We start from the raw sequence: 72,089 nt of genomic DNA, 5'->3' as shown, positions 1-72,089 counted from the left end.
CTCAGGAAACAAACAGTGAGCACCTGAAATGCCAGAGCAGAAAGTCAGGGACCTGACCCTCAGCTCCCAGTATGAAAAGCTTTAAACTATAATCCCTGTAATTCCAGAGCAGAGTTCAATTATCAGAATGAGCAAAACACCCCAAAAGAGCACAAATGATAGAAAATATTCTGATAAGGACAATAAAAATATCATCTATAAAGAGGAAAATATTGACAAAATGCCTACATGTGAAGTCTCAAAGACTTTTATGAATTGGTCTCAAATCCAAAAAATCCCTCTTAGAAGAGCTAAAAAAGAATTTTTTGAATAAAGATGAGAGGAGGAAGAAAAATTGAGAAAAGAAATGAGTTACCCAGGAAAGTTATGAAAAATTTACTAAAGAATACAGCATTTTCAAAAGTAAACTTGGTCAAATAAAAAAAAAATAATAAATCAACTCCTTTAAATAGGAAAAAATGGCCAACTGGACAAGGAAAACAACTTATCTAAAGGTAAAATTAACTGGAAAAGGAAACACAAAATCTAACTGAAGAAAATGAACCCTGAAATTTAGAATTGGAAAAATGGAAACTAATGACTCAATGAGACATCAAGATTCCATCAAAAGAAACTAAAATTATGAAAAATATAGAAGAAAACCTTTTAGGAAAATAATTGTCATGGGAAATGGCTACAGGAGAGATAATTTGTGAATTGCTGTTTTACCTGAAAGCCACAATCAGAGACATAACCTGTACAATAGCTTTCAGGAAATAATCATAGAAAACTTCCCTAATATCCTAGAACAAGATGATAAAATACTTCCAGAAAGAATCCATTGTTCATATACAGAAATAGATACACCCCCAAAACACCAAGGAATATTTTAGTCAAATTTCATAATTCTCAGCTAAAGGATAAAATACTATAAGCAGTCAAAAAGAAGAAATTCAAATACTGGGAACTATAGTTAGGATTACACAGAACTTATTAACTTCAACATTAAAGGATCAGAGGACCTGAAAAGGATTTTCTGGAGGGCAAGGAAGATTGGATTATCATCAAGAATCAGCTAAAAGATGGATTTCTAATGAAATAGAAGATTTTCAAATTTACCTGAGATACAAGACTCACTAAATGCATTAAAAATAAACAAAAAAAAGTTAGTCAATAGAACTTAAATGTCTATATCCCAACATGAGAAGACAATACTTGTATCTCTTGGTATTTGCATTTCTCTTAAGATAATTGAAAGATGAATAATTAGATAGATGGCTTGGGTATAAATTGATCATAATGTAATGAGGAGTTTTGCTCTTGAGAATTGTACTTCCTGTGAACTGATCTAACCATAGTGGAGAGCAATATGGAACTATGCCCAAAGAGCTGTAAAACTGTTCATACCCTCTGACCCAGCAATTCCAATTCCATGTCTATATCTAGAAGAAATCCTAAAAAAATGGGAAAAGTTCCACATGTTCCAAAATATACATAGCAGCTCTTTTTGTAGTGGCAAAGAATTGGAAATTAAGGAAATAACCATCATTTGGGGAATGGTTAAACAAGTTAGTTTCTACAAGAAACTACAAATGGTCGAACTCTCGATAAGCATGGAATGACTTACAGGATCTGATGCTGAGAGAAGGGAGCAGAACCAAGAGGACAATGTACACATTAATAACAACATTGTGAGATTATCAACCCTGAAGGATGCAGCTCATCTCAGCAGTTCAGAGAGCTAAAGACAGCCCTATTAGACTTGTTATGGAAAATGCTGTCCCTATGTAGATGAAGAAAAACAAAACAAAACAAAAATCCTATGGAATGTGATGAACACTACATTCACTTGTAAAAAATATCTCATATATTTCTTTACTTTAATCCTAATTCCTCATACTGAAAATGACTAATCTGTAATGTGCTTAACACAAATGTGCATGTACAATATTAACCTAACTGTTCTCTGCTGAGGGGAGGGGGGGTGGGAAGGTAGAGTGGAAGGAAATTTTGTAACTTAAAAATATACATAGGCATATGGATTAATGTTGAAAAACTTTCATAGCATGTATTTGACAAATTAAATATCAAATTAAAAAGAATTCTACTTACATTAGTATAGTTGAAAGGAATATACTTTAACTGAGCTGTGGGCATAGGACAGATGTAAAATAAGTAAAACATGAAAAAAAGGATTATGTTAAGAGAAGGCAAAGGAATCAGAAGATCAATAACATCACATGAGGCACAAAGGATGTATTAGAGTAGAAGAAAAGAAGCAAAAGTGTGAACACTGAGTAAATACTGCTCTCAATAGATTTGGATCAAAAAGGGAATAACATACCTACCCAAATGGATTGTGTAATTTATCCTACCCTGCAGGGAATTAACAGGTGAAAGGGAAAAGATTGAGGGAGGCAGTAGTCAGAAGCCAAACACTGGTGAGAAGGGAAAAAGAAAAAGGAGAGGAAAAAAGAACAGATAGGGGAAAGATAGTATGGAGGGAAATACAGAATTAGTCATTATAAGTGTAAATGTGAATGGAATGAACTCTTCCATAAAATTAAAAGATAGAGTGGATTAAAAAACAGAATTGGTTTTATTAATTAATTAATGTTTTATTAATTTATTTTTTAATTTTCATACATTTATACATGTATATTTCCAAGTTACAAAATTTCCCACCAATCTTCCTTCCCACCCCTCCTCCCCTCAGTAGGGAACAATCAGGTTAGCATTTTACATACATATTTTGTTAAACATATTTAAAAATTAGTTATTTTTGGCATGGAGGATTAGGATTAAGGGAAAGAGATACATAAGAGGTCATTTTTATAACGCATTCCGCAGATTTGGTAGGAGCGATTGTTTTTTCTGTGTTTTGTTTTGCTTTGTTTTCCTTCCTGTGGTTGGGGATAATATAGACAGACCATTACCAGTCTAATACAATTGTCCTAGCTCTCTGAACTGAGAAGAGCTGCTTCCATCAAGCGTGTTCATCTCATAATGTTGTTGATGTGCACATTGTTCTCTTGGCTCTACTCCTTTCCCTCAGAATCAGATCCTGTAAGTCATTCCAGGATACTCTAGAATCCGACCATTTTGGGTTTCTTATAGAAAAATAATATTCCATAGTAATCATGCACCATAACTTGTTTGGCCGTTCCCCAATTGATGGAGCATTCCCTTAGTATCCAATTCTTTGCCTCACAAAAAGAGCTGCTATGAATATTTTGGAACATGTAGGACTTTTCCCATTTTTTTTTTTGCAATTTCTTCTGGATATAGTCTTAGAATTGAAATTGCTGGGTCAAAGGGTATGAACAGTTTTATTACTCTTTGGGTATAGTTCCATATTGCTCTCCAGAAAGTTTGAGCCCATTCACAACTCCACCATCAATGCATCAATGTCCCAATTCTCCCATACCTTCTTCAACATTGCTCACCTTTCCTTTTTCTCATCTGGGCTAATCTAATAGGTATAAGATGATACCTCATTGTTGTTTTAATTTGCATTTATCTAATCAATAGTGATTTGGAACATTTTTCATATGATTTTATTTTATTTTATTTCATTTATAATTTTATTTTTTAATTCTCATTTTGTACAAATGTTTTTTTTTTTACATTAATAAAATATTCTTGTTTAAGAGTAAACAAAATACCCCTCCACCCATGAATATCGACTTGCTTGGGCGATAAAGTAAAGGGGAGAGAAAAAAATTGAAATAAAAAAAGAATAATAGTAATAATTGTAGGTATGGCCAGGTGGTACAATGGATGAAGCACCTGCCCTGGAGCCATGAGCATCTGAGCCCACATCCAGCCCCGTAGACCCAACAATCACCCAGCCGTGTGACATGCAAGCCATTCGATCCCCACTGCCCTGCAAAAACCTAAAAGAAGAAAAAAAAAAGAGCTAAAATAAAATAAAATACTAATAATAGTAGGGGTGGCTGGGTGGCAGACAGAGCATTGGCCCTTGAGTCAGGAGAACCTGCATCCAAATCCGGCCTCAGACACCCAAAGATCACCCTGCTATGTGGCCCCAGGCAGCCCACCCAGCCCCATTTGCCCTGCACCCTCCCCCTAATAATAATAATAAAAATGTACTTCAGTCTTTGTTCCAACACCAACAACTCTGTCACGGGTAGATCACATTCCTTATGATAAGTCCATCCCAAAAGTTACTTCCATATTTTTCCAACGTTGCCATTGCTGATTGCAACTCCCTCCTTTCTTATTTCTCCACTACCATGTGCTATATTTTCTCTCTCCTTTCACTCTGATTCTGCTGTAGGGTCACTGAGTGATGCAGCAGACATATCCCTGGTCCTGGGGCCAAGAAGCCCTGAGGCCCCATACCACCCCTTAGGCTCAGAATCCACCTGGCCCTATGGTCCTGGACAGGCCTTCCAATCCCAGCCCCTTGCAAGAAGTAAAAAAGAAAATGTGTTATACCTGACCATTCTTCCCCCATGGTCCATCCTCTCCTCCTTTATTCACATCCCTACCCCTTCCCCCTGTTCCACCCCTTCTTACTCCAGATGCCTATACCCCATTGGGTATATTTGCTGTTTCCTCTCCTAGCCACCTCCAATGAGAGCAAAGGTTCCCCCATTACCCCTTGCCTCCCCACCTCCCCATCATTGCAATAGCTCACTGCAATAAAAAAAAATCTTATTATATGAAATATCTTGGCCTATTTCCCCCTCTCCTTTTTCTTTCTCCCATTACATTTCCCTTTTTTTTCTATTGACTCCATTTTTACACCATATTTTGTCTTCAAATTCAGCTTTCTCCTGTGCTTCAACTATAAAAGCTCCCTCTACCTGCTCTATTAAGTGAGAAGGTTCATGTTCGTATTATCAGTGTCATTTTTCTATGCAGGAATACATGCAGTTCATCATCATCAAGTCCCCCATATTTCCCCCCTCTCCTCCAATCTCCGTGCTTCACCTGAGTCCTGTATCTGAAGATCAAACCTTCTGTTCAGCTCTGGCCATTCCAAAAGGAACATTTGAAATTTCCCTGGTTCATTGAAAGTCCATCTTTTTCCCTGGAAGAGGACATTCAGCCTTACTGGGTAGTTCATTCTTGGTTGTATTCTAAGCTCTTTTTGCCTTCTGGTATATTATATTCCAAGCCCGATGCGCTTCCAATGTAGTTGCTGCTAAGTCCTGTGTGATCCTGACTGCAGCTCCATGATATTTAACCTGTGTCCTTCTGGATGCTTGTAATATTCTCTCTTTGACTTGGGAGTTCTGGAACTTGGCTATAATATTCCTAGGGGTTGGTTTTTTGGGATCTCTTTCTCAGGGGGATCAGTGGATTCTCCCCATTTCTATTTTGCCCTCTGCTTCTAGAATATCAGGGCAATTTTCCTGTAGTAATTCTTTGAAAATGATGTCAAGGTTCTTTTCCTGATCATGACTTTCAGGTATTCCAATAATTTTTAAACTATCTTTCCTAAGTCTGCTTTCCATATCAGTTGTTTTTTCAATGAGGTATTTCACATTTTCTTCTAATTTTTCATTTTTTTGGTTTTGAAGTATTGATTCCTGATTTCTGGTAAATTCATCAATCTCCCTGAATTCTATTCTTTGTCTGAAGGATTTGTTCTCCTCAGAGAGTTTTCTTATCTCTTTTTCCATCTGGCCCATTCTGATTTTTAAAGCATTCTTCTCCTCCATAACTTTTTGAACTGTTTCATCCATTTGACCTAAGCTGGTTTTTAGCATGCTATTTTCTTCAGCATTTTTTTGGATTTCCTTGACTAAGCTGCTGACTTCATTTTCATGTTTTTCCTGCATCTCTCTCCTTTCTTTTCCCAGTTTTTCTTCCAACTCCCTCATTTGATTTTCAAAGTCTTTTTTGAGCTCCGTCATAGCCTGAGCCCAATTTTTGTTTTTCTTGGAGTCTTTAGATGCAGGAGCTTGTGTTTCCTTATCTTCAGACTGAGTATTTTGATCCTTCTTGGGCTCATGTGCAAAATATTTCTCAATGGTCTTCCTCTTATTTCTCTGCTTGCTCATTTTCCCAGCCTGGGCCTGTTCCTGGGGTGCTTCCTGAGCTTTTGGGACACTCCCACAAGGGTCTCAGTGTGTGAGGCTCTGTCCTCCCTCCTGGTCTGTGAATGACCATAAGCGTCCCCCTCTGCAACCGGGCTGAGGTGAGAGAGCCCCTGATGTTCTATGGGGGGCCTAGACTGCTATCAGGATCTGAATGTGGTCAGAGCCCCAGAGTCCTGTTCCAGGGACAAAGGACAGAGTTCTGCAGTCTCTCTCTTCACTCCCCTCCCTCAGCTCAATGGGCTCATGTTCTGGGGGCTCCTGCTCATGGGCTCTGCCTGCTTCTGTTTCTGGATCTGGGCTGTGGAAAGACCACACTTGCTGTGTGCCCTGAGTGCTGTGTTCCAGGTGCTTGCTCTGGCAGAGGTCCCCCGCTATTCCCTCATTTTGTGCCCGCTGCTCCCCAGGGTGCAGCTCAGGAGACTACCCCTACTGCTGTGAGCCCCAGCTCCCAGCACCCTGGGGCTGCCTCTGGTAGGCTGAAGTTCTTTCGCTCTGGTGGGACACCCCTCTGGCAGGCTGCCCCTCAGACCCCAGGGATCAGAGCCCTTCCACTCTTCTCCAGGTCACCTTGAGTAGGAGAACTGCCTCAATGGGTCCCCCTGTGGGTTCTGTCTCTCGAAAGTTCAGTTAGAGTCCCTAGTCTCACGTTTCATTAGAGAGCACCTAAGACTTGATCCCTTCTTGTCGCCATCTTGGCTCTACCTCATATGATTTTATATAGATTTAATTTCTTCATTTGAAAAATGTTTGTTCATATTACAGACCTGTTTATTATATGTGCAAATATTTTAAATAAAATTTTGCAGAGATATTGCAAGGAATTATCACTAGGATAATACAGCAAGATCTGTTAGGATTTATACTAAGTTTCAGGAATAGTTTAATATTAGAAAACAATAGTTCCTGTCAAGATGGCAGAGAGAAGACAGGGGCTGTGTTAAGTGCTCCTCTTTCCCATCAAAATCAACATGAGAGAAACCTCTTAACAGAAATTCAATCAACAAAACCCAGAAAGAGAAGCTAGGAGAAGAACACCTACCAAGAAGGTTTGTTTCACAGGACTGTGGGTGAACTGTGGGTGAACAAGGAGACCAGAGCAGAGGATCAGCATAGGGACAGCAGCTGGGGGAAGCCAGAGGGCTAGCCTCAGCCACAGAGACTTCAGTGAGTGGCAAGTTCGAGATACAACTTTAGCTTCAGAGTCTTTGGCTGGGGGAAGAGGAGCTAGGGTAGAGTGAACTCCAGCACAGAATCTCAGAGCATGCTTGGAGAAAAACCAGCTGAGTTCCATACTTTCAGCAGGGCCCTTTGCCCAGAACAAACAACAAACAACACCCACCCACTCAGGGCAACCAAGTTCACTCAACAGAAACAGATTAACTCCTTCCCCCCAGGGCCAAGCCCACAGTTCAAGGTCAACACATACCCTGCTGCTGAGGATCATAAACACTCCAGAAAAATCGACCAGCACCCCCTTCTGACTGGCCCATGGAATTACTAAGCCAAGTGAACAAAGCCTTTGGGATCTTCAAAAGCAGCTCAACCTGCTGCCAATGCATGATACTAAAAGGCAGAGAAAAGGAGTGGTCCATGGAGAAATACTTAGAAGAAAACAGATTCTAACCCAGATAGATCTAGCAATGCTGAGGAGAATATGAATTGGTCTCCAACCCAGAAAGACTTCTTTGAAGAAATCAGTAAGGAGTTTAAAAAATCAATTGGAAAAATTGGGAAAAGAAACTCAAGAGAAAATTAACACTTTGCAAGAAAAAATTACCATCTCACAACAAGAAAACAAATCCTTTGAAAACATAATTGGACAAATACAAAATGAGAATAACTCTCTCAGATCTTCAATTGCACAAATACAAAAAGAAAATGTTTCTCTTAAAACTATACTTGGGCAAATGGAAAACTCCTTCAAAAATAGAATTTTCCAACTGGAAAAGGAGTTGCAAAAGATAAATGAAGAAAAATATTTTCTATAAAAAAGGAATGGATCTGCAAAAACTAATGACTTCATGAGACAAGATTATGTTAAACAAAACCAAAAGATCAAAAAAATAGAAGAAAATGTAAAATACCTCATCAGCATAATGACTGACTTTGAGAACTGATCAAGGCATGAGAACCTGAGAATTATAGGCCTTCCTGAAAACACTGATGAGAAAAAAAAGGCTGCATTTAATATCACTGTATTTAGTGATGGAAAATTACTCTGATATCATGGAACCAGAGGGCAAAATAATTATTGAAAGAATACATCGATCCCTTCTGGAAAGAGATCCTAAAATGAAAACACCTAGGAATATTGTGGCCAAATTCCTGAATAAAAAGGAAAAGAAAATATCCTTCAAGCAGCCAGAAAGAAAAAAAAATTAAATACCAATGAGCCACAGTAAGGATTATGTAGGACCTGGCCACAGAAACATTAAGAGATTGAAGGACCTGGAATGAGATATTCTAAAGGGCAAGGGAGCTTGGAATGCAGCCAAGAATCCACTACCTGGCAAAGCTGAACCTTTTCTTTCAGGAGAAAAGATGGACATTTAATGAAATGGAAGACTTCCAACAATTCCTGATGAAAAAATCAGAGCTAAATAGAAAATTTGGACATCAAACAGGAGACTCAAGAGACACATGAAAAGGTTAAAAAAAGGTAAAGGAAAAAAACTGCTATCCAATAAGATGAAACTGGTTATATACCCACTTGGGAGAAAGAGTCTCATAACTCTTGAGAATTTCTCTGATAGAGTTATCAGAGAAAATATACATAGCCAGAAATGATGGGCACTCATAACTTTTCTGTGACTCAGATAGAATAATTTTTAAAAAATACCTCCTTAGAAAGGTGGACAATAAAGAGATGGGAGGATGGAGGAGACTGAATGGGGTAAATCTGATTAAATCAAGAGGTACAAAAGACCTATTGCAATAGAGGGGAAGAAGGGAGAAGGTGAGAACCACCTGAATCTTCACCTCAGACTTGGCTTAAAGTTAATTTAGACACATTTAAGTTAAGAAACTTTTCTTACCTATCAAACATTAAAAGAGGAAAAGGGGAGGGGCAAGGGGGAGAAAAGGGGAAACTAATGGAAGGAAGAGAAGAAGGGGAAAATGGAAAGGGGAAAGAAAGGGGAGGGAGGTTGATATAAGAGGGCAAACACACTGGAGGTGGTGGTATTCAGAAACAAAACACTGGGGAATATGGAAAAAGGGGAAAAAATGAAATAATACAAACAGAAGGAAGATAGCATGGAGGGCAATAAAGAGTAATTATAACTTTGAATGTGAATGGAATGAACTCTCCCTTAAAACGTAAGCAAATAGCAGAGTGAATTAATAACTAGAATCCTACAACATGCTGCTTACAGGGGCAGCTAGGTGGTGTAGTGGATAAAGCACTGGCCTTGGAGTCAGGAGTACCTGGGTTCAAATCTGGTCTCAGACACTTAATAATTACCTAGCTGTGTGGCCTTGGGCAAGCCACTTAGCCCCATTTGCCTTGCAAAAAAAAAAAAACATGCTGCTTACAATAAACTCATTTGAAGCAGAGAGATACATATAAAGTAAAGGTAAAAGGTTGGATCAAAATATTTTTTGCTTCAGCTGATGTGAAAAAAGCAGGGGTAGCAATCCTTATTTCAGACAAGGAGCTGAAAAAATAGATCTTATTAAAAGAGATGAGGAAGGAAATTATATCCTCCTAAAAGGTACCATAGAAAATAAAGTAATTACAATACTAAATATATATGCACTGAATAGTCCAGCATCCAAATTCTTAGAGGAGAAGTTGAGGGAGCTACAGGAAGACATAGCAAAACTTGACTAGTGGGAGACCTTAACCTCCCACGCTCAGATTTAGATAAATCTATTCATAAAATAAATGAGAAGGAAGTTAAGGAGGTAAATAGATTGTTAGAAAACCTGGCTATGATAGACCTATGGAGGAATGACTGAGGATAGAAAATAATATACTTTCTTTTCTGTGGTACATGGCACTGACACAAAAATTGACCATATACCAGGGCATATAAATCTAATGATCAGTTGCAGAAAGGCAGAAATAGTGAATACATCTTTTTCAGATCATATTGCAATAAAAATCATGTGCAGTATGGGGCCAGGGAGATATAGCTCCAGAATTAATTGGAACTTCAATAGCTTCATATTAAAGAATGAGTGGATCAATCAACAAATTATAGAAAGAATTAATTATTTCATCCTAGATAATGACAATAATGAAACAACATACCAAAACCTATGGGATACCCTCAAGGCAGCTGTCAGGGGATATATTATATCTTTAAATAGTTACATGAATAAATTAGAGAAAGAAGAAATCAATGAATTAAATATGCAACTAAAAAATTAGAGAAAGAACAAATTAAACCTCCCCGATAAATACCAAATTAGAATTTCTAAAAATTAAATGAGAAATTAATGAAATTGAAAGCAAGAAACTATTGAAATAATTAATAAAACCAAGAGCTAGTTTTATTAAAAAACAATAAAATTGATAAACCTCTGGTCAATTTGATTTAAAAAAAGAAAGAAGAAAACCAAATTGCTATTATAATAAATGAAAAAGGTGAACTCACCACCGATGAGGAAGAAATTAAAGTAATAATTTGGAATTACTTTGCCCAACTACATACCAATAAATTTGACAATCTAAGTGAAATGGATGAATATTTACAAAAATATAAGTTGCCCAGATTAAATGAAGAGGAAATTAAAAACCTAAATAACTTTATCTCAGAAAATGAAATTCAACAAGCCATTATTGAAATCCCTAAGAAAAAATCTCCAGGGCCAGATGGATTCACAAGTGAATTCTATCAAACATTTAAGGAACAATTGTTTCCAATTCTATATAAACTCTTTGGAAAAATAGGGAAAGATGGAACTCTGCCTAACTCTTTCTATCATACCAATATAGTGCTGATACCTAAACCAGTAAGAGTTAAAACAGAGAAAGAAAATTATAGACCTATCTCCCTAATGAATATAGATGCAAAAGTCTTAAAATCTTAGCAAAATGATTACAACAAGTTATCACTAGGATAATACATTATGATCAAGTAGGATTCATCCCAGGAATTCAGGATTGGTTCAATATTAGGAAAGCTGTTAGTACAATCAATTATGTCAACAACAAAGCTATCAGAAATTATATGATCATATCTATAGATGCTGAAAAAATTTTTGACAAAATACAGCACACATTCTTACTAAAAATACTATAGTGTAGGAATATATGGTTTGTTGCTTAGATTAATAATCAGTATCTATCTGAAACCATCAACATGCATTATATGCAACAGGAATAGTCTTGAGGCATTTCCAATAAGATCAGGGCTGAAACAAGGGTGCCCGTTATCACCACTACTATTCAATATCATATTAGAAATGTTAGCTTCAGCAATAAGAGAAGAAAAAGAAATTGAAGGAATTAGAATTGGGAAGGAAGAGACAAAACTCTCACTCTTTGCAGATGACATGATGGTATACTTAGAGAATCCCAAAAAGTCATCTAAAAAAACTACTAGAAATGATTATCAACTTTAGCAAAGTAGCAGGATATAAAATAAACCCTCATAAATCTTCAACATTTCTATATATGACTAGCAAGATACAGCAGACAGAGCCAGGAAGAGAAATCCCATTCAAAGTAACCTCAGACAAAATAAAATACCTGGGAGTCTACCTTCCAAGACAGACTCAAAAACATTTTGAAAACAATTACAAAACACTTCTCACATAAATAAAATCAGATTTAAATACCTGTGCAAACATCAACTGTTCATGGATAGGTTGCGATCATATAATAAAAATGACAATTCTACCAAAACTAAACTACTTGTTTAGTGCCCTACCAATCAAAATTCCAACATATTACTTTAAAGAGTTAGAAAAAGTTGTAAGTACAATTATATGGAGAAATAAAAAGTCAAGAATTTCCAGGAATTCAATAAAAAAAAGTGCAAAAGAAGGTGGCTTTGCCTTACCAGATCTAAAATTATATTATAAAGCATCAGTCATTGAAACTGTCTCGTATTGGCTAAAAAATAGAGTGATGGATCAGTGGAATAGATTTGATACAATATCAGGAAATGATTATAGTAATCTACTGTTTGATAAACCCAAAGAGTCCAGCTATTGGGATAAAAACTTTTGGGAAAATTGGAAGTTAGTGTAGAAGAAATTTAGATTGGACCAACACCTCACATGCTATACCAAGATAAGATGCAAATGGATATAGGAGTGACAAAAAAAATATTATAAGCAAACTAGAAGATCAAGGAGTAGTTTACCTGTCAGATCTATGGAAAGAGAAGCAGTTTATGACCAACAAAGAGATGGAGAACCATTAAAAACAAACTAGTTAATTTTGTGTACATTAAATTAAAAGGCTTTTGCACAGACAAAACCACAGTGACCAAGATCAAAAGAAATGTAGCAAATTGGAAAACATTTTTTGCAACTAGTATTTCTGACAAAGGACTCATTCTAAAATATACAAAGAACTGAGTTAAATTTCAAAAAAACAAGCCATTCCCCAATTGACAAATGGTTAAAGGTTATGCAAAGGCAATTTACAGCTGAGGAAATCAAAGCAATCCATGGTCATATGAAAAATAGTTCCAAATCATTACTTATGAGAATGCAAATCAAAACATCTCTGAGATACTACCTCACACCTCTCAGACTGGCCAGTATGACCAGAAAGGACAATAATCAATGTTGGAAGGAATGCAGGAAATCTGGGACACTAATACATTGTTGGTGGAGCTGTGAACTCATCCAACCTTTCTGGAGAGTAATTTGGAATTATGCTCAAAGGGCAACAAAAATGTGCATACTCTTTGATCCAGCAATACCACTACTGGGTCTATACCCTGAAGAGATTGTGAAAAACAGGGTAAAAACATCATTTATACAAAAATATTTATAGCAGCCCTGTTTGTGATGGCAAAGAATTGGAAATTGAGTGAATGTCCTTCAATTGGGAAACGGCTTAACAAACTCTGGTATACGTATATCATGAAACATTATTGTTCTGTTAGAAACCAGGAGGGATGGGAATTCAGGGAAGCCTGGAAGAATTTGCATGAACTGATGCTGAGTGAGATGAGCAGAACCAGAAGAACATTGTACACCCTAACAACAACATAGGGGTTATGACCAAACTTGATGGAATTGCGCAGTCCATCAGTGCAACAGCCAGGGACAATTTTGGGCTATCTGCAATGCAGAATACCATCTGTATCCAGAGAATGAATTATGGACTTTGAACAAAGATCAAAGATTTTTACCTTCAAATTAGGGAAAAAACTTTATTTTATTATGTAATTTTACTATCTCCTACCTTATTTTTATTCCTTAAAGATACGATTTCTCTGTCTTTGAATTTAACTGAGATCAATGTATACCATGGAAACAATGTAAAGACAAACAGAATGCCTTCTGTGGGGGGGGTTTGCAGGAGGGAAGCAAGAATGGGGGGAAATTATAGAGCTCAAAATAAATAAAATCTTTCTTAAAAAAATAAACAACAAAAAATTTAGACATAAATGACTATTTCAATAACAAACATCAGAAACCCCATAATAATCTCAGTACATCCTGAAAGAGTCTTTGACAAAATACAGCTCACATTTTCATTAGAAACATTAAAGAGCATAGGAGTAAATGCAGTTTTCCTTAAAAATTTAAATAATCTATCTAAAAGCAACAGCCAGTATTATGTGAAATTGGGATAAGCTAGCCACTTTCCCAATAAAATCAGGGGTGAAACAAGGATGCCCATTATCACCACTCTTATTCAATCTAGTATTAAGAATGTTAACTTTGGCATTAAGTGAAGAAAAAAAAATCTATGAAATATGAAAAGCAATGACGAAACAAAACTATCACTCTTTTCAGATGATAAGATTGTACCCTTGAGAATCCTAGAAAATCGAGTGAAAAGCTACTTGAAATAATTAACAACATCAGGATATAAAATAAACATGTCATCATAATTTCTATTTAGGAACAATAAAGCCCATAGGCAAGAGATAGAAAAAAAAATTCCATTTAAAGTAATTGTAGACAACATAAAATACTTGGGAATTTACCAAGACAACCAGAAACTATATGAACCCAAATGTAAAATTATTTTACACAAAGTCAGGTTTAAACAATTGGAAAACTGACAATTACTCATGGTTAGGCTGAGCTAATACAATAAAAATGACAATTCTATCCAAATTTTATTACTTATTCAGTGTCACACCAAACAACCTACCAAAAAAACTATTTTGCAGACTTAGGAAAATAGTATAAATTCATCTGGAGCAAGAAAGGCTCTAGAATATCAAGGGAATTGATGAAAACTCATTCAAAGGAAGGTGGCCTAGCTAAACCAGAGCTAAAACTCTATTATAAAGTATCAGTCATTAAAACTGTCTGGTACTGGCTAAGAAATAAAGTAGTGCACCAGTGGATTAGAGTAGATAAAATAAGATAATTAGCTTCTGGGAGAAGAACTCACTATTCAACAAGAACTGCAAGTAAAACTGGAAAATAATATGGCAAACACTAGGCTGAAACCCACATCTTACACCCTATACCAAAATAAGGTCATGGGGACAGGATTTAAACATAAAGGGCGATATCATAGGCCAATCAGGAGAACAAGAAATATTCTATCTATTGGATCTGTGGAGAGGGCAGAAATTTATGACCAAATCATAAATAGAGAACATTATAAATTGCAAAATGGATGATTTTGACTATTAAATTGAAGAAAAAGTTTTTGCACTTATACTACCAAAGCAGCCAAGATTAGAAGGAAGATAGATAGCTGAGAAATAATTTTCACAAGCTAATATTTCTGATAAAGGGCTCATTTCTAAAATATATAGAAAAGTGGATCATTTTTTTTTGCAAGGCAAATGAGGTTAAGTGTCTTGCCCAAGGCCACACAGCTAGGTAATTATTAAGTGTCTGAGACCACATTTGAACTCAGGTCCTCCTGACTTCAGGGCCAGTGCTCTATCCACTGCTCCATCTAGCTGCCCCAAAAGTGAATCATTTTATATGATTCAAGTCATTCCCCAATTGACAAATGGTCAAAAGATATAAACAGACAGTTTTCAGATGAAAAAATTAAAGTTATTTATAGTCATTTGAAAAAATGCTCCAAAGCATTATTGATTAGAGAAATGCAAATTAAAAAAAAATCCATGAGATACCATTACACACACCTATCAGATTTGCTAAGAGGACAAAAAAGGAAAATGATCAATTTTGGAAAGAAGGTGGGAAAATTGGGACTTTAATGTACCATTGGTGAAGTTGTGAACTGATCCATATATATATATACATATATATATATGTATATATATATATATATATATATATATATGTATCTATTTATGTCTAATGGTAGACATCCATTTACCATTAGGTAGGGGAGAATATTTATATGATAATTTTATTGTATATTTGAAAGTAAGCACATTATTCGGAATAGGGCTGTAGTTTCATGAGCTATCATTGTTTTCTTGTATGATATTATATAAATGCTTGCTTCATTCCATAAATTAAAAATAAAATTTAATAATAAAAATAAAAAAGGTACTGGCATATTAAGTAAATTTCATTGGAATCACAAAAAAATGTTAGAGTTCAAAAAGGCTGATGAAATACAAGGTTTTATGAGTTTTCACATTTGTGGGAATGAAGGAACTGGAGTCTTTGACCCCCTATGTCCCTTCTAGGCTTTTGCAAGGCAATGTGGTTAAATGGCTTGCCTAAGCCACAAAGCTAGGTAATTAAAAGTGTCTGAGGTCAGATTTGAACTCAGGTCCTCCTGACTCCAGGGCCGGTGCTCTATCCACTGCATCACCTAGCCACCCTCCCACCAGGTTCCTTCTAGCTCTACATCTAGTTGCTATGAAATATGACTCAACTCATCTTTGGACCTTGTCTACAAATTCTCCTTGGATGGGATTAAAATACCATTGATCTATCCTTCTCCATTGCCTTTTCATTATCCAAACATAGTTATCTGCATTAAGAAGCTCTGGATACTGCAGAAAGAGTCCAGCATCACCTGCAGCTTCCAGGCCAACTCTAATTCTTTTGCTTTTTCTTGATAGTCTGCTGTATATATTAAAACACACACACACACACACACACACACACACACAGGCTGACTGGCTAAGAGCCATAGCTCAAAGCACCATGGCTCAAAATATGAGAAATCATTTCCATGGTGTTGGAACATTGAGAGTCCTCCCTGAATCCTGATCTATGACTTGCTGGCAAGACAGCAACCAGGCCAGAAATAGGAGACTGTTGATTTTGGATTATGAAATCCTGGGAAAGAACCAGAAAGCCCTAGGGGCACAGGTGGGGTTTTTCTAAATACTACTGACTATAGGCAAAAGCTCCAGAAGAGAGTGGCAGATATGGATATATTAAACAACTGGTCCCTCTCTGTTATCCCTTATTCTAGATCTACACCTGAACCATGTCCCTTTCCTGTCACTATTGTTGCTAAAGAGACAGGTACATAACCTGGTACATTGAGCAATGGATCTCGAGTCAGGAATACCAGAATTCAAATCTGGCATGGATACTTTCTACTCCAATGATTCTAGGGAAGGCACTAAACCTCCTTGAGCCTCAGTTTCCTCATTTGAAAAACTTAGATAACAATACCACCAACCTCACAGGGTTGATTTGTGTAATCAGTGCAATAATATACACAAAACATTGTTTAAACTCTAAAGGACTAGATGAAAGTATTATTGTCACCATAATGACTTTCATGACACATCTAGTTTTTGTCATCATTAGTAATAAAGCATGCCAAACCAACAATGGATCTTTTTATTGCCTATAGGAAGCACTGCACATATAAACTCTTCCATTTAGATTTTAAAGTCATTCACAACTTATTCTCAGTCTATCTTTCCAGTCTCATTGGAAACCACAACCTTTCCCATTCTCTGTAATCTAGTCAAATTGATTTTCTCTCTATTCTTCATGCATAATATTCCATTTTACTCCTTTTTTTGAACCCTGATTGTCCCCATGGATAGAGTGTCACCTATGGCTAGAGTTACTTTCTTATTTTAAGAAGTAGCAAAAGGTACCATTTTCTGTTATAAAGCTTTCCTTGGTACCTCCTATTGGTAGTACCCTGTCTCTCAAATTACCTTTTAGGTAAGTACATCAAAATATTTGTTTTTTAATTTTATATTTATGATATATGCATGTGTGTTTGTAGATATGTGTGTATATACACCTACCTATGCATATATGTATATTTTTGTATGTCTGTGTCTATGTAAATGTGTCTGCCCAAATATATTTCATTAAAAAGTAAACTTTTTTAATTCTTGCTATTTCTGTCCCCCTAGTTAACATAATCTCTGGTTGAATAGTAGGTATTTGATAAATAATTATTGATTCCGGGGAATTGAATTGAATTCAGTGGATTCATGTTAGTGCCATCAAAAAGGGGATCTTAGTTTCTAGAGAAGCTCTTAAAACCTATGCTGACAATGACTTTTCACTCATATTACATAGAAATCATATGATTAGAAAATCAAAGACTTAATCTCAAAGTATCTTTGGATCTTGTGCTCCTGAACTGTCTAAATGTTTCTAACATGACCTTGGACATCAGTAGGTCCCTGTGCCCACTGAATTTTGAAGCCATTTCTTGTGCTTTACCTCAGATGCCCCACCAGGTTTCCCATTCTTGCCACACAGAAGGAAGCTGTACAGTCACATTGAAATTGAACTTGATATATTCCTCTAGCACATTCCATTAATTGAGAGTGAAAAGTTAAGTGCCAAACACCAGAAGAGGCAGAGATTTCTCTGGATTTCTGTGTCATGCTTCACTTTGGATGTTTGTGTAAGAACTCAAAAGGAGAAAGAAAAAAAAAACCCAAGAAGATTAGAAGTATTTGAGAGAAAATAGTATACATTTTATTTCAGACTGATTCCTTTTAAATTTTCCAACAAATATTTTATTCATGTCTTTTCTTTTTGCATCATAATCATTTTCAGAAATACCCTCCCCTTGAAACTGAACTAGCTATTATAACAAAGGAAAAACAAGTAATCCAAAACACTTTCTAGAATGACCATGTCTGGCAACATATACAACTTTCCACCTAGCAGAGTTCCATTTTTTTTATAAGAGGAAGTAGATTATTTTCATTGTTTTTCCTCTGGGGTGCTAGTCAATTTTTAATAATTGACTATCTGGGAAAAATAGCACACTTGAATATTAGCATTTTCTCTGAAATTGAGGCAATCAACAAAATCATACCCTAATACAAAACATTTGCTAATGTCTAAGGTTTTATTGCTTTCGCTTAAATTTTAACTATCAACTAATTTGAGCTACTTTTAGTACATCATAGTCATCATTGGTTTTGAAATTTCTTAAGTCTCGGCTTCCCTTTAGTTAGCTGTTCATTTACATTTTTGTGATCATTGGGCAATTGTTTTTCTGGTTTGGTTTATTTCACGTTGCTTTATTTGAGACAAGGTTTCCCATGTTTCTCTGAATTCTATTGCTCATAAGATCCTTATGAATAATGTAATCATTTTTATCATGTGTGACTATTTATTTAACCATTCCCTAACTGACTAATTGAGGTTCCAAATTGTTTTCAGTTCTTTGCTATGATGGTTCTGCTAGGAAAATTTTATTTATTTATATTGGATTTGCGTTTCTTTTTGTAACCTGACTGTGGGATGTCAGTAGAATGAATGAGTAAAAAAATATAGAAAAAAATTAACCACTTTTATTGTATTATTTAAAATTGATACCAAGAAAGTTTGAACTAAATATACAGCCCTTTTAGATGTACATCAGTATATTGATCTTCCCACAGTCCTTTCACCATTAATTCTTTCATATTTGTGGACCTTCCTGCCAGTTTTTAGGCTATGAAATGAAACCCCAGAGTTTTCTTATAATTTTCACTTCTTTTATTATTAATAATTCAAGCCATGTATTCATATTGTCATTTATTGCTTGCAGTCTTTCGAAAACACATTGCTCACATACTTTTGTGTCATTCTATTTTCCCAGAATGTAACCACATTTGACTTTTGTGAAGAGATGAGTGGTAGGCTTTAGCTACAGTCTCATAAAAAGGGGTCCTCCTTCAATTCTGTGACTTCAAAGCTGACATAGAAATCAGTTGACATGGGTTAATTTGAGATCTGCTAATATCGGAAAATGCCCCCATAACCTCAATTATGCAATCATGGAATCATAAGATCATATATTAAGAGATGGAAGGGAGTGAGTTCAGATGTTATTTATCCTAACAATTTTTACAATTGAGGAAACCTTTCCCAGGGTCCCCCCAGGGAATAGCCAAAAAAAAGGTAAATTCAATGGAATCAGGTCCTGTGACTCCAAAGCCAGTGCCTTTTGTACTGTACCATTGGCATAATCCACTTCTCTAAACAAGACACGAACATCACATCTCACAAGCTGATAGCTTTATTATACTGTGATCTGATCTAGTAATTAGTGCTTTTAGGTTTTCAAAACAATTTATATATATTTTCACTTTCTGCTCCCCCCATGGTGTAGATCATTTGCTTGTCACAAACATCTCCCTTTTATAGATGAAGAAACTGAGATTCAGATAATTTCCTATAATCACCTAGCTAGTAAAAGTCAGAGGTGGTACTGGGACCCATGCACTTGCTGGCTTCAAAGACAAAGCTCTTTTTTTACTCAACTGTATTTTCTAGACTTTTCCAGTTTCACTGACCTTGGTACACTCCACTCCCTCATCAGTCTTCCTTCTTATAACAAGGGGAAAAGGAAAGAAAAGAATACAACAACAACAGAAAGAAAACATATTCATCTAGGTCATTCTGATTGTTGGGAGGGCGTAAAGTCAGTAAACTCATTTATAGTATTTTTTTGTTGGATAGATAGTCTTGCTAGAGCTTGAGGGATCCAATCAGAGCTAGAATTTGTTCTTAACCCAATATTTATTGAGTGAACTAAGATAGAACTCTGCATTTTCCTTGATGTTTCCACTTATCTGAGAGGAAGATTTCTTCATCTTCTCTCAGTCACTTGTCAAAATCAAATCTTATCAATTTTGCAGTCATGCTTTTTATCCCTTCTTTTCCCCAGGTTCTATAAAAGAAGTCATTGCAAAGCCTAATATGTAATTGAGATTTTCTCCTCCTACAAATAATTTACTTTTATAGAACAATGAACAAAATGACAGATTATCAGAGCCCCATGGCCCTTAGGGATTATGCTACAGAAGAAGAAATCGGGTTATAGAGGGAAGAAACAATAAATGGAAGAATTGAGACTCTAACTCACATCTTTGGGCTTCAAGTTAATTGTTCATTCTTCTGTCTAGGACTTTCACTTTCATTCATTCTTGTCTATTCTTATGTTAGCGTGGTTCAAATAGTAATATCATAAATGCTGGTTTGATTTTGTCTTGAGTTTCTTTGGAAGGGTGTAGAATAGAGAACATCAAAGAGACTGGGAAAACAGCTATATAACAAAAGATTCATAGGATAAAATAAAAACTGAAATAAAGTGGTACTTAATGAACAGCTAAATAAATGAAAGTATGCGAATGAAATGGAATATTATGGAGAAGTAAGAAATGATGAATATGAAAAATTCTGATAAAAAAACATGGAAAGATTTATATGAACTAATCCAGGAAATGTGGCAAGATGAGGAAAACAATATTCATAATATCTATAATCATGTGATTGAAAGCAATGCCAAGAGAGTCAAACTCAGTGCAACAATCAAACTTCATGATCTGAGAAAATAAGAAGGAAAAAATAATTCCCTCCTCTTGTCAGAGAGATGGGTAGAGACAAAAAACTTTAATGCATTATCAGAGATTCTCTTCTCTGCATGAAACGATTTTGCTTAACTGTTTTTCTTGTTAAAATGAAAGGTTTAGAAGTGAGAAATGAATGAGAATATCTAAAAAGACATAAATAGAAACAGAGAGAATATATATATATATATATATATATATGTGTGTGTGTGTGTGTGTGTGACATGCTTACTCAGTAACTATGATAAAGTTTAGGTAGATTGAAAGACAAGTGTTGAAGATATGCCCTGCCATCAAAGAATTTATATTTTACCTGGAGAGGAATGAGAAGAGGAGATGGAATAGAGAAGAGGAGATCAACAGATAAATATTGAATAAACTGGGTAATATAGCTTCTTGAATTTATTATGGAATAACTAGCATCCCAAGTCATATCCTTAATCACCTCACCATGACTCTATCCTTAACTGTCCAAATCTATCACTGAGGGCAAATTTATTTGAGTGGTTTCGTTTTATTGGGAGGTGAGTATTAGGAGTCTTTGATGCATTCCATTCTTTCATTTGCTAAAAGAACCAAACTTCAATGCACCAGGATATATTTCAGTTAAGGGCCTTCTTTTGGTATTAAATATTTCCATGAATCCCTAAGCATTAATTCACCACTAAGGTGACTGAAATTTTCCACTCAGATAAATGAAAGAAACTAAAAGAATATGATGACAAGATATATGCCATCCCATTAACAAAGAGGGTTCCATTCAGTCTGATACCTTACTAAATCCCAAGTTCATCAAAATTCTTAAAAAAGTACATTTCTTAAATGCTGTCATTCAAATGTGAAGAAAAATTTTGTTTCTCAAGGGGTTTCTTCCATTTCTCTTGTTAGACCAATCCCAACCTTCTTTGTACTATCTGATTCATGATCATTTTAACTGCATATATTCCTGATGTTTCAGGGAAGTCAGAACCTTCTGCGCTGTTTTGAAAGAACAGAGTTAAAGCTGAGATATTTCTAAAGTACACTGCACAGTGACTGGATTGTTGTAGGTGCTATGTTGATTCTTATTCTCCTCCCTTCCTTTCCTTTTTAGACATCTTTTTATTCCTTCTCTCATAAAAGGGGCACTATGTAATGAAGTACAGCTGACTGACCTATAATCAAGAGGAAGACCTGCTTTTAATCCATCCTCCATAGGTGACCCTTAATACTAAATTGAAAGGGAGGTTCCAAATTGCATTAATCTTTTTCTGATGAGAAAATTCCTTATGAAAATCACAGGTTAATCTGAGATGGCTATGAAAATGATTTGGGAAACGTTATCCCATTAAGTTCAGTAAGTGATAAATTTTCTGACTTGTATGCAAAATCGTTCATGGAAATTAATGGCTGTACATATACATGTATATTTGAAGATCAAAAAATTGAAGCTATAGAGCAAACTTTGGATTATAGAAATTCATAGAATCAAATTATATAAAGGTGAGAAGATATTTAGGCATCATAAAGTCCACTCAACTCCTTTTATATAGGTGAAGAACCTAGGACCTCAGTAGTGAAAGTGACTTTCCTAAGGCAAATAGCAGGGAAGAAGCTTAAAGCTGAGCCCTCACACAGCATATATCCCTTTATCCTATGCCATACATTTTGGTCCCAAACAGTAAGTTATCCTTTACAAAGAAAAGGATATTCTTTTATTGTTTTTTAAAACAAATCAGACTCTTGAAATTAAAAAATACAAATTTCTCTATGTTTTTACAAAAATAAATGATTTAATGTATGTATTTACTTATTTATTTGTTTGGTTTTTTTTAAAATTTCTTTGTTTATATTCCATGAATACAAATCAGCAATGTCTTTCCATGGAATCCTGGAATCATACCCCAATCCTTTTTAAAAATCCATGAGTTTGGCTGCTAATCTGCCCATCTTTTAAAATTAATTTACTTCAAGCTTCTTCCCTATGCTGATTAAGACCATGTGTTTTCAGAGTAGCATTGGGAGTATATCATTTCTCTATTGCCTGTTATCAGTTATCCAGTTCAAGGTCGCCCAATTCTGTGAGCCAGAACTATGGCTGATTGCAAAAAGATTGCTTATGAAGGTGTGACTAGAGCCCCACTCATTTTGGTCCATCTTCAGTGTAATTCATCTCCCAACACTATGTTGATCAAGCTCTGTCTTCTTTGTTTATGATCCTTTGGCATTTATTAGCATGTAAATGAAGTTTCAAACTGAGCTCCAGGTTTTCTCTGATGATCTATATAAGTGCTGTGTTCGTTCAATTCCCCTAAACTTATAAAAGATCAGGTTTGTTCAGACCAGGGGGACCATCTGTGCCTGTGCTACCAGCTGCCACCCTCAGAATTGTAGCTAGTGGAGATTGGGCTTACTTTCAACATAAGCCAGATCTATTCCTCCCTCCCTCCCCTTATTGATTCCTACTAAATATTATATTGCATCTCCTTATACCTCCTTCCTATCTTCCAACTGGAACTACCACAAAGCAAGGAGGGCTTCACTGTGATGTGCTATCATCTGGGGGCATACTTTATAACATAGCCTGTCCTCTGTGGACAAATTCCAATTTATCCAAGTGTAGTTTATTTGTGAGATAGTTGTTGCATATTGGCTTCCCATTAGACTGTGAGTTCCTAGAGTGCAGGAATTATCTTTTGCTTGGGAGGGGGCATTCCTAGCAATTAGAACATTGGCAAGCACAAATTATATGTTTAATAAATGTTCACTGACTCACTGATTAACTACATTGTTTTGGCCATCTCCAACTCTTCCCTATTCCATGGAGTGCCCTCTCCCCTCAGATCCCTTCACTGTCATAATCATGTGCTGGATAATATCTTCCTTTCTACATTTTATCTCTAACTGTTACCTCATTTCTTCACTGCCTCAATTAGGCTGTTGGGTTCAAAGAGTATTGACTGTACCACAAAGGCTAGCGTGGACACTTTGGAGACATGGAAGGTCTCCTCTTCTGATCCAACTGGAGTGGACTGGCTTCAGAACACAGCACACTTCAATTAATTTGTCCAGAGAACAATAATTCATAGTTCTAGCTCTGTCAAATGGTCAGTCATACTCAGTATTCAAATAGGAAGACCTGTATAATGAAAACTCATCTTCCAGATGTAACTTGCTGAATTTTAAAATTGGGAGATTCTTCAAGAGTTCCTCACTACAAGCTAGAGCTGTTCTTGGGCTCCCTCTAGTAAATTCTCAGAGTTATCACCCAGCTTACACTTGAATATTTGCTATGATGGGGAATACCCCAGTGAATCTGTTCATTTCTTGGAACAATCTAATAGTAAAGAAGATCACAAGGGACTCTCCTACCTATGGAACTTCTATGTGTTACATGTAATTCTATTCTCTGGAGCCAAGAAAAAATGTCCTATTGCTCCCGATTTTGGTTCCACATCTATAATCCTATTATCTTACGTGAAAGTCTTTCAAACACTTGAACACAGCTGTCGTTTCCCTTCTAATTCTCTTTTTCCAGGCTCACCAGACCTAATTCTTTCAATTTCTTCTGATATGGCACAATTTCATGTTTCCTCACCATTCAAGTTGCCCTTTTCTTGATACACACCAATTTGTTAACATTCTTTAGAAAATACAGTTAAGGTCTTAAAAATTGCTCTAGCTAAGGGTAAAGTACAATCTTCTCCCTATTCTTTTCACTTTCTTCCTACTTCAGTGGTCAGTTCCTCCCTTGGATATGCTCCCTCCCTCTCTCCCCCTCCTCAGTTACTAAAAGAATGACAAACTTCAGTCCACCAGGAGACATTTCAATTGTTGGCCTTTTTTAGCACTAAATTTCTCCCCCTAAGTACTAAGTCATCACTGAGATGACTGAAATTTTCTACCCAGGTAGAGGAAAGAAAGTAAAAATGTATACATACATGCATGCATGCATATTTTTATGTATACATAAGCTTATGGACTATGTGCAGTGTGTTGTTTAGGTATGTATCTGTGGACATTGATGTGAACATGTGCATATGTATTATATATACCCTGAAACACATGTTCATATGTGCATATAAAGGTTCTTCTATAGTCAGTCATTTTCTTCAAGGGATAGAGCATTTTTAAAGACTCTCACTTGACATAGTCCATCCCTGGCCAAGAACTAGCAACTAAGTTTCTAGTCTAGAAATCCAAATGTTCTCTGGCACCATATTCTTAACCAGCTGCTATTTTTAGAACCACCATTCTCATATGAATATTAATATCTAACTTTAAATATGGCTTTAAAATTTGGGGAATACATTTATGATTGAAGTATTTTTAAAATTGCTGTGAAATATGTTCTATTGGCATTATTATCCCAATGGTATACTTGAGAAAACTAATTCTCAGGGAGTTTAAATGACTTGTTCATTGTCAGATGGCAAATGATTTTCAGAAGTGGAATTTGAGCACTGGTTTTGTTTTCATTTCACTGTCCACACTAGATGCCTTATGCTTTCCCCTCCCAGGATAATTTCACCCTGCTACTAAAGTGTGATGGGTGAGGATAATACCTCCTGTTTCCCCCTTGCTTCCCCTCTTTCAATTTCCTTTAAATATTATCTTACCTCAATAAAATACAAGCTCCTCCATAGCAAGGACTTTTGTTTTGTTCTTTTTTTGGTTTTCCCCATGCTTTACACAGAGCATGGCACTGGGTAGGCACTTAAATGATCCATCCATTGATCCATCCAATAATCCATCTATCCATCTATCTATTCATCTGTTTATCTATCTATCTATCTATCTATCTAGCATATCCTGGTGCATCTCATGATGTAGTTACAAATTTCAATTGTCAAAGGAGATTGAAAATAATAACTGGACCCCTAAGGTAGGAATTCTGGACTAGAACTAATGTCCCCATGCAACAGAAAAGCTTGTCAAGGGGTCATTAAATATATATATATATATATATATATTTATATGTATATATATAAATATATATATATAATTGGTATATTTAAATTAATTGATCACTCTATTTCATGCCCATGTGCATGTAAACAAACTAGGATGTATTTCTTTCATACTAGAGAATCTAGCAATGTTTACTGAAAGCCAGAAGGTACAATGACTGAAAAAAAAGTGGTAATTCTAGTTGCAGAGGTCTTCAGTTTGCTGCTCAGAACATCACAATTGTGACTTTAAAGAGATACTGTTCTGCAATATAATTAGCATCTTTTGGACTTGAAGAAGTGATAAAATTATAGGCAATAGCATATAGACTTAATTGGAGTGTGATCATGGGGGTTGAATGTAGTGATAACCATAGGAAATTATGAGATTTCTAAGATGAAGGATGACAAAGTACCAATGGGAAGAGACTACTAACAGAACTCCTAGAAGGGAAGTGGGTAGGTGAGGGACTATGTTCTCTTACACTGCTATCAGTAAGTATTTCTTACATTTAGGACAAAGCCCTCATTATCCCATCCTAGTTACATCATGTTCATTTGCTACTTTTCAAATTATATTAAGAAATTACATGATAGTCATAGACTTTTTTTCTCTATCCCTCTTTATATTCTTCTTGCTTTTGCTCTGAAAAGACTGACCTTGATTGAAAACTGATGTGTAAATTATCCCTTAGAGACACCTTTTCAACTCTGGGCATGAGGTAATATTTGGGAATGTGCATAATATACTCAAGTAAATCAAAGTAAAGGGCTATGATATCTCTTTTCCCCAATACATCAGCTCTTTTCCACAATATTAAAAGGAAATTTGACTAAAAAGTATAAAACAAGTGCAATTTGTGAAAAAAGCATAAAACATGTAATGGTTATTGATTTATTAATAAAAATTAAGTGTTGAGTATTGAAGAGCAATTTACATGCACACACATACACATAGTAGAAGTTTTTCTATTGCAAGTAGGGACAAAATTAAAATGCTTCAGTATTATTTTAGATAGTTATAGAAGAAATATAGGAATAGTAAATATTACTGCTATAGTAATAGGACAAGAAAGAAAGAAAGAAAGAAAGAAAGAAAGAAAGAAAGAAAGAAAGAAAGAAAGAAAGAAAGAAAGAAAGAAGGAAGGAAGGAAGGAAAGAAAGAAAGAAAGAAGGAAGGAAGGAAGGAAAGAAAGAAACAAAGAAAGAAACAAAGAAAGAAGGAAGGAAAGAAAGAGAAAGAAAGAAAGAAAGAAAGAAAGAAAGAAAGAAAGAAAGAAAGAAAGAAAGAAAGAAAGAAAGAAAGAAAGAAAGAAAGAAATCATGACAAAGATTTACTATTGGAAAGGACAGAGTCATCTCATGCAAGTAGTAAAAGTATCTAAATAGTAATAGTTAATTAAATCTTATTTTGTTAACTGTTGAGAAAACATTCCTGTTGAGAGATGGCATAATGACTTACCTAGAAACTTTCAAAACTCACTAAAGGTTCTTTGGTAAAGTATCAAATTGTGAAATATTTCCATAAAACCATCAACTTTTCTATATGGTCTTTTAAAAATCAGGAGAAAATTTTAAAAAAGAATAATATATTCCAGTTAAAAGATTCCATTGAAAATAAAAATCACATAAATATATGAATAGGAACAGAAAAAGCTTTTGGTAAAATAATATATCAATTTCTATTTTTTAAAAAAAAGTAGAAAACAGGGGAAGCTAGGCAGCACAGTGGATAGAGCATTGGACCTGGAACAGGAGGACCTGAGTTCAAATCCCACCTCATACAGTTAATAATTACCTAGCTGTGTGACCTTGGGCAAGTCACTTAGCCCCATTTGCCTTGCAAAAAAAAAACACTTGCAAAATCCCTCCAAAGCAAAAAAAAAAATTAGAAAACATGGGAATAAAGTGAGATCTCATTAAACTGACAGAATATATCCTAAATAATAAACAAGCATTATCTAAACTAGAAATCTTTCCAGAAGATTAGGGGTGAAACAAGTATTATCACCAATGACATCTAGGATTTTACTGGAAATGTTATATAGGAATGAGAAGAGAACAATAATTTAAAGGAGTAAACATAGGGCAAAAAAGGAAGCAAAGCTATTACTTTTTGAAGATATATGAATGTACATTTAAAGAACTCCAGAAAGTCAACTAAAAAAATCTAAGCAAAACAATTAATAAATTCAGAAAAGTTGCAGAATATGAAATAAACTCAGAACAAATTACCAGCATATGATTTGCCAAAGCAATCATCAAGAAGAGTTAGCAAGAGAAATTCCTTTTCAAATCATTTCAGATACTATAAAACACTTGAGAGTCTATGTGCCAACACACATACAAGAACCTTATGAACGCAATTACAAAAACACTTCACACAAATAAAGGCAAATCTAAATAATTGAACAAAATTAATTGCCTATGAGTAGCATAAGATAGCATAATAAAAATGACAATACTATCTAAATTGATTTACATATTCAGTGCTATAACAATCAATTTACCAAAGAATTGCTTCATAAAACTAGGGGAAAAAAAACATAGCAAAATTCATCTAGAGGATCAAAAGGTTGACTATCATGGGAATCATTGAACAAAAAAAGTGAATGAAGGAGGTCTAGCAGTACTAGATCTCAAACAATATTACAATGGCATAAATTAGTATGCAATATACAGAAGGAAATTAGCACAATAATGTTGTATTTGGTAAACCTAAAGATCTCCACACTTGGGGCAAGAATTTATTATTTGAAAAAAAACTATTGGGATTATTGGAAAACAATTTGGCAAAGACTAAGCATAGATTAATATCATATATCATATGACAAAATAAGCTCAAAATGGATCTGCAATTTATATAGAAAATTTGTTATGATAAGCAAAGTCAGATAAAATTATCTATCATGTCTATGGATAGATAGATTTAATAATCAAAAAAGAAGAAAGGAGAGAAAATGAATAATTTTGATTACATAAGAATTTTTTTACACAAACAAAGCCAATGCAGCCAACATTCAAAAGAAAGCATGAGTCTGAGGGAAAATTTGCAGCAATTTACTCAGATAACAATCCTATTTTTTGAATGTGTATGGTCTTGAGCCAAGTATATCAAAATGGAAGCCTTTCTCCAATTTGTACATGTCAAAGGTAGATAGGCATAGGAAGGTTTTAGTGAAAGAAATCAAAGTTATTAATTATCACATGAAAGTGCTTTAAATATCTAGAAGCGAAATTCAGATATATTTTTGCAAGGCAATGGGATTAAGTGACTTGTCCAAGGTGACACAGCTCGGCAATTATTAATAATCTGAAGCTGGGTTTGAACCCAGGTGCTCCTGACTCCAGGGCTAGTGCTCTATCCACTGAGAAATTCAGATTTAAAACAACTCTGAGGTACCATGTAACATCATAAGATTGGATGAGATGAAAAGCAAAAATATTTGAGAAAATGGTGACACTAATGCACAGTTGGTAGAGTTGTGAACTAGTCTAACTATTCTGGATAATAAATTGGAGTTGTGCCCAAAGAGCTATAAAATTGTTCATACATTTTGATCTAGCAATAGCACTACTAGGTCTATTGTCCCCTGAGGAGATATAAAAAAGGAAAAGGATATAGATAGATAGATAGATAGATAGATAGATAGACCAATATATATATATATATATATATATATATATATATATATGATGGCATAATGACTTACCTAGAAACATATATACATATATACATGCAATATCTGTATAGTGACTCTTTTTTTGTGATGGCATGAATAAAACCTGAGAGGATGTTCCTCATTTGGGAAATGGCTAAAAAAACTAAGGTATATGAATGTGATAGAAAATAATTGTGCTTTAAGAAATGCTGAAAAGGATGGTTTTAGAAAAAACCTGGGAAGATTTAGCTAAAGCAATGCAAAGAGAAATGAATATTCCACATAGGGTTACCAATGTTGTAAATAAAATCATCTGTGAAAGACTTAGTAACTCTAATGAACATAATAATCCACAATAACACTAAAGGACTCATGATGTAAAATCCACTTGGAGATTGTGAATTGCTACTTTTAAACTGCAAATTGAATCATATTTGTCTTTTCTTTATTTTTCTTGCTTTTAAAAATGGATTCTGCAGAAATGCATTTTACATTACTGTATATTTCATATTTACTTGGATAATAGGTGTTATATTTAGCCTTCTCAAAGAGTAGGTAAGGAACTGGAGACAGAGACAGAGACAGAGAGAGAGGGAGGGAGGGAGGGAGTGAGAAAGAGAGAGAGAGAGAGAGAGAGAGAGAGAGAGAGAGAGAGACAATTACATATGAATACAATTACAAAACATTTCACACAAATTGAAAAATTTAAATAATGGGAGAAAACTAATACTTATGAGTGATAGGAGACAATATAATAAAAATGAAAATACTATCCAATGAGTGCGTGTGTATGTATGTATGTGTGAGTTTGCAAGAGAATTTGATTGAGTAAAATCCCACTAAGTCTTCATTCGTTTACTCAGATCCCACAAACACAGTCAGCCAGATAACCTATCATGGTTTGATTTTTAAAAATAAAATAAAATAAAAGAGAATGGTATTTTCAAAAACTAGTTTCTTAATGAATTACAGCTGAGAAAGAAGTAAAATTCACTTAGAAAAGGTCCAGAAAAAAGTTCAACATTGTTTTCACTGAAACTCTATTAGCTCCATTTTCTATCACTAGGAGTTACTGATATTTTCTGCAGCAGACAGATAAAAATGTCTTGCCAAATAATGCAAGGAAGTCACCAAGCTGTATCACAGGAAGCTGAAGAAGAGACTTTGATCTTACATAGAGTCAAAACCCATATTATAGCCTAGCTCCTCTCACAAATTCTCCATCTTCAATCTCTTCTTGCCCAGTGACTTTTTGTTTTTGCTGCTGCTGTTGGAAGTTTGACATATGAAGAAAATAAGACTTAGGGAGATTAAGTGACTAATTCAAAATCTTCCTTTTTGCTCCTCCCCCCACATCTTGGCTTCTTCATCTCTCCCTTCTCCCATTCTCCATTTATCATCTTCCAACATTCTTTTCCTCCTTTCTCCATGCCTCTCCTCCTGTCTTTATCTAGACTAAAGAATACAAATGAGATTGCTATTATTAGATCAGGCTGTATATACACAGCATCTGTGGAGATTAGAATCCCTTCCTTCTGGAATTCTCTTGCAACTTTTGGTAGCTGCCTTCCATGTGATTTCATAGCATGGAGGAAAAATATGGAAGGAACAAGAGAGAAGGGTATGTGATAGACATCAAGGGATTTTAGTTCCCATGCCATATCTGTGACTGCTGGCAAAAGAGAATATGCCAATGAGTGTTTCTACTTTCTGCAAAAAAAAATCACAGAATATTCCAAATGTGGCAGCAAATTTCTGAAATACAATATAAACTCAATTATGGTTCATCCAATCTTTCTGATAAAACTTGGTTGCTATGACCATTAGTTTACATCCTCACTCCATATGCTAGGCTCTATCTCTGAACCCTTATGCTGGCTTAAGTGTTTTTCCTCCAATGAGTACCTTCAAGTAGTCCTTAAAATGCTAATTACTTTAGCCAAGGGTACAAACACCATATGTGAGGAAGAGCTGAACATGCAAAACTTTAAATGCCTAAAGTTCCTTTTTATTTAAAAATTGTATTAAAAATGTAAAAAGGTATAAAAAATAACAAATAAGCTGCTCAAGAGATGAAGAGATGCTAACCAAGGCTGCCTATACCTGAGAATGAATGGATGCTAAAAGAAAATCACAATCTCTTTTTTAAGTTTTAGTTGTATAAGAATCATTTGATAATAAAACCATCCTCCTGATCATCTCTAGGTCAAAGAAGTCATCCAAGTCAGAAGCTTTTCTAGGCTGCCTGTTGTTAAGACAAAGAAGTTTTGGGTTTTCTGATCTTTTCTAAAATACAATTCTCCTAAGAATTCACCTAAGAGGTGATCTAGGAGCCAAGAAGACTTATGGTCAGACCCCACCCCTGCCATCTACTGGTTATGTGACCTGGGGAAGTCTATTAACCTCTCAATTTTTCAGACTAAACTTTATAGAAATTTCAATGAGTGTCCTGCCAAAAGGAGTTTCCTCATACTTTTTCTGATACTCATGAAAACACAGATCTAATTCTGACGAGGAAAGGTGCTAATCTCCAGAGAAAGAACTATGGAGTCTAAGTATAGATTGATGTATAATTTTTAAACTTTATTATTCTTGTGGTATGTGTGTGCTTAGTCTGAATTTAATTTTGCAACTCGAGTACTATGGAAAGGTTTTATATCACTTCAAAAGTGTAGTCTCCATAAGATTATTGATCTCAAGGAAGAGGATCTCAATTTTTAACTCAATTTTTAAATGTTATTTTTTAGTTACATATAATTGAAAAAAAGAAAAGTGACTGTCACAAGAATTAAGACTTCTTATAGGAATATTCACAGTAGAACTCCTCCACATGGTGGGGGGGTTTCAGCCTTGCAATGGAGAGAAATGGTACTTTGTAACATATAAGATATTAAACTTCTGGATTTAAATGTTACCTTAAGCATATATAAGATTTGTAAGACATTTGATCTCTCTGGTCCTGAGTTTTCTAATATGTAAAATTGATGGGTTGAACTCAATGAACTCTAAGGCCCTTTCAACCACAGTTGGTATGACCACAAGAGGACTGATATCAATGAAACTTTCCTTCTATTTTCAACCCTTCTTTGCAATACTCAACACAATATCAGAGATGGGCCTGGAAGACTCTAGCAACCCTGATAGGGATACTTTAAAGGGACTACTTGTTGAATTGAACTGGATTGTTTCTCAAGTAACTTTTGCTTCTGAACTTCATGGGTTTTGACATGCATAATTAGAATAAATTGATAAATCCTTACTGCTATTCTCTCTTGTATTTTCCTTCTTTCCACCACTTATTTCAGTAACTCATTCTCCTTTCATATCCTTGTGATCAAATGGGGCTCCAATATGTATGTTAGTAATTTTTTTAACACTTTGATCCCTCAATTCAACATTAGGATGAATTAGGTACCTTAACTTATATTGCAATTTTACTGGAACCACTAGAGTAAGGACAGAGAATATCCAGTCTACAAAAAGATTTGGTCTGATGCTGCCTTAGGAACTATAGATGGGACTTGAAATTCAATAAATCTAGGAACTTTTAAAAGTTTGAATTAATTAAATGTTTGACCAAATATAGTAGGCTACTTTTTAAGTTATAATTTTATATGGTCTGCCAATAATAAATATCTAAATGACTCTTGGTACCTTGGGACTGTTATTTTCCCCACTCCTTCCCTAAAGGGATGGTCATTTCTTAGGAATCATCATCACTAGAAGTTGTTTTGATTTCAATATCTTGAACTCCAAAACTCTCATAGATATGAGGCCCCATCTTCTCAACTTTCTCATTACTTTATTCTTTTTTTTAGGTTTTTTGCAAGGCAAATGGGGTTAAGTGGCTTTCCCAAGGCCACACAGCTAGGTAATTAAGTGTCTGAGACCAGATTTGAACCCAGGTACTCCTGACTCCAGGGCCAGTGCTTTATCCACTTTGCCACCTAGCCGGCCCTCATTATTTCATTCTTGCTTTTACCCTCAAATAGATTATGATCTCTCTATCCCATATTCTGGCTCAATACATCAACCATATTAATTGAGGACATGAGTTCAATGCTTTATCATATTTGGAGACCTGGTATTGAACACTGTGTTTTAGATGAAATGATTATCATCATTTATACTACAGAGGAATGTGGGGTGAAGTCAGGGACAAGAATATTAGCTGACAAGGAATGAAAATCCCCTCATCCATTTGTCTTGGGGAAAAGCTTCATTTGCCTTTTGCTGGTTATTCTCTGCTGGCATCTATCTCCTTTCTTCTCACTATGTCACTACCCTTGTTTTGACTCTAATTATCTCTTGCCTGGATGATAATAAACATTATTAACTGTTGCCACTAAGTTCTCCTCAGCCCTGATACATCATTCATGCAGATGACAAAGAAAACTTCATGTATAAGTCATTCTTTGATGGATCTCAATGGTTTCTAGCATAAATTATTAAATCCTTGAGCCAGAATTCAAAGACCTCAACAATATTTCTCCAGTGTACCTTTCTAGCTCCTTCACTGTCATTATTTTTCATTACAAAGAATCAGAATTTTAAAGATCTCAGTGGCCATCAATTCCAACCTATAACCCAAAGGATTCAGGTATTTTTTTAGTTTTTGCAAGGCAACAGGGTTAAGTGGCTTGCCCAAGGCCACATGGCTAGGTAATTATTAAGTGTCTGAGGCTGGATTTGAACTCAGGTACTCCTGACTCCAAGGCCAATGCTCTATCCACTGTACCACCTAGCCACCCCGGATTCAAGTTTTAATTCAGTCCTCATGTGGCAAAGGCAAAAGAGACCTACTCTAAAGGAAATCTATGCCACATATTGTACAGTACATTTAAATTGGACTATTGCCTATATCCTTTGCCCAGTGTCTCAAAGAATTTATGCAGGTTGCCATCCTTTGGGAAAAATAATTGTTTTTGTTCAACTCCCAGTTAAGGTGCTACCTTTTCTTTGAAGTTTTGTCTTGTCTCTTAGTTTCCCCCAGCCTCTTTGAAAGGGATCTTTTCCTCCCCACATTTCATTATCACCTAATTTATGTCTTTTTCATTAGTAGTGTCTACTGTTAATCATATTTGTGTTTCTGTGTGTGTGTGTGTGTGTGTGTGTGTGTGTGTGTGTGTGTGTGTGTGTGTATAGGTGAACATCATAGCTTTTCCCTCTTCTTTGTATATTGGTTTTTCTTTCCCAGACAGTGGGGACTATTTCATTCATGTTTCCATCCCTCACCGCAAGCATCAGACATAGAGGTGGCTAATAAATGTTTGTTGATTTGAATTGCCTCCTAATAAGGACCACTATACTCATATCTCTCACTTGGAACAGCAGGAAAAAATGATGTCAGTGTTTAGCCATTGTTATTCACATCATTGTCAGAGGGACAGTCGAGAAGATCAGCTTCTATTACACTTAACAGGTTTCTCCCAGGATGGAAGATGACTGAACATCTCCTTATAAAATGAAAAACAAAAGTTGAAAAATCTCATTTTATTGCCAAATGAGAGTGGTACATTTTATGGATTTTCTTTGAAACTATAAAATAAACTCTGAGAACATGAATCTTTAAAGCTCTCTTCCTCCTAAGAATGGCCAAATGCATTGCTTGGTCAGTCTGTCTTTATTTTTCCATCGAATCTCTGCTGAATTCCCCATGTTATGTATGTCTCATGGCCTACTTCTCTATTTCCCCCTTTATCCATCCTAAAGCAAAAGCTCAAAAGACTTGATCGTGAGTGTTTGCACTAGGTCAGACAGAGTTGACCCAAGAAAATGATGAATCACTGAGCTAAATGTCTGGCACATTGGGCACTGATATTATACTGGAATAGTGTGGTCACTTCCCTTGCACTTCACTCTTTTTTTATTTAGGTTTTTGCAAGGCAAATGGGGTTAAGTGGCTTGCCCAAGCCACACAGTTAGGTTATTATTAAGGATCTGAGGTCGGATTTGAACTCAGTTCCTCCTGACTCCTGGGCCAGTGCTCTATCCACTGCACCACCTAGCTGCCCCCTACTTCACTCCTTTCTGCTGGAAATCCTTTCAGTACCTTCACTTGCCAATTCCTCTCCTCCAGTCTCATAGGAAGAGGTAGCTCATGTTCTATTGCCAATCCCTTCAATGGGATCATGTCTCATCCTTTTCCATATCTTCTGTGACTCATTTCCTCAACCAATTCCTTTCTCTTTCTCATACATATTCACGCTCCCCTTGTTTACTAGTCAGTCAACATGCATTTATTAAGCACCTATTGGGTACCAGGAACTATGTCTATCATTCTAATGTTAATCCAAAAAAATCACTTGGCTTTAACCTGATACTTTCTGAAACTATCATGTAATCTATCCATTTGTCACTACAACTCACTGCCTGGTTCCTAACAATCTTGCCTATGCTCTAACCACTTCACCAAAGAAGTTTTCTCCAAGATTGCTAATGATGTCCTTTTCTCCAAATGTAAATAACAAAGCAAACAAATTGAAAAGCATTTGCCCCTTCAAATTTATCAAGGAATTGATGATGTGTAGCAACCTTTCCTTCATATCCTGTTACCCACCTTTTATCTTCTGTGATCCAACACTTTCATGGTTTCTCTTAGCTTCTGACAACCCATCTCTGTCTCTTTTACAATATCCTTCCTATTCTACTATCTGGGAAAGAGGAACTCTTCTAAACTATATTTACACACATATGGTATGCATACATACATCATACATTTGTGTGCATGTATCCATATAAATACCTATATCTAGTGCATGTGCATAGATATTTATATATAATTGTCCATATGTGTATGGACATCTATCTTTCCATCTAACTATCTATCTAGCTATTTAGCTCTCATCTCTATTTATATCACTAACCAGATACTGAAATCTATAGTTCTGTATTTCTTACAACTGCACAACTCATGGAGACATCAATCTTGAAATGTTTGAAACTGAATTTAAGACTTATGTCAATGTGATAGAATGATAAATATGTTTCATGTAGAAGTAGAGGTCCTGGGCTAGAATTTCAGGTCCACTACTTACCAATAATGCTATGAAAAAGTCATTGATATTTTATTATTTTCTTTTTGTTTCTGCATATATATATAATTTTAAATGTAAATTTGTTTTATTTTTATTGACTAATTAATTAATTAGTCTGTTCAGTTGCATGCAAAGATAGTCTTCAACATTCTCTTTTGTTAGCTTTTGAGTTCCATAGCTTTCTCTTTATATCCCTTCTCTCTCCACTGTCCTTGAAATCAAGTAATCTCATATATGTTAAACATGTACAACTATGTTAAATAAATTATCATATTAATCATATTGTGATAGAAGAATGAGAGCAAAAGGGAAAAATCCATTAGAAGGAAAAATAAAGCATAAAGTATGAAACGTCTTAAAAATTGAAAATAATATGTGCTGGCCTGCATTCAGACAGCAGCTGTTACTCTGGATGTGAATGGTATTTTCCATCATAAGTACTCTAGAATTGTCTGATAATTTTATTGCTGTGAAGAGCTTGGTCAATCATAATTAATCATCACATGAGATTGTTGTACAGTGTTCTCCTGGTTTTGCTCACTTCTTTTAGCAAAAGTTCATATAAGTCTTTCTAGACTTTTTTGAAGTCCATCCATTCACAATTTCTTACAGAGCAATAGTAATCCATTGCACTCATACACTACAATATGTTCAGTCATTCTCCAATCGATAGACATCCCTGTAATTTTCTAATTTTTTTACAATTACAAAAAGAGTTGCTATAAATATTTTTGTACATTTGGGTATTTTCCCCTTTTTATGATCTCTTTTAGTTACATACATAGTAGTGGTGTAGCTGGATCAAAGCATCTGTACAGTTTTATCGCCCTTTGGATGAAGTTCCAAATTGATCTGCAGAATGGATGGATCACTGCATATTCAGCAACAATGTACTAGTGTCCCAGTTTCCCTATATTCCCTCCAACATTGATCATTTTCAAATTTTGTCATATTGACCAATTTGAGAGGTATGAGGTGATATGTTAGAATTATTTTAATTTATATTTCTCTTACCAAGAATGCTTTAAAACCATTTTTTTTAAATGACTAAAGATAGTTTTAATTTCTTCATCCGAAAACTACATGTTCATACTCTTGATCATCGACTTATTGAAAGTAGCTAAGTCAATCAGAGTTGATCCACCATAGAGTTCTGCTGTTAATGTGTACAATGTTCTCATGGTTCTGTTCACTCCATGTAACTTTTCCAGGTTTTTCTTAAGCCTTCCTGCTCCTCATTTTTTTTTACGAACAATACTACTCCAACACATATATGTAACACGATTTGTTCAGTCATTCCCCAATTGATAGCCTTCCCTCAATTCCCAATTCTTTACCATTACAATATAATATAGACAAAATCATCTATTTTGTAATTTATAATGTTCCCTATCTCTTGTTTAGTCATAAACTTCTCCCCTCTCCATAGTTCTGAAAGATAAAACTATTCCTTGTTCTCCAAACTGACTTCTGGTATCACCTTTTTATGTATAAATCCTTTACCCATCTAGACCTTTTCTTGATATTGGGTAAGAGGTGTTGGTCTATTTCTAGTTGCTGCCAAATTGTTATCTAGTTTTTCCAGAAGATTTTGTCGAATAGTGATGTTTTAGTTCAGATGCTGGAGTCTTTGGGTTTATCAGAGTTGTTTTAAATTTGCATTTTTTCTAATAAATGATTTAGAGCATTTCAATATGGTTATATATGAGTTGAATTTTTTCATCTCAAAACTGCCTCACCTGTTATTACCCTTTGACCATTTGTCAATTGGAGAATGACTTGTATTCTTATAAATTTGATCTTTAGGATTTTGCAAGGCAAATGGGGTTAAGTGGCTTGCCCAAGGTCACATAGCTAGGTAATTATTTAGTGTCTGAGGCTGGATTTGAACTCAAGTACTCCTGACCCCAGGGCCATTGCTCTGTCCACTGCCACCTAGCTGTCCTATTCTTATAAATTTGATTCAATTCTCTATATATTCTAGAAATGAGTCCTTTATCATAAATATTGGCTATAAAAATGTTTCCTAATCTTTGATTTCCTTCTTATCTAAGTAGCTCTGTTTTTATTTGTACAAAATCTTTTTACAAATTACCTATTTTTCATCTCTCTAATGGGTGTTTGGTCATCAATTTTGTTGCTTTTTTTTAGCTCTATCATCTGATTTGCATAGCATTAAATAAGTAATTTGACTTAGGTAAAAAATATCATTTTTATTCTATTAGTTTAACCTACCATGTGCAACTGACATTTTTCCAGTTGTTTAAATGTTTATTTGTAAAAGAAGTGTTTTGTTCATATACTTTCTGGGTTTGTCTTGGCAGGCTGAGTCCCAAGCATCTTATGTTGTCTGCAATTATACTCATTGGAATTTCTCTTTCCATCTGTTGTTGCTGGACTTTGTTGTTAATGTAGATAAATGCTGATGATTTATGTGAGTATGTTTTATACCCTGAAAACTTGCTTGTTTAGTTGATTCTCTATGATTCTCTAAGTATATCATTAAATCATCTGCAAAAAGTGAGAGTTCTGTTTCTTAATTGCCTATTCTAATTCCTTCAATTTCTTTTTCTTTTCTTATTGCTAAAGCTAACATTTCTCATACATTATTTAATTATAGTGGTGATATTTATCTGTTGCCTTTGGTACTGTTTAAAAAATTCCTAATAAAAGTCAGAAATATCAAAGACTGTGGAAATAAATTAAAGGTACTAACAAAGGCTAAGTGTAAACATATCCATACACTACACAAAATCAGTATTTGTTACTGAAAAAGAAGGAAAAAATAAATTCCATTCAATATAGCTAAAATTTGTAATTTAATTGTATTTTTACTTTATTGTATTTGTAATTTAGCTTATCAAAATACACTCAAGATTTAATTTTTTCAGTGATCAATGAGTTCAATTACAAATATAGAATCTTTCAGAGAAGTAAGGGAAACAAATCAGAGAGACAGTGTTCTTTGGCGGATTATGCCAATGCAATTAAAATGGTTCTACCTAGATTAATTACAGATTTTATGCATTACTTAAACTACCTTGTGGTTATTTTGTAGAGTTAGAGAAAGTAATAATTCATTTGGAGGAACACATGGTCTAAAATCTTGAGGAAAATCATAAAAGAAAGGTAACATGATAGAAGCCTAGGAGTACCAAGTCTCAAACTATATGATAAACAGTAATCATTCATATTATCTGGTATTTTTTCAAAATAGAAAATAAAATAGAACAGTGAAATAAATAATCTAAACAAAACGTCCAAACTATCTACCATAACAGTGAATTAGTCAAAACACTCCCTACATGTTAGTCATAGAATGTAGAATGTCTCGCTGCTTGACAAGAAAAGTCTGGCATTAAGCAGAGTAAGTTTTCAGAAAAAGTAGAAATCAGCTTAGTTTATGGCATATGATAAAGTAAATACCAAATAGATATCAAGTCTATGAATGGTCCATTATAGATTGTGTTTTGTTTTTTGCTTGCTTGTTTGTTTGTTTATAATACAAGAGAATGGATGAAGCTACCTTTCAAATGGTTTCAGTGAACAGTTATAATTAAAGAAGAGATGTTATTCATCTTCCTTTTCATAGAGGACTAATGACACCACATCATGATGATGACTTGCTAATAAATTGGACTTAAGTGAGGCAGAGTTGCACAACATTGTTAACCTCATTTTTTCTTCCTGATTCAATGAATGACCCTCTATGCAGGGAATGACCTTTTTGCTGTCTGATTAATCTCTAAGAGCTTCACTGTACTCCTGTAAATCACCTTCATGGCCGTTGGAACACATTGTTCTCTTCTGCCCAATGATGCAAGAGAAGTCTTGAGATATATATATATATATATATATATATATATATGTATATATATATATATATATATATATACATATATATATATACACACACATACATATATATATATGTATATGTGTGTGTGTGTGTGTGTGTGTGTGTGTGTGTATGAGAGGTAGACAATGGTTTTGAAGTCTGTTGGTTATCCTTAACCTGGTTTAGCCCATCATCTGAGACAATTTTCCTGGGGTATGACTGTGGCACATACTATAGCTTCTTGGAGTCCCAGGCACGAGTTGGGCCAAGATGAACAACAAAGATGGATCAGCAATCTTCTAAAGGTCTCAACAAGCCTGCATAACAGAGGAGATAGTCTTCCTAAAAACTCCACATACCATATAGACCCCAAAAGATAGAATAGATTGTTTTGATCACATTTTTTAAAAATTGGACATCCCACTTTGAGACACCTGTGTAACAAATTTCCTTCTTATCTATTAGGAATTATTTCTCTCCCCGCCCCGCCCCCCGCTTTGCTCTCTCTGCAGAGAGAAAAGTTTGCCCATGACTTTTCCATGACATCCTCTAAGGGGGAACAGAGCGAAGCCTAAATTGATTTTAATAAGTGCCCATTATTCCTCTAAACATATACTAAGGAACTTTGAGAAAATAGAAAAGTAATTTAAATACTTTGTCAAACTCACAAAACACTGCCAAGTATTTACTGAGGTAACAATTTTTCTTATGATTATTGCTTTGAAATATAGTTTGAAATATGGCATTTTAGGTGACATTCTTTCCCCTTCTTTAGATTATTTCCCTTGAGATGCATGACATTTAATTCTTCCAGATGAATTTTGTTACTTTTTTCGGGTTCTATAAAGTTATTCTTTTGTAGTTTGACTGGTATGGAACTGAATAAAAAATGTGAGTTCAGCCAATACTGTTTCTTTATTATATTGGCAGCTTTGCCATGAGCAATTCATCTTTTTCAAATTATTTTGATCTGCCTTTAATTTGTGAAGGAGTCGATACACTAAGCATTCTATTAGCCCCTGTGTTTACAAAGACAAAAGTGGAATGGTCTCTCCCTTCCAGGACCTGACATATCATTTTAGAGATGGGACAACAGAAATAGAGAAAAACAAACAAAAAGAAGCTACAAAATGAATGTAAAGCATTGAGATCTGTCTTGAAAACAAAAAAGTTATATTGAGTTCCTTTTTGTCTTTAATTTCAATTAAATTTTCTTTTCTTTTTTGTTGTAAGTAGCAATTTTAGCAATTGTTGATCTGCTATGATGATAATGGACATTTTTGCTTTTCTTCCTGATTTTCTTAGAAAGTCTTTAGTTAAACACTATTACAGATAATTCTGGCTTATGGTTTTAGATAGCTTTTACTTTTTATAATTGTGAAATACATATTAGTACATCAACTTACTAATGTTTTTATAGGATTGAATGTTTTATCTTTAGGTCTTTTCTACAAATAATTATATGATTATATATGTATGCATGTATATCATATATCATATGTGTATATACAGTTTTCTAGATAGTAACATGATCAGTTATGTTTTTAGCTTTCCTAATATTTATTCAGTCCTGCATTTCTGATATAATTGCAACCTGGTCACATCACTTTGTTCTTAATTATATATAATTGTAGACTTCCTATAATTTAATTTTGCATATTTGCATCAATATTCATTAGCAAAATTTTCTATGGTTTTCTTCTCAATTTCAACTCTTCCTTATTTAAGTATTACACTCTATTTTTATTAGAGAAGGAATGACACTTTTCTGTTTTCTTTTCCTGTCTTTTCATATTTTTAAGAGGTTACCCATTATTAGAAATTATTATTCCTTAATACTTCACAGAATTAACTCACAGCTCTATCTTGCCATGAACTTCACAACCCCTGCATTAGAGTTCATTTATGACACCCAATTTCTTCTCCTAATATTGGATTATTTAAACCCTATTTCTTATTTTGATGACTAATCAATTTACATTTTTGTAAATATCATCTATTTCATTTATATTATCTGTTCAATTGACATATGATTGCACTAAGTATTGGCTAAAATTTTACTTTGTTTCTTCTTTGATGACTGAGAATTTATTTAATTTTTTTATGTTGATACTGGAAATTTATGATTTTAATCAGTTAAAATGTATCTATATTATTTCTTTTAAAAATGCTTAGTTTTATTTTTTAATTCATTTTTCATTTCATTGTTAATAATCTTTTTATTTCTTGGATTTATATTTCTTTATTTTTTAATAATTATTTTTCATTTTAAAAAATTCATGTCCAATTCATTGACCTATGCTTCATTATTTGTTGATGAAAGTCTATAGAGATATTAATTTCCCCCTAGGACTGCCTCAGCTATATCCCATTTTTTTAAGAAATATGTTTTCTAATTGCTTTTGTTATCTTTCAGAAAAAAATTATTGTTTCTATGATTTATTCCTTGACTAAGGTCAAGAGAAAGTAATTTTAATTTTCAAAATGTTATAAACTACCCTTTATTTAACATAGTTTTATTTCACCATAGTCCCCAAATGATGCATTTAATATTTCTGCTAGTCTGTATTTGTTTGTGAGATTTTTGTGACCTAACATATAATCAATTTTTGTAAGGTGCAATTCAGGGCTGAGATATATGTACTTTCCTTTCTATTACTATTAAATCTCCATAACTTAAGTACATCTAATTTTTAAAAATTCTATTCAATTCCTTTACTTTTATTGCTTAATTCTGCTTAGATTTGATTTAGACAAAGACCAAACCAATTGAAGTTCCCCACAATTAGTTTTGTCATTTTCCTTGTAACTTATTTAGTATTTCTTTTAAGTATTTAATGCTATACCAGTTGGTACACATTCAATATTGATATTAATCCATCCTGTATAGTTCTTTTCAAGAATTGGAGTTTTCCTGAAACTCTGTTTTAATTAAGGCTATTTAGTTTTGGCTGTCACACAGTCTGAAATCAGGATTGTAATCCTTGTATTTTTTTTTAACTTCAGTGGAAGTATAATAGATTTTTACTACAGTCCCATACTTTTACTCTGTGTTTTCCTTTCTGTATCAATTATGTGTCTTGTAAATAATATAGTGTTGGATTCTACTTTCTAATCTATTCTGCTCTCTTTATTTTATTTTTTAAATCATCTCATTCACAAGTCATGCCATCCATATTCATAGTTACCATTCCTATTTCTGTATTTCTCATTACTATTTACTTATATTTTTCCCTTCTTTTTTATTTTTTACACCTTTAAAGAGTTTGTTTTGCCTATGTTTAATGCTTGCCTCAATTTTTTTTCCTTTTTATTCTCCCCTTTCCCTTTAAACTTTTCCCCTCCTATTACTACTCTCCATAGTAAAATATTTCGTTGCTTTGTGTTCAGTATTCACTCCTTTGATCATTTTAGATAAAAATGATGCCCATTTGTCATCTACTTCCACACCCCTTATTCCTCGTTTGTATGAACTTTTACTTGTATAGCCCAATTAAGATAATTTTCTTCACCTTCTGTCTCCCTCTCCTCTAACATAGACATCTCTCTCCTTGTATGTTTTTCTTTAAATCTCACCAAAAAAAAATAGTGGAACCTCTCCCAGACCTTCTGTCAAGTTCAGTTCTCTTTATGACACCCGATGATGATAGAATTCTGAGAATTCATCTATGGTGGCTATCATCACCCTTTTCTAGAATGCAACCAGTTTATCATTATTTAAGCCCTTAGGATTGTTTGCTCATGTTTACCATTTTATATTTCTCCTGACTCCTGTCTTTATGTTTTAATGTTTCTTTTAAGCTTTGGTCTTCTCATCAGGAATGCATAGAACTATTAAAACTATTTATAAACTGTAGAATTATACCCAATTTTTCTGAATAAATGATTCTTGGTTGAAAATCTATATCATTTTGCCTTTTAGCACATAATGTTCAAAACTGTTCTTTCTTTTAGGGTTGTGGTGGTTGAAATCTTTTGTGATCCATACTGTGGCTCTTTAGTATTTGAATGCTTTTTTCTATTTGTAATAAACTTTTCATTGACTAAGAAGTCTGAATTTTGTCTATCATACTCCTAGAGTTTCCATTTTGAAGTTTCTTTTCAGCAGTACTTAGTGGATTTTTAAAAATTCTTTCTCTACCTTGCCATACAGTTCTGCATAATTTGGACATCTTTCTTATATTATTTCATGAAAAAGTCTTTAGATTCTTTTTCTGTCATGGTTTTCAAGAAGTTTACTAATTCCTAATTGATCTCTTCTCAATATATTTTCATGTTAGTAGCTTTTGATATATGCTACTTTATATTTTCTTCTAATTTTTCAATCTATTTTTAAATATTTCTTGTTGTCTGATGAGTCACTAGCTTCTATTCGGTCAATTATAATTTTCAGGGATTTGCTTGGGTCGAGTTTTAAAATTCTTATCCCAAAACTGTTAAATTTCCTTTTGATTCTTATTCTGAGAGTCTTCACTTTATTTTCCCATTTTTCCTCTCATGCCTTCATTTGGTTTTTTAAATAATTGTTAGCTTTTCTTTTAAACTCTTTCTTCATTTCTTTCAGGAATTCAACCACTCCCCTAGTTTCAGTGATTTAGAACTGGAAAGGATATTAGAGATCCTCTACTCCAACCCCTTCATTTTACAAATGAATAAACTGAAGTCCAGTGGGGTCAAGGGCCTAGGCTAGAGTCACACACATGAAAAGCATCAGATATGAGCTTTGAATTCAGGTTTCCTGCCTCTAAAACCAGTGCCACCTTTCCTTACTGAATGTCTGTCATTTAAAAAGCTAAATAAACTTGTTGTTCCTAGAAGGGACAAATAGAAACAATCAGCAGGGTAAACCTAGGTTATAAAACAAATAAACAAAAATACTTTAAAAAGAAGCAAACCAAAAATTGGTATCCAGAAGTGGAATACTTTCTTCAGGTGTATTAAATTTCTCATTAGAGATCTTCCAAAAAAAAATGTTAGCTGACCATTTATTTGGCATATTGTTGAAGGGGTTCAGAGGTGAATTGGACTGGGTGGTCTTTGATGTCTCTTCTTCTGACATTTAGTGACTTTGTGACTATTAAAGCAACATATCCAGCTCTGTCTTCAATCTTGAGCTCCAAATGCGTATATTCAATTATCTATGAGACATTTCTATCTAGAGATCCTACTGGGATTTCAAACTTAATTAAGGAAAAAGGGCATAGTCCAAACAAAAAAAAAATCACGTATGTGGCCTAAGGCTGAAAGTAAACTACTCGACTACTTTTGGAGACGAAAAAATGTTAACTCTTTCAAGTTATTCCAGAAACATTAATAGTTTTTGTTATTCCTTCATCATTGACTCTTTATTTACCCCATTTGGATTTTTCTTGGCAAAGATACTGGAATGTCTTGCATTTCCTTCTTCTTCAACTCAATTTATAGATAAAGAAACTGAGGCAGAATGAAATGATTTGCCCCAGGTCAACCAGCTAAATATGTGAGGTCAAATCTGAACTCACAAAGATGAGTCTTCCTGACTCCAGAACTGGTACTCTTTTCGCTGTGTCACCTAGGTGCCCCATTTAATGGCTTAATAGAGTGGAATATAGTGGACAACCTGGAAGACCCATTTCCAAGGCCTGCTCCTTACCTCTAATGGCTATGGGACCCTAGGCAAATCAGTCAGTAGTTAACTCTCAAAGAGAATACATGATAGAAGATGTGCTAACCTGCATTGTTAAAAAGATCTTCCTCATTGGAAATTCCCTTTATCAATGAAATCACAAATATAGATCCAAATCTATAGCTCTCTCTTTTTTAAAAATGTATTTTTATTGATATTTGTTTTTACATTGCCTATCATTCTAAATTTCCCCCTGTTAACACCTTTTTCCTTTCCAAAGAGCCATTCCTTGTGAGTGTGTATGAGAGAGAGAGAGAGAGAGAGAGCGAATCAACAAAATTAATTAAAATATCTAAGCTCTGACACTATAAGAAATGCTCCACCTATGAATTTGGAAGGACACATCTTCTCCTATCTCTTTTTCCACACTTGGCTCATTTGTTTTCGCAATTTTACAGTATTTGTTTCTGAGTATTTTGTAGTTGCTATTCTTTTTTTGTCCTTATATCATTGACATTGTGAATATTGTCTTCTTGTTTCTGCCTAATTCCCTCTACATTCCCTCTTATCTCTCTTAAAGTCAGATAAAGTCATTATCCTTCAGACACTCATAATGCATCCCCCATAAAAGTTGAAGCTTCCTGAAGAAAAATCAAAGGCACATGGACAATATTCTTGGCAATTTGCTTTTGCAGTGCAAAGATGCTGATGAATGAAGGAAAATTAGTTATCCTGCTTCAGAGACACCGGATTTTTTAATGCAGTTCAATGAATCAGCACTTCCTCATTGCCTACTTCTTTGATGTTTGTTCCTTGTTCTTGCCGATCATGAATCAGGGTGGTGATGCCATGACAAGCAGATGAATTAGATCTGAGCAAAGGTGTACTGTGCTATGTCACCAGTCTCACATTCTCTTCTGGAACCATCTGGGTCCAGTGGCCAGAAATGAAGCAGGACAATTGGAGATGGCCCTGCATGCCAGGCAATCAGGGTTAAGTGACTTGCCTGAGGTCACATAGTAAGAAAAGTGAGAAGCATCTTTGCTTTAGGGGAGAGAGAGTCTTGATCCAGTTTCTTTGATTTTTTTTATTATTTTGGTAACTATATTTAAAAATAATTGCTTTCCTTATAATCCACTGTATATACACACAGTTCAAACCATTGCTTTAGAGTATAGAGAGCAGTCTTGGGAACCTTTAAGACCTGAATTCAAGTTTCAGTTTTTAGAAATGTGTTTGATCCAACCTCAGTAGTGCCTTAAATGACTCTTTAAACTGATATTTTGCAAAACCAAACATATATATATATATATATATATATATATATATATATATATATATACATACACCTATATATAATATAAATAATTTATTATAAATAAATAATATTTTATATATACTATATATATATATATATGTATATAGTATATTTCACTGGTTTATACCTTCCTGGATCCCTTCTCTCCAAGTCTGGGCCCAGTGGCCAGATATAAATCCAGATGACTGAAGATGGTCCTGGATATGAGGTAATTAGAATTAAGTGACTTGCCCAAGGTCACATAGCTAGTAAGAGTCTAGTGTCTGATGCTGAATTTGAATTCCCATCCTTTTGCTCCAAGGTCGGTGCTCTATCCACTATGCAGGCACTATTCCAGCCTACTTTGAATCAAAAAAAGAAAGAAGGGTGAAATATCTTCCCTAGGAGAGCTTATATTGCACTGAAGTCATTTATTTTCAAGATCCAGGAGATCCATGGACAGAAAATTGCAGTTTGGAGAAGAAAATTATATGAAACCAACATAATTTGGTGCTGCTAATCCTTCTAAGCCATCCCCAATCATAAAGATTTTTTCCCCCAATGTATGATAGAAATCACATGGAGAAGGACCAGCCAATTAGGTCTTTTTTCAATGATTCTCTTTTGTTAAATCCTGTAACACAGGGCCTGTGATGGTCACATCAGCAAGACGCCTCAAATATTACGTGTATTGCTCTCAATAGGATGGAGCAGCTTGCTGACCTCGATCCAAATCGGAAATTATATATTCCAGACAAACCAGTTTCTTGATCCCAAATTTGATTAAGGGATTTTTCTCCTAATCATCACTTGAGCTGGCACCAGGAACCAGGTACAAATGATCTGTCTGGCTGCTTGCCTTGGATGCCTAGGAGTAAGGGCTGACTGAAGATCTGTTTAGGTAACTCCTGCAGTATTAGGTAAATTGAGTAAAAGGACATGCAGGGAATTAGCAAGCAAGGACCTGTGATATTCCCCCTCATGCCAAATAAATTAGTTTTGATTATTTTTTTAAAAATGATGATGATTGTCATGACTAGCACAATAATTAATAAATAAGATACTCAAAATACATTGGAGTGTTACTCTGCATTTGAGTACATAATGGAAAAACCTTGTTAAGATAAAAGGCAACATAATTAAAGGCTACAATTACAGCCAGTCTTGAGGCAGAATCAGATTAAATGCTTTAATTCCACAAATGAGATTTGGGGAAGGGATTCTTCCAAGGCAAAAAAAAAAAAGCAAAGAAAAAGAAAAAAATAGCGTTATTGAATGGAATTATTCAACCTTCTGTCTTCAGAGTTCTCTGCCTCTGCTTAGAGAAAGGGATCTCCCAGAATGGGTAGAAGAGTTTACAAAGCAGAGGGGGCAGTGGAAGACTCTCTCTTCTTCCACACCAGGTCAGTGTCTGCTGCCTTCAAAATCCTAAAGTAGAGTTCCAAGTAACAGACCTGTGAGGGAGCCTGGCTACTATGGGTTAGTCTACACAGAGTCAGGACTGTTAGGAGCTGTCCAGATGATCTGGTGGGGAGGAGGGTTTGACACTTTAGGGTCATCTTACTGGCTTAAAATTCTCATGTTGGTTCAATCTTAGCTTATTTATTTATATACAGTCCAGACCTGCTAACTCATTGGTTGGATGCACCTTGGTTTAACAATTTAGATCAGCATTTAGTCTATAACTTTAGAGAGTGACCCAAGATAACATCCCTGGACTAGAACATGGGTGGTTCTGAATTTCAGCCTCTCTGCCCATTATCCACGCTACCTCTCATCATTTGCTGCATCATCTTATCTTCCCTAATTAATTTATCTATATCATGACAAGAAATTTGTTTCTGCTAGCATCATATCTTGCCTTTGGCTCAGATTTTTGAATGGTTTTGAGTCATTGCTTTTGGCTGGGTCTTTGACTTTGCTACTGCTTCTTATGTCAGTGTTTTGGTTTTTGTTTTGTTGTTGTTTAAAATAATTCACTTGACCATTTGGTCCCTGATGTTAGTATTTTGCATGTGTTCCACAATTTATCCACATAAGATCATTCCAGCAACCCTTCCCTTCACTATTCTCAGAGCAATGGAGGGATCAATCTATCCTACACACTATCTAGTTAGAATCTTAGATAGACTCCTTCCTGAGAGCTGCCAAGAAGCCCAAATAGACCAGCAAATATTTGCTTTTTCCTCATCTTCCTGATTCAGATATTCATGAACCTAGATTGTTTGTCTGGGGAAGGCACAATTCCCATCCCTCACCTCCAATAACCCCCAAACTCACACAGCTATACTCTGTGAAATCCCCCCCCCAGCTCCTCCCTCCCCCCCACCATGTCAAACACTGGTCCTTTAATTTTAAAAGTTGAGATCATGTCAAGAATGGTGATTGTCTGGCTGCCCTATCTCAGGGGAAATATGATGCATCTATTTTCTGCTATAGGCGTGAGCTTCACACCTAGCTAGTTGCTCCTTTGACCAAACTGTTTTACTTAATTAAAATACCTGAAAAGTTTAAGGAATCCTACAACACCTGGAATACTAAAGAACAACCTTCATAACCACAGTGACTATTCCTTTTTTTACAGATCAATTATTCTTTTCTCCTTTCTCCTCTCTATTTTTCTGATATGCACCTTTAAATTAAACTTCACAAAACATCTTCTCTTCACTCTGCTTCTTTTTGGGTCCTTCTCCATCACTCATTCCTCACACTGTGATATTTATCAGCACTGGCTGCTATTCTAGGAGAGACAATTTAACTACCATCGTGTTAGCGTTAGGGTTAGGGTTAGGGTTTAGCGTTAGGGTTAGGATTAGGGTTAGGTTAGGGTTAGAGTTAGGGTTAGGGTTAGGTTCCTTGCTTAGAAAGTCAATAGGTGTGCCTAGTTATTATCTGAAGTCATTCCCCCTTCAATAGAGAGTTGCAGACTCTGGACTCAGATTCATAAAAAGTGGGTTCAAATTCTGTTTTTGACATGTGCTGAGTGACCTTAGGTAAATCATGTAACTTCCCTTATCTTCAATTTCCACATATAAAGTAAGGAATTTGAACTAGATTTTCCCCAAAATTGTTCTCAGTTTTCACTCTCTCTGACTCCACATCCCTTCCTACCTCTCTTCCCACACTCTTCCTCCTCCTCCCCCTCATTCTCCTTCTTCTCCTTCTCTTCTTCTCTTTCTTCTTCTTCTTCTTTTTCTTCTTCTTCTTCTTCTTCTTCTTCTCTCTCTCTCTTTCTCTCTCTTTCTCTCTCTCATATCCTTCTCTGTCTCTCTCATCCATCTCTGTCTCTCTCTGTCTCTCTCTTTGTCTCTCTCTTTATCTCTCTCATATCCATCTCTGTCTCTCTGTCTCTCTCTTTGTCTCTCTCTCTTTCTCTCTCTCTCATATCCATCTCTCTCTCTCTCTCTCTCTCTCTCTCTCTATATATATATATATATATATATATATATATATATATATATATATCTCTTCATCTCTGTCTCTCTCTCTGTTTCTGTCTGTCTGTCTCTTATGGATTAATCAACTTGTATATCAACATAGGAACAACTAAATGGTGTTGTGGATAAAGCACTGGACTGGGAGGTAGGAAGACTTATGTTCCCAAGTTCACATATGGCTTCAGCACTCGCTAGCTGTGTGACCCTGGGAAAGTCAATTACCCCAGCTGACCACAATTCCTTCATCTATAAAATCAGTTGGAGAATGAAATGACAGACCTTTCCAGAACGTTTTCAAAATAAAAGCCTAAATGGGGTTGTGAAGAGTTGGAAACAATTAAAACACGACAACAGCAAAGTAGAATAGACTAAAACAATTTTCTTGTAACAATAGTTGACAGTATATCACTTTAACGTTGATAAAATGTTTTGCATACCTTAAATCAGTACAGCCTCACAACAATTATGTGAGGGAGGAAGTACCAGAGTTATTGACCCCATTTTTCAAATGAGGAAGCAGAGACATTAAAAAAAAACCCCAAAGAACAATGCAACTATTAAGTGTAAGAAACATGATTGAAACTCTCATTTATTTTTTGGTCTGACTCAAGTTCAAGCACTCTGACCATTGTCCCACAACTACCTTTCTTCTATGTATTTCCATGGTCAGTGAACACGTATCTATCTTGATCCAAAACTGGTGAAATCAGTGCATTCTGCAACCTTAATATCTTCATTTGTGGCTTCTTCCATTTTTTTATATTTTAAGAAAGTGAACCCCTGACTTCCAGCATTGAAGTAATACAGATGGTGTCATATTACATTCTGATGGTTTAAAAAATACATACAAATACTTTTTTGCTTCGTTTTCCAATGTATACCATCCTCTCTCTTCTAAGAAAACTATCATTCATACATTTTTAAATAGAGAAAAAGTATAGGAAATACCCACATAAACAAAATCAAATATTATGTGCCCCCCACCACGAAGAAGCAAAGAAAGCACATTCTCTGATCTTTACTTTGGAACCAAGTTTAATTATTATAGCTAAAGATATTAGAAATACTAGCCCTACTCATATCCAAAGCCCTGCAGACAACTTTCAGGGATTACACTCCTGAAAAACAATATGAAATTCAACTATCCCTGAAGGCGAGGGGAGACAGGACAACCTAGCTGAAATGATAAGATTCTCCAAGACAGTGACAAAATAGATCATATGTAAGGCAAGTCAAACCATTGCCACAATATCTTCTGACACCAGGACACCTAAGGCAGAAAGATTAAAAATTGATAGTATCTCTCAGATCTATTCAATATCCCTTGTCATTATCCAAATAAAAAAATTCCTATAGAGAAAGATTCAGTCTTCTTGTAAATCTTACTTTGCTTCTGTGAATTGTTCATATTCACAGAGACCAATAATATGCCATTATAGTCATGTATCATAATTTGTTTATCCATTGCACAATCAATGAGCATTTATACTGCTTCTAATTCTTTGCCAACACAAAAACTGCTGCTATAAATTTGGGCATTTGGGACATATCTTTTTTTTCAATGATCTTCTTGTGGCATATATTCCTATTGTTGGGAGCTCTGCATCAAAGTATATGGACATTTCAGTCATTTTAGTCACTTGATTAAATTTATTAATCTACCAACAACATATTACTATGCCTGTGTTTTCATAAGGCTTTTAAGTTTGACTAAATTCATATTAATCATCTTTACTAATTTGCCAGATTTTATGTGGTTATAGAATGACTCATGACAATATCAAAAGTTCACAACCTACCCTCTAAATCAAATCCTGTTTAAATAAGATAATATTTATAAAATGCATAGCAGGGTGCTTAGTATATGGGAGGAATTTAATGAATCCTTAAAAGTGTTAGCCAATGACTTTAGGATGTAGGAAATAGTTTAGTAAATCTTTTCCCTATCCCCCCAGCCAAAGTAGTCCCATACAAATATTGATATTTTTAGAAGATATTATCTGTGATCTGCAAAGAATTAGAGTTCATTGCCTGAAATACAATGGAAAGATGAATGTAAGTTGAAATATAAATTAGAAATAAAAAATTATAAAATAGAAGTGATATATAAAGGATATGATCTAAAAAGTATATGATTGAAAAATATGATGGCCCTCTCACATGGTCAGAGTGATAGTTAGTAATGCATAGCTTTTGTGCCATCTTCTTAAGTCAATGGAGATAAAACTCATGACCCCAGAATATTGAGATATTCTTATTCATATTTATGTGAGGATGAGTTATAAATACAAGACAGATGAAGATGAGCTGATATTGGGATATAGCGTGCTCCATTAAGAAATAAACACCTTGATTGCAGGGTATGTTTTTGCTTTTCGTTATATCCTCTAGAGTTTAGCACAATTCCTAACACAGTAAACCTTTAATAAAGATTCATTAATTGATTAATTCATCAATTTTAATATTCAAGTGCTCATTGGGGAAGCTGACAGTCTTTCTATTTTTTCTCAGACCTTTCTGAAAAAGAGGCAAAGTTAGGAATTCGATGAACTGAGTCACCCTCATTTCTATTTCTAAAATACATCAAGTGCTATCAGAAAATAACAGCTACTGTTGGATAATTGTCCTTGGATGTCAAGAATGGCCAAGAAAATCTATCTAAGGGTTAGCTCCAAAACTGAGCTGGTTTAATGTTTGCTATACCACTTAACCAGCTTACAACTCAGGTTTCTATTGGCTTCAGCACTGATCCATATTTATATGTCAGACCTCTAAGTGGACCATGTAATTCTGTTGTAATTTTTTTGATTGGGAAATTTCCAGAAATGAAAAGCTTTATCCTTGTTTCTAAAATTTATAGGGGACAGATAAGGGAGTATCTCTTCTATTTTATAGAGTTCCCCCCAAAAGAAAATATGACAGTCTCTTTCATATGCCTTTCTAAGAAATCTCAGTCTCTTTGTTCCCCAGTCCCTTTAATTCTCATCTTGCTATCTCTAACTGCTCTTAAGTTTGACTTTCTTTTGCTAAAATCTTATCATTGAATCATACAATTTTCAAGCTGAAAAGTAGAAGAGAACTGCGAGCTCTTCAGGCGAAGTCGGCTAATAGTCAAAGCCACAAAGCACATATCTAGATCTCCTGGTTCTGTAATTGCCTAGAGGCCCGGGGAATGGAAATCCTCTGACATGGTTGTCAGTAATGACAGCCCAGAGGGTGGGTGGCTCCTGGCTTGTCTCAGTAGAAGAGTCAAGAGCCAGTGGACTTAGGATGCCAGGCTCATTAGCTCCAGGGTACCACAAGCAGAGAGCGATAAATTGAAGTAGTTAGTGAAGAAGTATGACCAGGAGGAGTCTCAGAAATGAAGAAGTAGTATCATCACACTGAGGAAGGAAAGAGAAATGTGAGTCCCAAGGATTTTTGGAGTTGTAGATACAGGAAGCAAGTATTGAGACTGAACGTTAAACCAGAGACACGTTGATAAAATCCAGGGTTTAGTTATATAAGGACACAAAACTCCTTGTCCCAATACATTGCAGTTGTTTTTTCAAGATTTAGATATTTCTACATAAAAAAAATGACAAAAATTACAGTGGAAGAATTTATACTGAAACCTGAAACTAATAAGGAGACACTGGGATGAATAGAGCAGGGGAGTAGCATGGTCAAACTTATACTTTAGGAATATTGTTTTGGCCCATATATTGAGGATGGATCGTTTTGGGGGGGGAAACTTGAGGCCCAGAGATTAATTAGGCAACTACAACAATTTAGAAGGGGAAAGGTGATGAGACCTTGAACTAGGTGGTGACACTCAATTGGACAAACTGGGAGTGCCAAGAACCAAGGGACCCTGATCTCTCTTTCTAAGAAAACTGAGGTGTTATCATGTATTAATTGTTTCTTGTTGGATCATCACACTTGAAGATGATGGAGGACAAAGGCAACCTACCTGAGGATTGGTCTGACAACTTGATTGGTTTAATTTACTATGCTAGTTTCTTATTATTCTTTTGACTATTGATTCTATTGTCTGTTAACTTCAGCACTGCCCTTTACTCAAATGCATGGATCCTAAGTTAGCTTCATAGTTCCACTGGTATTCCCCAGTTGGAAAGCTTCTAGAAAGATAAGAGAGATTTAATGGAAGACTTTATAGAGGTGGGATTTGATAAGTGAGTGAATATTTGTCATGAGGAATGCGTTTGGGGAAGGGCAGTGGAGTGTGTGCTAGAGAACAACTGCCAGAGTTTGGCAGCACAAGATAATGTATTGGGAAATGTATGTCATTCTCTTCCTCAAATAGCTCATCAGCCCCAGCAAAACCAACCAGGATATTAAAGAAATCTGATCCTGGATATGATAGTCCTTGACTGAATTCTTCGGTATTTCTAAAAAAGGAATGAAGTTTCATATTATCAACCCATCTCTGGGAACAAGCCTAGTTCAATTTCATTATTTCTTTTTATTCTTTTCATTTCAATTGTAGCCATTGTGTGTTTCACTATTATGGCTCTAATACTTATTTCAAAATTAGTTCATGCATGTTTTTCTGTGCTTCTCTCAATTCTTATCAGGACAGGTTTTTCTTTATCTAACATTAGCCTTCAAAAGTAGTGCCCTAGTGGGAAAATCTGTTGGTCTGTAGTGATACACCATTAGGGACAAGAAGTAAGTGCAAGAGGAGAATGGTAGAAGCTGACAAATTGGTCTAGTGTTGGCAAAGAAAGACATTCAGGATATCTATCCAGGTAATTGAAGCACTCAGTTTCTGCTGTTTTTGTACCATCCTCTCAGACTTTTGCTCAATGTTTCCTGATATTCATATCTTTCTGCTTTTTTTTGTCTAAGGGATATTCCTATACTCTGATGACAATATACTTCATTTTTCTTCCTCTATGAATTTTCATTAAAATGCTCTCAACCAGTATTCTCCTATTTCTTAGCTTTACTCACGTTAATATGTCTTTTAAATAGGAAATGTCTTTTACTTAGTCCATTTTCCCCATGTTCCCATAATTCAGGCTTCTGACCCCAAACAGTACCTATTTTTGAACAGTATTCATTCTAACCTGTCCCTTCTAATGCTCTTAACCAATTGAAAAAAAAAATGAACAAAATCCTCATCCTCCATATACATAGTTCATCAAACCAAATCCCCACATTAGCCATTCCTTCCAATCTATGCCTTTCTGAATTTTGAGTTCATCACCTTTTTGGCAAGAGGAAAGTACCCTGTTTCATTTTCCGTCTTTTAGACGTAGTGCTAAGTCATTTAAAATTACTTTCTGCACAGTGTTGTTGTCATTGTACAAATTGTTCTCCTGCTTCTCTCACTTCCTTCTACATGAATTCTTAGAGATCTTCCAAGTGATCTGAAACTGTGGTTCTGTATGACCCAATAATTCTCTATTGGGGGACATCCTATTAGCTCCTGGTTTTGTTTTTTTGGTTACAATGAAAAGAATGGCTATAAATAACATTTTGTGCCTATCAATCCTTTCCCTCTTTCTTTGATTTCTTTGGGATACAGGCTTAGTAGCGGTATCATTGAGTAAAAGGCTATGGAGAGTTCAGCAATACTGGAGGCACATTTCCAATTTGCTTTCAAGAAGGGAGCGGTTTTTTTGTTTTTGTTTTTGTTTTTTTTTTGCAAGGCAATGGGGTTAAGTGGCTTGCCCAAGGCCACACAGCTAGGAAATTATTAAATGTCTGAGACCGGATTTGAACTCAGGTACTCCTGACTCCAGGGCCGGTGCTCTATCCACTGTGCCACCCAGCTGCCCCTGGAGTGTTTTTTTTAATATCCTATACTTACTCCAATATTTGTCAGCTTCTGGTTTTGTTATTTTTGTTCATCTGGTGTTGTCTGTCGCTTTACTTTGTTTTTTCTTTTTAGTGATTTACAGAATTGTTTTCCATAATATTATAGATAGTCATATACTTTGATCATTTATCTAATGGTGATCAGCTCTTAGTCTTTCTCAAACTTAAAGACCTTTTTGATGGTGTCCTTAGGAATCCATTAGAGGCCATTCATGTCTGAGAGGTTCTTCTTTGTGCTCTTTTCACTTCCTTTGCTGTGCTAAAAGGAAAGAATTAAAAGTAAAGTCTCTTCTGCATAGTTGGGGCTATCTAATATGGTCATACAGCCAACCCAGGGGGGTTGCCATGGAAGTGACTAGGCTCAATAGACCCCTTGGGAGGCCAAAGAACCAGACGGTCATTAAACTGTCTTCAGATACAGATTCTGATGATAATTAACTTATGCTCCACAGTACGAACATCATGGGAGATGAACATTCACCAGAAGGGTAATAAATGCCTATTTTGAAATGGATATATTGAGAAACTTTGCAATTTCCCTCAGCAAGACATTTTGTCTTTAAATCCTTCAACCATTTTCATGTTCCCTCTTATCTTGGGAAATTGTCATGCCTGGGTTTTAACAGGAAAATCTCTGCATTGCAACTGTTTTCAAATTTTTCCCATTAGTTAGCGTCTTCGATTATCCCTGCAGCTCACACCGAAGCCCTTCATAAACCAGAGTTACCGACAGCTCCACTTCAATTATTCTGTTGTTGGAGAACAATCAATTAAACGAACTGGCTTCAAGTATAAATTCTTGCTTCCCTTGCGCTCTCTTCCAACTCACTTCTCAGGGGGCAATTTTGCATTTTAGACTTCTTGTGTCTTAAGACATCCCAGAGTGTCACACCTCCTACATTGATCATGGCTCCACCTTTCAGATATACCACTGAGCAAGTTGCTAGCATAATTGGAGCATGAGTATCTCAATAGGTTAAAAAGTGGGAAAAGATGGAGGGGCGGGGGAGACTTGCAATCAGTCTTTGACTTACTTTATGATTGAACATTCTTAGCAATTATTCTTTTCTTTATGATTGGTCGATGACAGTAGTGAATTGGCCTTGAAGTGGAAGCAACAGAAACTGATGGTCTGACTTAGAATAAGCAGAGATGCTTTAATTGGCGTGTCTCTCCTTCCTTGGCATCCAAGGGTCTGATGAACAGTGGGATTTGATCTGGCTCAGGATGTGAAATAGAATTTCATTAGGACTTTGTATGCATCCCCAGGCATCAGAGGCAGACGTTCTTTGACCATGCCATATAAAATCAGAGTCAAATTACCCTTTATTTGTATTTGTCTCTGTGTGTATGTTTCTGTGTGTGTGTGTGTGTGTGTGTGTGTGTGTGTGGTCATTTTGTTTTGGACCAGAAGACATAGTGGATAGAGTGTCTACCTGAGTTCAAATCCAAATTCATATGCTTACTAGCTGTATGAACTTGGTCAAATCACTTAATCCTGCTTGCCTCAGTTTCCTCAGCTATAAAATCAACTAGAGAAGAAAATAGGAAGCCACACCAATATCATTATTTTGTGTGTGAAGCAATCAAGGTTAGGTGACTTGCCCAGGGTAATACAAATATATAAGAATGGAGTTAAAATCAGCTTTTCCTAATTCCAGAATCAGTGCTCTACCCACTGAACCAACTAACCAACCAACGTTGTCACTCCCTTTATTTTGTGAGACTTGCAGGATTGAGTTACTTGTCCATGGTTACACAGGTAGTATCTTTGTCAATAATATGAAGTGCAGTTACAAAGAGTTTGATGAGACTGACTTGATTCAGCAAAAAATGACAAAAAAGATTGTAATACAGTTTACTAGATGATGCAGTGGATAGAGCATTAGACCTGGAGACAGGAACTCATGTTCATGAGTTCGAGGTCAACCTCAGACACTACCTATGTGATCCTAGGAAAGTCACTTAATCCTAATTATCTCAGTTTCCTCATCTATAAAATGAGCTTGAAAAGGAAATGACAAACCATGTCAGTATCTTTGCCAAGAAAACCCCAAATGGAGTCAGGAAAAGAAAAACATGATTGAAAAAACTAAACAAAAATAATCTGATTTCATGGAAGTAAGGAATTCTCAGTGAGGAAACTCCCTCTACCATCACATTTATCAGCATCTTCTCTATAACACAGAGTACAATGAAGCTATCTAATTATATAGTTCACGTCGTATATCTAACAGAAAATTTTTCCGATTTCTTGATAGAGTTTTAAGCCTTAATCTCCAGCCCAGTTCTTGAGAAATAATAATTAGTATTGAATTTATTTGGGATGTTAACTTTGGCAAAAATATTTAAAATATGCTATCTCCGCTAAGATAACACTTGCATCATAGTCTCTTTTTTCCTTATATTATTACATTCATATAGTATCACCTATGTGTGCAGTGCCCCAAAGCTTTCACTGTTTAAGCTATTTAACTGAACAAATATTGACTGGATATTTGCTATACTCAATGTCCTATCCTTGGGCATTTGATTACAATGGACACACACCCTAAATGAAATATCTTCTGTCCTCAAGAGGCTTATATTCTACTAGAGATGATCTGTTATTTTTTAAGATAAGTAAATGTGAGGCAACTTAAAGAGAGAATTAGCATTACTGAGGATGAGGAAAATTGAGGACTTTAGGAAGAGGTAGCACTTTATCAGAATCTTAAGGAGTATAAAGATTCTTAGATGTCAAAATGAAGAATGAATATAGGAGTGCTCATGCTGAATCTTGAAGTAATTCATTTCCTCTGAAACACAGAAGACAGATAGGAAGGAATATGTTAATTCTAGAAAGGGAGTTTAGGGTCAATTTGGAGGATTAAATCCCAGGTTTATGAATTTTAATTTATCCTGGAGGAAATAGGGACCTACTGAATGCATTTTAGTAAGGGAGTGGCATTCTCAGATGTGTTCTTAGAAGATTATATGGGAGATGGTTTAGAGAGGAGTGTGAGACCAATTATAACAAGAGAGACCAATTATAATAGGAGTCTATTATGACAGAGGAGAGCAATAATGAGCACTTAACTTAGGATGAAATCTTTCCAGGGGCTCCACTTTGCCTCCCAGATCAAATCCAAATCCTTTGACCTGGAAGTCCAAAGACCATCATAGAATCCTCAACTATTTTCTTTCAAAGTACTCTTCAAAGTGAACTTCATGGCAAGTGAAATGTGAGCCATTTTCATTTCATCAACATCTTATGATTCTGTACTTTTACTGTTGTTTATGAACTGCCACTCATCTAGAGTTTCAGTGACTCCCCTTGCCCATATTGATTCTAGTTAAATGCTGCATCTCTTTAAAAAGCATACCCATTAGGTATAAGACCTAAAAAACCTACTCTTTTAAAAGTCTGCTTGATGCCATGTGGAAGAACTAGAACCAAAAGGATCTTCAGAGCCTGGGGAAAAAAATGTTAAATTTGGTAAAGGCAGGTTTGAATGTGAACTCTTTTGCTTAACATGACCTTGGGTACATTGTTTATCTTTTCTAGAGCTGTTTTCTCTGTAAATTGACAGAATTGGACTAGATTACCTTTGAGGTCTCTTCTAGCACAAACTATAATCTGATAAATTTTAGAGAGAAAATTTAATTCAGCCTAAGGTGAAACCTGGTAAAACTCAGAATTGTGCCATTGAAACTCATTTTTTGGTGTCCTTGAACCAACATCTAAAAATAGATTGATAAATAAAGAATATGTTGGCTTCAATTCATATTGCATTAGATCATTGAACATTTTCAGGAGCTGCATTGAACTATCACCCTCTGTACATATCAGCCTCCTAAGGATGGGTGCTGGACTTCTCCCACTTACTTATACATATTTGTGTTCCATTCAAGGATCAAATGCTATTTTTTCAATCAAATGGTCCAGATTTACCACATCTAAGGATATATCTTCTGTAAAATCAATTCTAGTGCATCATGTTTTATTTTTCTCTTCTGCTCAGTCAACTTTAGGCACTAATTCTTATTCTTATGGCCAGGTCAGAATATTTGGTTATTTTTCTTACTTGCCCTCTTTTTGTATTATTTTTCACATCCAATGTAAAAATCTTTCATCTTCTCTAATAAGCTATGATGGCAATGAGATCTTTGCAAATACTTTTATCTTTTATTCTATCAGGGAGGTCAGCTTGCATTTATAACACTGATAATTGGTGACTATCTCATGTAGGAAGAAAACATGAGTACATACCCTAGAGGTCACTACAATTGTTCTCTTGATATCCATATTCCCTGAATCTTAAGATGAATGAAAGTCCTATGTGGTTATCCCATTAAATATCTGTGAAAACATACTGCTAAGATTCTTTTTATTCTCATTTTCTTCCACACCACCTTGACTAACATTGTATTCTCCCAATGAATTATCAGGAAAAACTAAGAAGGAGTTGACCAGTCCTTTAGGGAGGACATATAAGACACGTAAACATATATTTTCATACTCATAGGATTATGTAGGATAGGATCACCTGAAATCTCCAAAATGATTTTTCATAATGGTTCTCCATGGATAATTTTAGTCTAGGGAGATAAATGAATGTCAGAGGCAGTATACCTAAGAGGTATGCATCAAATTGCGTGTGTGTGTGTGTGTGTGTGTGTGTGTGTGTGTGTGTGTGTGTGTGAGAGAGAGAGAGAGAGAGAGAGAGAGAGAGAGAGAGGAATAAATGGAATAAATGAAGTAATACTATAGTTAAGAAATAAAGGTCTTGAGCTGGAAGTGACCTCAGAAGTCATTTAATTCAAATCCTTTATTTTACTGTTGAAGATCCAGAATGGATATTTAGTATCTGAAAGTAAAGATTTGAAGTAGGATATGGGGGCAGCTAGGTGGCGCAATGGATAGAGAACTGGCCTTGGAGTCAGGAGTACCTGGGTTCAAATCTGACCTTAAACACTTAATAATTACCTAGCCGTGTGGCCTTGGGCAAGCCACTTAGTCCAATAAAATCTAAAAAAAAAAATAAAATAAAAGAAGTAGGATATGTACTCACATCTTCTGATGCAAAAGCCAAGATTTTTGTGTTGCACCCTACTGCCTAAAGAAATATAATAAAACAGTGGATTCCAGTCTAGGCATGAGGAGGTCATGATATGATTTCAAAGGTTGCATGATCAAAGAATTAGAGGATGGTAAGATTCCATCTTCTCCTAATAGGATGAGATTATTATCCATACAATCATCCCAACCTTCATGTTTTCTTCCTTAAATATTCCTCCACTGTTCCTTCATCTGCTGCCATGTAAGATAAGGAAGATAATCCCTTTAGAACCAGGATAAATCCTTTAGGATTGCTGTAACCTAAATATGACCTAGTCATTCATTACAACACCTTTTCAAAAATTATTAGAAGAGAGTTCAGCACATCCATCACCTATAATCAGATCACCTGTGACTATAGCAGGTTGACTTTGAAGGGTAAGATCTCTGTTTTGATTTCAAGGATTGTGAAAGAGACCTCTTCTCCCTCCTTTTAATTGCAGTCAGACAGAGTGAATCACCGAGGATGAGCAGTCATGAATGAGATGCAATTTGAATTTAATTGTATTATCTTTTCTCTGAAGGCATCTCTCTTCCCAATTTTTTTCATTCCTGTGGAGGAAACTATGATCTCTTAAAGTGTTCCAGTTCTACTACCTCTATGTCAACTTTGACTCCCCACTTTCACTCACACCAGTTATTTAAGAAATAACAATGGGGGTGGCTAGGTGGCGTAGTGGATAGAGAACCGGCCTTGAAGTCAGGAGTACCTGGGTTCAAATCCAGTCTCAGACATTTAGTAATTACCTAGCCGTGTGGCCTTGGGCAAGCCACTTAACCCCGTTTGCCTTGCAAAAACCTAAAAAAAAAAAAAGAAATATCAAAAACTTACCTTTCCTGCTGTATGTCTTCTTTCTGTCCCTTTCTTTCCATTTAAAGATTTGTGTATTCATCATTCTCTCTATTCATCAGGTCCTCATTGTTTCTCAGTTGGACTATTACAAAAAGCTTTTCATGGGTCTCCTATCTTCAGGTTTCTCCTCACTCCAATCCATCCTTCCTATATTTGTCAAAGTTATTTTCCTAATGCACAAATCTATTACTATTCTCCCCTTATGCAATCAACTTCAGTGGCCTCCGTTTAAGCATAATTGACTCTGGTTTCACTCTCATATGTTCAGGACTGTTACATCTTTTAAGGTTCTTCCATATGCTTAGAGGATTTGAGAAGTTTTCCTCTATTTTCTTTTTTTTGTTTGTTTGGGTTTTTTTGCAAGGCAAACGGGGTTAAGTGGCTTGCCCAAGGCCACACGGCTAGGTAATTATTAAGTGTCTGAGACTGGATTTGAACCCAGGTACTCCTGACTCCAAGGCCGGTGCTTTATCCACTATGCCATCTAGCCACCCCTTTCCTCTATTTTCAAACACCCTCCTCAGATCCATGTGTTCCTTTCATTTTATGAATTCAATGTCTAGAACCCTATTTCCATTTAATCACTTAACACAGGATAGTTTTTCACAAGGGAAAAGATTAAATAGGAATGAATTATGAACACCTCCAAACTTCTTGGGGGCATTATGTCCCTGAGTGGGGGAAGATTGAGATATACAAAAAACTTACCTGAGTTCCTAAATGTCATTGGTCCACCAAGTTGATGTCCAAAGCAACTATCTGTTGGATTTCAATGGGCTGAAATCTTATACTAGTGCTCCTCTGGGATGTTTGCAGTCTTGGCCTGTACTTGTGGAATCCATATTGAATAAATGGCTAGCCAGATGAAAGTCTCTATACTTTGTACTTAAAATGTGAAAAAAAAAAAGCAAAGCAAACTTCTGATGCAGGTCACTTTCTTGGCAGCCATATGATGTTGTGGGGGAGGAAAGAAGAAGGTGACACTAAGGTTTTCCCTTAATTCATAATGATCTCACTGACCATCAGTGAGGGAAAGACCTCATTCTCTCAGGTGCAATAAAACCATGGCTGGTTGTTTCTACTGTTTTGAACATGTTGAGTTCTAGCTATATGACCAGGTCGAAAAAAGCCCCCCTTTGCATGTAATAGTCCAATGAAAAATTAGGACTCTTACTCCAGCCCTTGTGATTCTCCTAAAAGTAATTTCTTGGCATCTTCAACGCAGATGACATGATTTGAGTAAACTGAGTGTATTTGCATATGAGGTATCCGCATATGAACTAGATACTCTAATTCACTATTGGAGCAGTTATACAGGGAGGTGACAGTATATTTTCACATCAAGGGATAACAACCCAGAAGGACTTGTATGAATTGGATTATGCTCAAATCTGTTTGACTTTGAGGAAGTAGATAGAACTTTATTAATGTTCAGGTACTGTATATGACCATCTCCAATTTAACTAAACTCCATTGCCTCACAGAGTAGATTTGGCTTTTCCTTTCATAAGTCAACAAAGATGTATTCTTGTTTATTTATTTTATATTATTTCAATAATCATGTTGTAAGAGTAATCATAAACCCACCTCCTCCCCCCAAAAGATGAGAAACTTCAAGAATAGTGGGAGAGAAAAAAAGTGTACTTTGGTCTGTGTTCAGATTCCAATGGCTCTGTGTCTGGTTTAAGTTGCCTTACCCCTTATAGCCACCAGAGAAGCTACTTCAATATTTTTCCTACAGTTGTGTTTCCCTCCACTCTATTTCTCCCCATTCTCATCTATTCCATTCTCTCTTTCTCCTTTCATCCTGCCCCTGTTCAGAAGTGTATTGTATCTGAGCACCCTCTCCCATGATCTTCTCTCTCTTCTACCACCTAATCACAACTCCCCCTTATCCCATCCCTTTCCTCTCATTTTTCTCTAGGGTAAGATAGATTTCTATTAAGCATGTATGTTATTTCCTCTCTGAGCTATTTCTGATGAGAAGGCTCACTCATTTCCCCTCCCCTTCTCCCATTCCACTCCATTGAAAAGCTTTTTCTTGAATCTTTTGGAAAATATCTTATCCCCTTCTTCCTCTCCTTTATCTTCCTCCCAGTACTTTCCTTTATCACGCATTGACTCCATCTTTTTACTATATTTAGCTCCCTCCTATGTCTTGTCTATATGTGCTCCTTTTAACTGCTCTTATAAATGAGAAAGTTCATATGAGTTATCAGTATCTTCTTCCCATGCAAGAGTATAAGCAATTCAACATCATCAAGTTCCTCATAGTTAGTTCCTCTCTTCCACTCCCTCTATGGTCCCCCCAAGTCCTGTATTTGGAGATCAGACTTTCTGTTCATCTCTAGTTGTTTCAATAGGAAAGTTTGAAAGTTCCCTGTTGCATTGAATGTTTGTTCATCTTTTCCCCTGAAAGCGTATGTTCAGTTTTCCTGGGTAGTTGATTTTCAGTTGTAAACCAAGATCTTTTGCCTTCCAGAATATCATATTCCAAGCCCTATGAGCCCTTAATGTACTGTGTAATCCTAATTATAGACTCATGGTAGTTGGATTGTTAGTTTCTGGCAGCTTTTAGTATTTTCTCTTTGATTTGGGAATTTTGGAGTTGCACTATGATATTTCTGAAAGTTTTTCTTTTGGAATTTCTTTCATGAGGTGATTGGTGAATTCCCTCAATTTTTGTTTTATTCTCTGCTTCCAGGAACTCGGGGCAGTTTTGCTATATTATTTCTTGAAAGATGAAGTCTAGGCTCTTTTACTGGTCATGACTTTCAGGTAGCCCATTAGTTTTTAAATTATTTCTTCTGGATCTGTTTTCAAGATCAATTTTTTTTCAATGAGATATTTCACATTTTCTTCTAATTTGGGGTTATTTTTGGTATAGTTTTATTTCTTCCTGAGTTCTTGCAAAGTCATCAGCTTCCTTTAGTTCCATTCTGCATTTGAAGGAATTATTTTCTTCAGAGGGCTTTTCTGTGTCCTTTTCGAGCTGTCCAATTCTTCTTTTTTAAGGTATTCTCCTCATTTGTCTTTTGCATTGCTTTTTTTTTACATTTGGCCTAAACTGGTTTTCAATATGTTATTTTCTTTAGTATTTTATGTATTTCTTTCACTGAGTTACTGACTTGGTTTTCATGATTTATCTGCATCACTCTCATTTCTCCTCCAAATTTTTCCTCTAACTCCCTTAATTGATTTTTCAAAGTCTTTTTTTTGAGCTCATACATAGCCTGAGACCATTTTCTATTTCTCTTGGAGGTTTTGGATATATAAACTTTGATTTTTTCATTGTCTGAGTATGTATTTTGATCCTCCATGGGAACAAAGTAATTTTCTGTGGACGGATTCTTCTTTTTTTGTTGTTTGTTCATTTCCCCAGCATATGATTGATTTACTGCACTTCCAAGACTTTGGGGGCTTTGGGGGACAACCCACAGGGACCTTAATTCCTCCAAGGTCTTATGAGCAACTCTGACTGCTCTCTTGCCAATGTTCAGGTCCTCCTCTCTGTCCTGGAGCTCTGAGGATGGTCCCTGCTCAGCTATGCTGGTGGTGGTGTGGGGGCCCAGACTGCAACCTGGATCTGAGTGTTGTAAAATAGATGAGTCCTGCCCCAAGGAGAACAGAGATCTCTTCAGTCTCCCTGGACCCCCCTTACCATCTATGGGCTGAAAGCTCTGATTGTGCTGGGTGGCTCTGCTTATTTCTGGTACAGGTTCTCACCACAGTGCTGCTCTGAGGCCAACACTCCACTCTACATTCACTCTGGTGTGGCAGAGTTCTCTCACTACCCCTTCTGGCTGTTCCTGATGATTAAACAACTCCCTCTGCCATGGACCCAGGCACCTAGCCTTGCTGTGCTGTGCTGAGGCTGTAGCTATGCCATGGCTATTTCCAACCCCTGGTGGAACAGACCTGTCCTGGAGAGCTTCTAAGTTGACTTGGACTGGGAAATTGTATCACTCAGTCTTTCTGTGGATTCTGTCCCTCTGAATTTTAGCTAGAGATAAAATTTGACAGCTTTGGGAGTTTTTTGGGAAATGAGTTTCCTGGATTTCCTGCCTTCACACCACCATCTTGGCTCCACCCCAACAAAGATGTATTAAATTGCTTTTGTAACTGGATTTGTGGACTCCTGTTCAAAACTCATTCACTTATACCTCTGGAGGAGCTGTCTCCCTGACTGATCAAGATCTGAGTGAAGGGATCAGTCAGTTATCAAAACTAAGCAGTTTTCTTAATTAATCCTTCTCCTGGATTAATTATGCCTAACATTTGTAGAAGAAGGAACTTCTGAACATAATTTCCAAGGATATTTACAACTCGATAAGCTAAGAATTACAAATATTATAATCTCCATTTTCCTGAGGAAGTAACTGAAGGGAATTTCAAAATTATCAAGTTCAACTTTCTCCTTTTAAAAATGAGGAAAGTAAGACCAAGGATTGTCTGATATAATGTAGAAATTCAGTGTCTCTTGATTCTAAGTCCATGATTCTTTTTACTGTGCCATTTTGATTGAAATTTGCATTTAATCCTTAAGAACGCATTTAATAGTTAACTGAAATATCGACTGCCATACTAAATACAAGTCTTACAAATGTAGAAGGGAGTTGATGCTTGTTCTCAAGGAGTTTATGGAGTCATCTTACTGATGCATTAGTGTGCTGGATCTAGAGTCTAGAAGGCCTGAGTTCAAATCTTGATTCAAATGTTTACTAACTGTATGACCCTGATCAAGTCACTCATTCTCTGTTTGCCTCAGTTCCAATAACTTAAAATGAGAATTAAAAATAGCATCTACCTCCCAGATTTGTTGTGAGGATCAAATGAGGTAATATTTGGAAAGTACTCAACACAATGATGGTATGCCTTATGAAAAGAACAATGATAACACTTTCCTGTCAATAACTGACATTTAAAAATTAGCAAATTCTGAAAAGAAAGGCAAGAAAAATAAAGCTGAAAAATATGCTTTGAAAAAAATAAAATGAGTAAATTCTGGATACACATAAAGATCCATACATATAAATAAAAGCATACACACACAAATCTAAGTACTTTGCATGGAAGTGAGGAGAAGAACATTACCAACTGAGAGGTGGAATGGGATTCAGATTATTTAGTAAATAACCCTAGAAGGGAATTAGGTTCCAAGATGAGAAGTTGAGAAAAGGAGAGTATTCTATGGTGCCTAGGGGTGGAGGGTTATATACAGGGAGCAAAATAATAATTCAGTTTAACTAGAATTGGTAGGTGAATGAGAATAACAGTTTGGGGGGGGCAGATAGTGAAAATTGATTAAATACTAGGCAACCACTCTTGTTTCTTTTTTTGTCCTAAAGATAATGGCAAACTACTATAACTTCTTGAGAAGAGAAATGGCATGATTAGACCTAAGATTTAAAAAAAAAACCACTATGATAGTTCTCTGTGTGAAATGCTTTAGAGAAAGGAAAGAATAAATAAAGGGTGATGAATCAAGAGACTATTGAAAGGTGAGAGGTAATATCTTGTACTAGAATAGCTGTAAGATGAGCGGGGTGGGGGAATATATGCAAGAGGTATTAAGGTGTTTGAACTAAGAAAATTTCCAATCTGAGTAGATATGAGGAGACAGTGACTGTGACGAATCGAGGTTATATCCCAGTTTATAGACTAAGGGGCCTGGAAGAATGGTCCTGACCCAACTTAAAATGGGAAATGAAGAGGAAGGATCAGCTTGGGGTAGAATGAGGAGAATTATTTCTTTTTTGAAGTGTTGAGTTTGAGATGTCTATGAACGTTCCACATGGAGATGTCCAGGAGAGATCTGAACATGTAGATTGGGATCTTAAGAGACAAATGAGGACTTGATATGATTTCTACCCAAGGTCAATAATTAACTCAATGAGAGTTAATGAGAACAGCAACTATAAAGGTAAAGAGGAGAGGAAAGACACAGGATAGAGTCCTGGGGGTGAAGGCTGCATGTCATGACTGATGATCTTATAAAGAGACAAGGAAGTATCTGCTTTATTCACATACCTGTGACCCAAGCAGATCACTAAGTTCTCAGGTCTCTGCTTTTCTTTGCCCTCAGGTACTTGATGCAATTTTAAAAGTGTCTCTGCATAGCTCTTTCTGTTGAAGTGAGCTCCTAGCAGCTTCTCAGTGGATTTTCTCTATTTCTCTTCTTTAACCCACAAAGTTGTCTGTTCTTGCTGTCATTCTCATTGAAGGTTCCTTAGCAGAACTGCCAACCTCAAACCTACTTCTCCTTCAAAGAGATCCTTTGACTTGTCAGAATAAAACACTAGCTGTTCCCAGTTCAAAAGAGAACTGAACTTAACATACACCAAAGGATTTTTTCTCTTTTTTTAAAAAACTATCTTTGTTTTAGCAAGATATGTTATTCCTGAAAAAAAAAAACTGTTCCTCCAACTGTAGGAGGCAAGTTTCCAAATGTGCCATTAGAAGGAACAGCAGCCAGTGTGTATTTGAACTGAATGATTGTTTTAGTGCCATCCATTGGCTTTGATGGTTGTAAATGTGAGCCCCTGAGGCAATATTTCATAGTACATCAGCTTGCATGTGCCAGTTGTATGTGAACCTGGATCCATGTATGCTAGTGAGGAGGCCATGCAAAAGAACGCCAAGATCAGTCTGATTAGAAAACACCACCTCTGTCCTTGCAGAAGTTATGACAAAATCTATTATTCACTTCCCATATAAGATATTAGCTTTCCCTAGCCCTTTGCATGCCACAAAGACGTTATCTTCTCACTCCCTATAGAATTGCTTTGAAGATCTGGACCAAACCCATAGACCAAGAGGAAAATATTTGAAATGAAGATGACACATGAAATGGAGACTTTAAATTGCTTTCCACCCAGAGGAGACTCTGCCATGGGCATCTGTATTCTCAGCTTGGATTAAAAAATACATGTACTTTTTTTATCATAATTCTCCTTTTATGGAAGCTTAGAAGCACTTGGAAAAATTTCTGAAGAGCTCTTTGAGGGACCATGATGATATTTTTGTCCTTTGTTCTTTTTTTATTAATATAAACATTGTTTATTCATTCTTTATCTTTTTTATATTAAATTCATTTTTTATATATTCGTCCATTTGTACGTGCATATTTCCAAATTACAAAATTTCCCTACACCCTTCCTTCCCACCTCCCCTCAGTAGGGAACAGTCAGTTTAGCATTTTACATTTATTAAACATATTTACAAATTAGTAATTTTTGGCATGAGGAATTAGGATTAAGGGAAAGAGAAACATAAGAGATGATTTTTATAAAGTGGTCATCAGTTTTGGTAGAAGTAGTTTTTTCCCTGTATGTTCTGTTTTGTTTTGTTTGTCTTTCTTTGGTTGGAGACAATATAGTCCGTAACTAGTCTAATATAATTGTCCTAACTCTCTGGACTGTCGAGAGGAGCTGCTTCCATCAAGGTTGTTCATCTCATGATATTGTTGAAGGTTCCTCAGCAGAACTGCCAACCTCAAACCTGCTTCTTCAAAGAGATTCTTTGACCTGTCATTGTTCTGTTGGCTCTACTCTCTTTGCTCAGCATCAGAATACATAAGTCATCCATGCTTCTCTAGAGTCTGACCATCTATTGTTTCTTATAGAACAATAATATTCCATAGTATTCATGTATCATAACATTTTTAACTATTCCCCAATTGATGGACATCCCCTCAATTTCCAATTCTTTGCCACTACAAAAAAGAGCTGCCATAAATATTTTGTAACCTGTCAGACTTTTCCCATGTTTTACAATTTTTTCTGGATATAGTCCTAAAATTGGAATTGTTGTAATGGACAGATTTATTGCTCTTTGAACATAGTTTCATATTGCTCTCCAGAAAAGTTGGATCCATTCACAACTCCACCAGCAATACATCAATATCCAAATCCTCCTGCAACCACTCTAACATTGATCATCTTCCCTTTTTCTCATCTGAGCTAATCTAATAGATGTGAGATAATACTTCATTGTTGTTTTAATTTTCATTTCTTTAATCAATAGTGATTTGAAACATTTTTTCATATGATTATATATAGCTTTAATTTCTTCATTTGAAAACTGTTTGTTGTCCTTTTTTCTTGAAGATTACAACATCAGGGAGGTGTGCCACGACAAACACATAAATTGAATTTGAGTGAGGGGGAGCTATGCTTCTTCACCAGTCTCATTTTCTCCTCCAGAGTCTGCTGGATCCAGTGGTCAGATACAAATCAGGACAACAGGAGATGACTCTGATGTTAGGTCCAAGGTCACACAGCTAGTAAATGTCTGAGGCTAGATTAGAATTCTTGTCCTCCTGACTCCAAGTGCAATATTCTATCCACTGTACCACCTAACAAAGAAGAAGTGATAGAGGGATAGAGAAAGCTGAAAATAACACAATCAACATTTATCTCTGTGACTGATCATCAATAATAAAAAGAGACAAATCTAATTTACTGCAGACATTCTTTATTGTGTTAGGTCAAAATCTATGTATATACATATATATATATATATATATATATATATATATATATATATATATATATATCCATATATCCTAGAATTCATCATATGAGTGTTTTGGTGGCCTGCTACTTGCTAGCTCTCTGTTTCTGGGACTGAAATGGTTTGATACACTCCTAGAAAACCAGATCATTTTTTTCCCCAGATGAACCATCTGGTCAGCCTTCTTTCCAAGATTACTAGCAACTAAATGACTAATTTTCTGAGATATATTCACTGAGGGTCTTCAGCCCTCTGACACATCCCAGGTTATTTTTTGTGGAATCAATCATTTAAAGATGTTTTGAGTGATTGGAGTTTTGCCTACAAATATTCTCTCTAAAAGATGTTATATAACTCACCAATTCTCTAGCTGCCTTTGCTCTTTCTAATCCTGCTAATAGGAGCAAATGGGGTGCAGAAATTCCCAACACTATGTTTGGAGTGTTAAAGCATTCAGACATGTAAAAGTCAAAACAGCTGACAAACTGTTAAATGGCCTGCAATGGGCATGGCTTAAGGGAGGTGCAGATATCACAGTAATGTTTGGCAATGTGTAAACTATTACATCTAAATGAATAGGCCTGGAGTCAGGAAGATCTGAGTTCAAAATCAGCCCCAGACACCTGCTAGCTATGTGACTCTGGAAAAATCACTTAGTCTTTGTTGCCTCAGTTTCCTCATGTGTAGAAATGATCTGGAGAAGGAAATGACAAGTCTATTCTATTATCTTTGCTAAGAAAACCTCAAATGGGGTCACAAAGAGTTAGACAAAACTGAAGCAAATGAATCCCAACCAACCAACCATTGCATTCCTTATCCTTGTTATTACAGTTGTTCTTAGTATTTGGAGGAAAAGAGAACTGAAGAATGGGAGTTGGTTCTTCACCTAATTCATATGAATCACTCATATCTTGATGTGTATCTTTTCAGTGGTGGAGATCACAATTGTTCCATTCCTTCTCAACCTGTGTGACTCTTCTCCATGTTCTTCTATGAGGGAAAGGGGAGCTTCCTTTAGGACTTTTAACATTAAAAAAATGTTGATGCAACATGTAATCTCTTTCTTGCAAC

This window comes from Macrotis lagotis, chromosome 4 (genome assembly GCF_037893015.1).
Source record: "Macrotis lagotis isolate mMagLag1 chromosome 4, bilby.v1.9.chrom.fasta, whole genome shotgun sequence".
NCBI lineage: Eukaryota > Metazoa > Chordata > Mammalia > Peramelemorphia > Peramelidae > Macrotis > Macrotis lagotis.
Note: the sequence above shows the minus strand (reverse complement) of the source record.